General features: G+C 40.4%; 1 protein-coding gene across 1 annotated transcript; it reads right to left on the reverse strand.

Annotated features, from left to right (window-relative positions):
• Window positions 1-2,641: 2,641 nt before the first annotated feature.
• On the reverse strand, window positions 2,642-52,597 carry tnmd (tenomodulin). The gene is made up of 7 exons (XM_061281862.1): window positions 52,445-52,597; window positions 45,559-45,693; window positions 21,761-21,901; window positions 16,227-16,334; window positions 8,630-8,780; window positions 8,102-8,211; window positions 2,642-3,214 (listed from the first exon to the last, which is right to left on the reverse strand). Exons 1-7 carry the CDS (start codon window positions 52,490-52,492, stop codon window positions 3,005-3,007), a joined length of 903 nt encoding a protein of 300 aa, XP_061137846.1. The 5' UTR covers window positions 52,493-52,597; the 3' UTR covers window positions 2,642-3,004.
• Window positions 52,598-70,935: the final 18,338 nt, after the last annotated feature.

The following is a 70,935-nucleotide window of genomic DNA, read 5'->3' on the forward strand; positions in this document are numbered from 1 at the left end:
CAAAATTGTTCTGTATCTGGTCACCGTACCCTTAAAACTACTGGGCTAAAAATTGGAGAGACAGCCCCAAATAAAATTGAGTCAGCAAAATAGGTACAGTCGTAGTCAAATAATCAAGCAATGACACATTTTGCTTTGCTCAAGATCATTTTCTCATGTCACTGTTTAAGTGCCGTAAGACTTGCACAATTGACACAACTGGGGTCTTTTAAAATTTCAATCATCGCTCCTCCCATTCTTATAAAACTGCTGCTATGGCAACATTGCTGCAATGTCCAGTTCCTGTCTTGTTTTTTTTTTTTTTGCTTGCCTTTTATGACTTTTTTACAATTCAGTACAAGATTGCAGTGTTTCTCATGAGAGCTTATTTCCGTGAGCATCAAAGGATCAAAGCTCTGTTTTGATTTTGCCTTTTTTTCCCCCAAACATGGACTGTCATCTTGGATAATAGCACACTCTATGTATTGTATCAAACTTTGTGCTTTGCCTTTCAGTTTTCCTTTTATATTATATTTATATATTCCTTTGTGTTAAAAGTCCGTGAATTTTATATTTTATAATTGGCAGTGGTTAACTTATTTTCAGGGTTAGGGTTTTCTGCTTTTACATTTGAATAACTTTATAGATTTTAATAAACATTTCCAGTGTCTTCAATGAGACTGTCAAATTCCCTTTACAGTGAACAAAGCTGTAATTGTTGTGATGCACACAGTTTGACCCTAGATCCTATTATTTCCATCTCCTATGGGGAAAATTGTTTTGAATGACAATCAAATCGGATTGTGTTCGATTCAGTGGCTTTTATAGCTCCAATTTTGTAGCTAATATTGAATGTAGTGTCCCAACAGACGTGATGAGCGCTCAGTGAGCAGCCTTCAATATGTGTATCTACGAGCATTCAACATTCAAAGGGACTCTCAAGGCTTCCGTGACCATTGGCTCTCTCTCAACAGCACAAAAGATTCCTGGGCGACTTTGTGAGACGCACAACGTAACAACCACAACCGGCAACGGCTTCTTGTGGAAACCCCTCCCCCCCCCCCCCCACACACACACTTTTTCCTCCACATTGGAGTGCAGCAGCATCTACACATGAAGGCTTAAATAATAATAATAATAATAATAATAATAATAATAATAATAATAATAATAATAATAATAATAATAATAATAATAATAATAATAATAATAATAAAGCCTGTGATGAGGTGGAGCAATGAACTGATTATGTGAACTTTCCCAAAGCGCCTCAGGTTTTTTTTCTCACTGGCAATACACTTGTCAGTACATTTGACGTATGCTTGCAATTATTGCATTTGTTAAATAGCGCTACTATTCTTTTTACTCGACATGTTCCTCCGGGCCATCGACATTATGGATTTAAAAATAAGAATGTGGTCGCCGCCGCCTGAGCTCGATCCATACATATTTGCATGAGCTAATATGTCATTCCCTCTTTTTCATCCACAAGGAAATTGTATTTTATCAGCGACATTTCCACAAGCCACTGAGGTCAAGATGCAGCACATTATAGTGCATTGGTTTGCATTTGGAACATGCTTGACTGACATCTTGTTTTCTTTGTTTTTGCTTTTTTCAGTGAAGAATGATCTAGATTGCATTACTTTCAATCCCACATTGACAGCGCACCCGAGGGAAGTCACGGCTCTTTGAGCGCGTTCGTATTGTTTTAGTAATGACCGAAGATGTGACGTTTAATATTCAATGACATTTTAATTGAAAGAAATCAGGAATGGCAACCATAATAATAGTGAGATTTTTTTTCTTTGTTTAACTGTTTGAAATGATCAAATACACTTCGGAATTTGTCTAATGTCTAATAATCATAATTGCTTTATGAAATATTGAAAGGTGTTGTGCATTGAGAAGACACAACTGATAGTTGTGGAGTGTGCATCATTAATATATACTGCACTTTCTTAGTACAAGTACATGAAGTGGCCATATTGTAAAACCCTAATTGAAATCCTTAACCCAAGTTATACCCTACTTCAAAACACGAACTCTACGTTAATTCCTCGACTTCAAAACTTAACCCACTTAACCCTACTCTGAAAACTTAACTCTGAATTTAAAACCTCAATTTTAAAACCCAACCCTTCCTTAAAACCCTACTTTGAAATCCTAACGCTAGTTTAAAATTATGATTTGAAACCTTGACCCCATTTAAAAACCTACTTTGAAACCCTAATACTTGTTGGACCCCTAATTTGAAACCCTACCTAAAAGCCCTACTTTGAGTTCTTACCTCTTGTTCAAAAAACACTCAAAAATGTAACGAGTTCAAAACACCATTTTGAAAATCTAACCCTAATTTAGAACCTTACTGTGAACCCCTAACTGTGGTTTACATCAATTTCTTTTCATGCCACACTTTAGAACGTTAACCCTATTTGAAATCTAACTTTGAGATGCTAATTTTACACTAGTTTTAAGACCTTATTTTGGAATCCAAATGCTACTCAAAATCATACTATAGTTTCAAACCCTAATTTGAAATACATCAATCCATACATCAAATAATTAGCACTTGGCCAGGTTGCGGAGGTAGCAGCTTCAGCAGGGAAGCTCAAACTTCGCTCTCCCTCGCCACTTCTTTGTAGCAATTAGCCTCAAAAAGTGACTTTAAAGACTTTATTGGAAACTTCAACATGAATTACTGTTATATTGTATGTAACTGTTCATACATTACAGCAATTTAAAACCAAAAAAGAACGCGCGTTTTCCTCAAATATTTGACATAGTCCAAACATGGTAGCATGCATTATATCGGACGACATAAAAACAAAAGCAAAAAAAATGATAAACGACGGCCGCCTTTTAAGAAAGCCTTTAAAATTCCCCAGGCCCCATTTAGAGTGACAAGTACGCCTCCGGCCAAAACTCAGCTCAGGAAATAATTAACAGCGGTCGGTCGACATTCATCTCAGGAGTGGCGTAAAAGATGCATCAAAGCAACGATTCCAGGCGGACAACGCCCCCCTCAGATCCTCCCCAGCATGCGAGCGATCCACCAGTTGCACGGCATCACCACCTGACAGACAACGTGGCCTCCCCGATAGTAGTATGGCCACGGGTTGAAGCCGCCGAGGGGCACGTGGTAGCGGCGGCAGAAACGGTAGCCGTGGTGACAGTACTGGCAGCAGTAACCGCGCTCATCCAGGCGGTTGTCCAGCTCCAGACCCACGGCTCTCTGTTGGGGGATGGACATAGGTTTGAGTCTCTATCACCAGGATGGAATTCAATTTTCAGAACTTTAAAAAAAAAATATATATATATATATATATTTACATACAGAAAGCGAGAGTAGTGAGAAGTAACAAAGTGCAAGTATTTTGTCATTGTACTTTACTCATTCATTGCCAGCATGTTTACAGCATTTTGACATTTTAGTAGATTCTCTTTTACCCCAATAAAAAGTTTCCTTTTCTTTAATAATCAGCAGTAGCTAGTCTTGCTGGTGTCAGCAGCAGGCCAACAACAGCGTGTTGGCTAAATCATGACTACTTGTGTTTTTGCTACTGGTCTTGCTAGAGACATCAGCACTGTTGCCTTACTAGTAACTGGTGACATCACTTTAATGGATTAAGCCATTTTCAGTCATTTCTATAAGGAAACTGCATTGAGATACAAATGATTTGACTCAAATGATTTGAGATGTGGTGGTCATGAAATCAGGTAAATTCGCAAGTCCGGTTACCACGCATGGCCACAGTTTGTTTGTTGCATCACGCATGTGTCTGTCCCCTCACACATAATATGTCAGTGTTCACACTCGGTAACCTCACTGCAGGCTTTGGTTATGACAGCGGCTCCTCAAGGTGTGCATGCGCATCTGGTGAACTTTGGCCGGTCATATGTCAGGCAGAATGGGTGTAAAGATCAGTGCAAAGAATCGATAGCCACGACGACATAAGAAGGTGACATGTAACGGCGAGCTCGAGTTGGATTAAATATCAGGGTAATAAAGTGTGATGCGATACCCTTGACCTTTCTGGCAGGGTCAGCGATGGCAGTGCTGCACACGCACACAAAAAGCATCATCACTGACTTGTCCATTGCAGAGATCTTCAATCAAAATGCACCAACGTGCCTTTAAGCAGCGTCATTACACTATTTCATTCATCTCTGACCTCATAACTCCGCAGCAGCGTCAGCCCTGCCTCCCCTTACCGCATCCAAATGAGCACCCTCCCCCTGACCTTGACTTTAAGTATGTATCACATCTCTAAAGCAATTAGCAGGCTAATGATGGCCTAACAAGGATTCTTTCATTTGCTCTCGCTGGCTGCCTCTAAATTTATTGAGGGGCCAATTGGAGCCCGAACGAAAGGTAAATTAGGTAGATTTAATGACCCCTGGCGTTCGCCGTTGTGCCGGCTGCTTCACGCCCTGGAAGACTCGCAGGGCCTGCGCCTTTGATCAAAAGCAACGCCTAATGGGCTTCGGAGAAGTGCCACTTAACTCGACCGCCCTCAGTCCACGTTGCGCCACATTTCAATCTCTCTTAGTAAATGGCTCCTCTGAGACGATCAGGCCGTGTCGCTCTGAGCCAGCTCCGGCTTCACTTTCGGAAAAACCTGCCAGAGATTCTTGGGGAAGAGTCGGCACGAGTCAAGCTGCAGCAACGCAAAGCATTCACTAGTGGGGAAGGAGAACATGCAGAGGTGGACACAAAAGTGAGTCTCATGCCGGTAAACTGTTGCTTGAGTCCTTGTATTGCCACAACAAGGTTGCGTCTGAAGTTGAAATAAAAAAGATAAAATGGAGAACGATTTGCTTTGGATTAAAAATCTGACATGATGCATTAATGGTGCGCCTTATAGTCCGGTGCGCCTTATATAAGGACAAAGTTTTAAAATGGGCCATTCAGTGAAGGTGCGCCTTATAGTCCGGAAAATACGGTACTTAAACCCTAAATATCAGAACTGTGAAAAGAGTACATAAACATTTTTAATTTAATGAGATATAAAAACTAATATCTGTGTTTGATCTTTAAGTGGCATGGCCAAGTGAGTGACGTCAGGAACTAGTTTGCGTGTGAGCGCAATCACCTTTTTCATGAGGCTCTCATGCCGCTGGACGGTAAATTTCAAGTTTAACAACTTAACCGTCACACAACCACCAGTAGATGACAGGACTACCTCGATTGTAAAACAAACAAACAGAAAAAAGCAGAATCCAACTTTTTTTGTTGCTGATTAAGAAAAAGAGTCTGTTGTTTCATTTGGTAGTTTTAGTGCAGAAAAATTGAACACAGTATCCTGTGGGTCGAGAAAAAAAATCTATACCTTAGAAATGTTTGCAAATGTAAGATTGCATAGAAATTACAAACTAAAAATGTAATAAAAATACAAAAGATTTTTACAACATGAACTTATAAATCTACCTCTTGTATGCTAACTTATCTCTTAAAATGTTTTTAATACAACACCAAAACACATTTTAACACATTTTCTAACAAAGGGATTACTCTGTTGATATAACTTAAACTGCATATCTCGTGATTTGCATGTCACCCTCGTAGCCAAGCTGCCTTCTTTGACATATAGTACTTGACAGGCAGCCTGCCGTAGACATGTTTTTAAGATTGTCTTTGTACTTTTTGACATGGGCTAATTTTGGTCTGTCACAATTAAAAGTAGATACATATTTGAGGTTAGCTGGTGGACATAATGTCAGTCAGATGTACACAAATGTGATTTTAGTAATTGATGGTATTTTCTCATGACCAATACTTGGAGACTTCTGATGTGAGTTCTGATAAATCGAGTAATACTACAAACTTGGGAGCCCTAAAGCACATAGAAATGCTGCGACGGACGATATCTTGTTTAAGCGTGTTTGATTTATCATCACGACACGCAGAGGCAGGTTTCTCATGATTTATTGTTTGTCAAGTTTGAGGGTCATCAACAGGCTGTCAAAAATCTGTTATAGAAACAACAGCTAACCCCTCAATGGAGCAATGATTATCTTATCTGCTTCAGACACAACGAATTGGGACATTGCTTGAGAAAAACAGAGAAAATGTTTTATTCAAATGATGGCACACCGTAAAACAAATCAAACAAACAGCCAAAAGGCAGCATTGTACCTTAAAAGCAATTAATCAGAGCTAGCCTCTTAAAACGGGTGGCACATATTAATCACTACGGCTTTGAGTCGCCTCCTCTAGTGGGAACGCTGCGTTGATAAGAATGGCTCACCTTGGGAAATCTGAGGCAGTCCTCCCAAACAAGCAGCGTTAATGAAGACTAAGAACCATTAGTTTCCTTTGCTACGCGTGATTTCAGCCCACATGCAAGTATGCACAATCAAACACCTCCCCAAAATGTCAGCCATTCAATGAGGGGAAAGTCTTCCCTTCGGGCTTTTGAAAAGTTTTGTGCAGATACTCATTGCAAAATTGAATGAAAACACAGTGGCAGCAGATGATCAAAGTCCACTAAAAACTTTTAGTCATGTCAACTAATCAAAACATTTACACTTAGTGAAGAAAAAGTGTAGCTGAAGGCCAGTATGAACGGCCGCATGAGATTGTGGGGTCATTGCTATTTATAGTACAAAGGTCAGAGCACTCTAGGGGTCACTAATTTTCCCTGTGCTGGGAAAAAAAAATTAAATGTAGATTTTGATTATAAATAGTAAACGAAGCACTTCATCATTAGTACTGTCTACAACACTGCAAGCTTGACTTGGCTTTAACATGATTGTGGTTCTGACTGAGTGGAGTCTGATGGCCCACAATTTAATCTGAGATGGTGTAAATTTGAAAGAAGAAGGACTGGAAAAGAAACACCAGGTCAACAAAGAAGATTGAAGAAGAAGAAGAACGATTAGGAATAATTAGAACCTTGGAAATACTTTCCAATGTAATAGATCACATCCACCAGGTGCCTGTGCATAATTACCTTGACTTTGGCTGATAACACAATGTAGACGTGCTTACCACAATGTGGCATCTGTAAAGCTGAAGTTTAAGGCAATGTTTCAAACAACATGGAGCATGGAGAAAAAGCTGGAAATTTTTTCAAAATGACTGAAAAATGATTTAATGTCCACTGACAAGGAAAGACAGATTTAGTTATATTTTTGTTACATTTTTAGCGTGAATTTGTTCTACACAGGCAAAACTCAACTGACATCTACTCATTAGTGAATGTTGCAGGCCTTAATACACATTTTGACTATATAAGAGTTTCTAATATATTTTAAACATTTCTCATTATGTATTTGTGTCAGAAAATATTTCATATAATTGCAAAATGAAATGTTCAACTCTAGACACCTCTCACTTGCTGCAGGTGGGTTAATAAAGGGCTCTTGGCACTATATGATGAAATACGGTATTCCTTAACTTTTCCCCCAACTAAATTCTTGAAAGCGCATATTATTCTCACAAACTAAAGTCTAGGAGTATTGAGAAGTGTTTCTGGGGCGGTCCTGATAAATGTGACCATTATCGGAAGTCTCATTTCTGCCCATGTGTCGCATTGCACCGAGGAGACAGCGCCTCTGCTTTAGTGGCCATTCACGTGTAAGTGATAAATGTGGTGTGTTGCATGTGTGTAGATAGTTTGGAGAGTGCGTTCCTCTATGTCGCTGCCTAAAATATTTTTCTCCCACCGTCACGGATAATTAATCCTGCGCTGCTGAGTGGTTTAGATGCGAAATATGCCGTCCGTCTTTCCCTCTTCATTTTGTACACTTTGATAATTAAAGCACTGGTAATAAATGTAACTTATTTGCACAGTCACAAGTGACCTTGAACTCGCTCTTCGTGTGGTGCGTTGCTCTGCCAAGTGAGAGAAGGCACAGAAAGAGGCACAATTTTCTGCCTTGGAACGGCTGGATGTTTCTCTCAATTAATGGAGAGACATTAAGGGAGTCTTCAATGAACTGGCCTTACTTAAACAGATATATAGAGCAATTGCTGTGCCCTCTGGTGCACAGAGTCAGTTTTAACATCAATTAGTGAGCAATTTATATGCGGACAAAGTGGAGGCAGAGCCGCGGCTAATTGAAGTGACTTGACTGTAACTGGAGGCGGATTCCTCGGATGTCACGGCGCACTTACGTAGTCGTTCACGGGAGGGTTGTACTCCACCTCACGGGCGGAACGATGACCTTTCACCTCTGTGTCAGGCGCGTCCACATGCTCTACCTCCTCTTCCTCCAGCTCCAAATCTGAATCAAAAACAAAAGTAAGATGCCCGTGCAGTCGCGCAACTGTTTTGAATCGGGCGTGTTGGAGGAGGGAAACTTCTAAAACAGGCAAGACACTGGATCTCGAGGACCGGCGTTGCCTACGTCTCCTTAATACTGAATGACAGTATTTTTTTGTTGTTGTTGTCGTACTGCTTTAAAATCTGAAATGTCGAAGGGCTTTTGTCAAATTAAAAGGAGAATGTCAATCAAATCAGTCAATACATACTTTGACTGCTATGTGTAGTGTACTCAATTCTGCGCTGGATGGAGCCTATTTACAAACTATCCGCACGGCTTTGGGCACTACGTACACACTCTCATGTCTATGTTTAGTATAGTGGGTTAGAAGCCCCCCTACCCCATCCCCGCCTCCCACCGCCCTTTCCCGATTCCTCACCGCTCAGGGGAGAGGGATTGATCCAGTGGATGGGCAACTCCTGGCAGAATTCCCAGATCTTGGACTGGAAAAGGAACGCCGGGTCAGCGACAGGCTCCTCGGCGGGGACCCACACTCGGGAGTCCTCCATTTTGGTATCCGAGGCCTCCACCTGCTCGCACACAGACCCGCACACCCTTAGTGAGCCAAACAGCAACCTCATCATCCTCATTGTTTTAATCTATCATCTCTATGAGACAAGGGCGCCGACTTCCTGACTCCTGTTGCCTGACCCCCTCCTGATCCTCCTCCTTTTCCTTTATCAACCCTGCAGCACGCTCTTTCTAAGACACATAATTGAAATTCACAGACAGTGATGATTTGACTTTCAAATGACTTTGCAAGTGATCTTCATTACTGCGCGTGTGGCGGCAGTATCGTTTAATGTGACAGACACAATAAAGCCTCGTATTCTCCTCCTCTTCCTCCTCATCTTCTCCTCCCTGCTCTGCCACGATGCATCGCTTGCCATCCAAGCGCTATCAGTGAGCTTAATTTGTTGATACTGTAGTTCATGAGCTGTAAAGTAAACTATCATTGCTTAATGATCGCAACTACATGTCAGTGTTGTCTAATAGAGACATATGACAGGCAATGGGTGATGGGCTCTCTGCTAATACGGTACACATTTATTTTCATGTATACGTAAATAAACACACAGACTTCCAAGTCTCTCTTTAATTAGCCAGCCAGAAGAACAGTTCACTTGACAAATGTTTTTACATGGTGATTTTCCCTCAGTTTAAAACTTAATTGCACATTAGTTAAACTTGGAACCTGGGGCTATCGTTGGAGCAGGACTCATTAATATTGGACTGTGTGCTTGTATCCCCCTTTGCCCCTGTCACTCCTTGTTAAAAATAGGCCAGCTTGAGACCTTCTGTTAGCAAAACGCTCTGAACGTCACATATCCGGGAATTGACAGTGTTTATTTTCACAGCCTAGTAGGTGGTAGTGGTATAGTGTCGATGGAATCTATACTAATAGACAAAATGGTTATATTTTGAAGGAAAAAAAAAAGTCATAATTTCAGTCAAAACGTCTCTCCTCACAATGTGTCCTGTCGTGTGTCCCCTCATGCCCATGGACATGTTAAAGGGCTTTATTTCTCTTTTGATCCTGTGCAGCATGTAGAATATTGCTCCATGGAGGGTCAGAGCTGGCAAAATCAAATGATTAATCGACGAGTAATCAATTATCAAATTAATGGAGTATATTTTAACAAACAAGAAATTGTTCAGAGCCATTTTTACCTTGGAATGGTCCTAATCATCTGTCAGCTGCTCAACAGCAATTGTTCATTATGTTTTGCATTATTTCATGAAAACCAACAAATTATCATTTACGTTTAATCAAAACAAGACATTTGCAAATGTCTTTTTTTTACCACAGAAAGTAATAACTGCACCAGTAACCGACTCAGTTTCAAAAAGTTAACATTGTCTCTTGTGTGATATGGACTAATTGTTATTCACTTCTTTTTGATTACTAAACACTGGAAACTAAGCAGTAAATTGGCAAAATGTTTTTTTTTTTTTTTGATACTTTTTTTTGTAAAATAAAATGTATCCAATTAATCGATAGAATAATCGCTTCTAAGAATATTAAATAGTGACATCCCTAGTTAGGGGGGCACCTGATGTTGATAATTTCGCACAGCTCTGGGAGTTGTCCCATTCAACTTTAACCTTGGCCATTCAAAGCCGTTACTTTTTCTATAAAGCGCTCTATTCTCGCAACAATTGTGAAAGCGCGATATAAATAAAGATGGTTTGTACAATATTGTATTGTCAATGAAAATAGTGCCCAAAGTCTTAAGTGAACGTGTATCTTTTGTGGAATGCGGCAGGAAGTCTGGGTACTAGAAGAAACCCGCACAAGCATGGGGAGAACATGCAAGGCTGAAAGGAAGGTAGTGCTTTGACGCAGATGTGATAACTACTAGAAAATCTAGTAACTAGATCACTGTGCTTCCCCAGTGTTGTAACTGGGCTAAAAATGCCAAAGTGCTGGACGTGTCCTGGGTTATGGGAGTAATTGGTTTGACTCACACACATGCTGGCAAGTGTACCCCTCCTTGCACAACTCTCCCTGGCATTAAGTCGGTCAGCTTTCAGAAATTAAAGTCAAAGATGAGGTGCCCTCGCTGCCCACTCTAATTAGACCTCTCAAACACTCAAGCTGAGTATAAAGTAAATGGAGGTCACGACACATGGCTCACAACATGACTTGGTTTTCACAGCTGAGAAATGACAGCAATACCTTGTAAGGAAGAGCTGCGGGTTGGTCCGCACCCAGGAGGAAGGTGTGCTACAAAGGTCAGCCTTTTAGCATGGGGCAGGGATTTTGAAATGCCAGTTAACAGGAAGAAAGACAACATGATTACAATCCTTGGTCTATACCAGATATGGGCAAACTATGGCCCGCGGACAACATCCGGCAGACTATGATGCAAAATGATTGTACAAATAGCAGGGATTGAAACAAGCGACCATTTTCATTTTCAAAGAATGTGGGGGACGCTCAGGGACATTGATGCACCACCTGTTCGCTACTAATCTTAACTTTTAAAGTTCTTAAGGCCGACTTTAAGGAAGTGTTTCCTGTTTCCTCACCTCTGTCACCAGGTGTTTGTGAGTTAAAACTCTGCTCTGATTTTCACATATCCGTCACCATGTTGCCGTTTTGAGTTGTTTATTACTTTATTCTTTTACTGATTCATCAATATGATGTATTTGGTCAGAGTGTTTGCCGTTTGATGTGATTTTGCCTCATAAGATAAACATCTTTCATAAATCTGACCTGCAGGTGCTGAAGTGATGGAGACTGTTATTCATAATAACAGTGTCGTATTTAATGAGAATCACTGATAGTAGTCTTTTGGTGAAATATTTTTTTCAATGCTATTAATAAATGCTTTTGTTTTCAAAAAGCTTTTTTTGAACAGCCATGCTTTATTACCTACTAAAGGGCAAAACCTTTTATGCAAGGACCTTTACATGTCGTTTATAGTACTCACTAACACGACATCCATCTGGTCCTGTTTTGCCCCCCTGGTCAAAATTTAGAACCCAATTTGGCCCGCAAGTCAAAAAGTTTGCCCACCCCTGGTCTATACACACCTCTTCAATGCCCTTCCATAGACTTTTGACTAACCAGGTGATGTTAGGACACAAGAAAACTGCTTTTTCTTATCAACTGTCTTTGAAATAATCATTTGTGTTATGTATACTCCCTGTGGATGTATGACATTCCGCCTCCAGTGCTGTTGACTTAATTACACAGCGCTTGTACTGTAGTTAATGAATTTACCCTCGCCTTGTATCAGGAACCAACTGGGAAAACACTGGCCATGACACACTGTTTAAAGTGTTACTATGTTTAACAAAGATCAACAAATGTTTTATCATGGCACGCAGGAGCTTTGTTGCACACACACACACACACACACACACACACACACACACACACACGCACACACGCACACACATGTGTATATATATATATATATACTGTAATTTTCGGACTATAAGTCGCACCGGAGTATAAATCGCACCAGCCATAAAATGCCCAAAAAAGTGAAAAATAAGTATAAGTCGCCCCCCCCATCCAAACTATGAAAAAAACGCGACTTATAGTCCGAAAATTACGGTATATACGTATGTGTGTGTGTGTGTGTGTGAATTTCAGTTGACATTTTTATATTGGCAAGTTTTGCTACCATGGCAATCAGACTGGCTGTTCAACTCTGCAATATCGTATCCATGAAGCTACGACTACACATTCGTCAATCATAAATTCCTCAGACATGCTTTTCCAATCCCGAGTGTTTGGAGCAAGGTCAATGGAAAGTAAATTATGTCTTGGTGCAATTAATAAAAAGAGAACGCAAATATTTTCCCTTATCCAATATTAATGTGAACTGGTTGTAGCAATCCTCTAGTCACCAGGATGACAAGGAAGATGAATGAGCATTTTAAGATGTTGCTCGGGCTGGCTCATGTTAGCAGCAGTTTGGACAATTAGGACTATGACAGGTAACTAACAAACCTGTCATAGTCCTAATTGCTTTCTGTTTTGGCTGCCGACCTGTCACAAACCATAACGGAAGAATCTGGACAACGAAATAGAATAGTGGTACCAGAGTTGTTACGCTGCATTATTTCTCTGCAAGAAATTTGCATGCGTGTGTGTGTCCATGTGTGTGTGTTGGGGGGCTGGATCTACCTTATGGAATATTAACAGTTCGAGAAAACAGTGATCCCTCATTTACCGTGGGAGATGCGTACCAGAACCACCCGCAAGTAGCGAAGTAGAAAAGGTAGCACGTCCGCCTCACAGTTAGGAGGGTGCGGGTTCGATTCCACCTCCGGCCGTCCCTGTGTGGAGTTTGCATGTTCTCCCCGGGCCCGCGTGGGTTTTCTCCGGGCACTCCGGTTTCCTCCCACATCCCCAAAACATGCTTGGTAGGCCGATTGAAGACTCCAAATTGTCCCTAGGTGTGAGTGCGAGTGCAAATGGTTGTTTGTCTCTGTGTGCCCTGCGATTGGCTGGCAACAGGTTCAGGGTGTCCCCCGCCTACTGCCCGATGACGGCTGGGATAGGCTCCAGCACTCCCGCGACCCCCGTGGGGACTAAGCGGTTCAGAAAATGGATGGATGGATGGATGACATTTCCAATACGTAGTGTTTCCTGTTGCCCGCTGGAGGGCATGGATGTATTGCAAGTCAATTAGAAGAGTGTTTTTCCTTGCCAAGCAATACAACGTGTCCACCTTCAGAATTGTAACACTACATTAACCGCAAAACCAAAGTGAGTCACAATTGCGCATAAATCTCCTGTTGCAATGTGGTCCACTACACAATATTAAAGCTTTTTAAACCCTCCCCAATACTTTAACGCGACATAAAACTTTCCCATTCCCTTAATAACCATTCCCACACTGCTCTGTGCATGTATTGTAGCTTTACAATAGACAATCTCACTGGTTGGTGCTGTTGCCTTACGCATGGCTGGCTGCTGGCCTCCTGCGCTTGAACTCAGTCACATGGGCAGTGACGCACATTGCTCACAGGCACGTCCTGCTCTATCAGCGTGTATTTAAACGCCGTTCTCTTGTCACCTATAAACCCGCGAAATAGCGAATCCGCAATAGGTGAAGAGCAAAGTGGTGAGGGATCACTGAACTGCTAAATTCAAAATTCAAACATAAAGTTAAATGTGTTGTTTTTTCTTGCTGCTCTAGGATTGGATGGTACCTGTGATGTGATGTGTTAGTCTCACCATGGTGGACTGTGATCCTCACCCTAAAAAGTGTCTCCAACATGTTTGCCTCTTGTTGCAATGGATGATTTGTGCTTTGTCCGATACATTGTCAGTACACCCTTTTCTATGGTGTTGTAGTGCGCCACTCCGATTTTGCAATGCATTTGAAGAAAGTGGCAGTGGCTATTATTGCACAAATTTGGTGTATTGGCTTGCTATTCACTCATGTTTACAGCTGTCTGAGTAGGAGGTCCTCGAATGCCGGGTGAGTGTCGGTCATCCATACTAAGTGACTGTTAAATGGAGCAGGCAGCATCCGTTGACAATAAAGGCAGCGAGGGAGGCAGAAGAGGACTTGTGTATCAGTCGGCGGATAGTGAAATGAAGCTCAGGGATTACCCCCTCAGAGGTGGCATGGAAGAGGCAAATTGAAAAGGGAGGGGTGGGGAAAACTCTGGCAAACAATTCATGTTTGTCACCTGGTGGTGCCCTCACACCGGCTGGATTTTGTTATCAGTCGCCTGCAGTCTCTCTACCATTTTCCCATTGTTTTTCGGTGCGCCACTGAAGCCCACCGTGGTTGCTCTGAGCCCTCTGTGAAGAAAGCCCGCGGCTGGGTTGAGCGAGGAGCTGCAAGTGCTCGGCTTTAACCCCTGTGAGCTTTGTGCGTTCCACCACTTGAGAGGGAACTTGTGCTTAGCTTTGGCAGGTCAAATGTGGGAGTATTCTCACAGAGGAAGGTTCAGGGGATTTTGTCTATTGTTGGTGAGGCCAGGCCAAGGTCACTGTATATTTTTTCAAACACAGCCCCCATGATAATATTTACTGCATCTCTCCTGTGGCGTCAAGGGTTAAGACGAGAAAAAAACAAAAAAAACCCTTAGCAGCTGCACATAGTGTCATGGAAGTTGACTGATCCAAAAAAAACTTTCTTTAAAGGGGACTAAACTTGCCAAATACGTTGAAAAATAAATTCTTCTTCTGAGGAAAACGACTCAAGTAAAAAAGTACAAACCCTGAAATGTACAAAAGTAAAAATAAAATTTCACTGTCAATTATATACAATAGATTTTATTTTGCTTTTTCAAACCTTTAACGAAAATAAATGTCACTTTATTCTTGACCTCTCACTTTGCTTAGGGTTCTAATTTTCTACAATTGCTAAAAATATCCTTGAATAAGATACAGAAAAAGTCAAGCTAATAAATTATTGTGTGCTGGCTGGTAGGTCAATTCGGAAGTCGAAAATTGGTTCATAGGTAGATGCAGAAAAAATCACGAGGCTCCGGCTTAGTACTATTGCTTCCCAACACTGTCGCGGCTACTACAGTGAATTCACACTTGTATAGCAATGGCTACTACGACATGCTTGTAAACCACTGCTTAAAACCACTTTCTGAAATATGGATTCCACAGAACATGGTCCAGAATCATCATCATGGCAGTCACACTAACAACGACCAATATTTGGCCTCAATCACTTGGTTGGCTCAAGATGATTATCTTTGAAGCTGCCATTCCAGTCAATTACACTTCAAAGTGCTAAAAAAAAAGACAAACTGTGTGGACCACCTGATCTTGTATCTAGATAAGAGGAAAACAACAAGCGTTTGGTTATTTGATTGCAGCTTGTGTTCTTCAAGTTAAAAAACAAACAAACTGAGACTTAAATTTTGCTTGTGCTGACATTTGGCTGACTGTGTCTTTGAATGGAGTGTCTTTGCTGCGGATTTGCCAGCTTCTTCTTCTCAGCTACAAGGTAAAATGGAAATGAGCGCGCATGAGTGTGGATTTTCCGTTTGAAAATGCGGCCCACTCTGAATTGCACTGTGACACAAGAAAAAAAGTGGGTATTTTCTTTGATTGAATTCCTTCCACTCGTTGTGCAGAGTTCACCATGCAGCTATCTAACACCCAGAAAAGTCAAATGAATCCCTATAACTTTGAGAGGAGGCTCACAGAAAAAGTATTTTACTAGGAAGAAAAAAAAAAATAGCATACATATTACAGTCACCCCCCTCAGTCAGACCACCCCCCTTAAGCTATCTGAGTGGAGCCTTTGGAGAACAGGATTAAAAATTAATATTGGCTCAGGATTGACAGCAAACACCATTTGATGTGAGCCACAAAGAGTCTGTGGGGTTGTGGGCAGCTGACAGTTCCGCAGGCACCACAAAGCTCAGTAAGAGGGACAGGATGGGGATGGGCAGGTTGAGGATCAGTGAGATGCTACTCCGGTTATCGCCCTTCAGTATGCATGGCAACTTTCTGTTTGGCTACGCGGCACGCATACCTCGAAGTCACCGTCCTCAGCCTCCACTCCTGCCACTATGGGTAGCGTCCTGGTTTGGCTCCTGATGTAGCACCTCTGATGTTCAGCAAAGCGGATAGCAGTGAGTCCCTTTGAAAATATGGAGGAAAGAAAAAGCTTGCTCAGAAATTCGGATACATCTTTCATTCATTAACTCCATGTGATGTGCATCTCCCATAAGCACCCGCGCAGTTGTACTGAAAGGTGTCCATTTGAAAAGATAATCAAAGCCAGAGTAGTTAATACACAATGAGTTCTTTGAAATCATTTTTTTGGAGAGCGTGTTATGCAATTGATGAAGTGTTCAAATGTGCAACTGGACGCTCTAAAGTGCACTAGATGGAAAAGTGCATGTGAGAGTAGAACTAACACGGAAGCCAACATTTTGCCATATAAAAATGACGTTGCTGCAAACGAGCTTGAAATAACATCCAATGCCGTAACACGAGCTATCTTTAGGAGTTGCTGAATAAAATACGCCTAAAGGCAAATGACTTGGAGTCATTCCAAGTGACACTTGCCTCTTGGCCCTCAAAAGGGTACGGAAGTCCTTTGTGAGCTGCAGCAACGCAGCTCAGTGCGAACCGCTAACCTTCAGCCTACCAATGATTGTTTGATTTAATTAATGTTTCTGGGCATTATTAATGACCTGGGGAAACCCTATGTAGTTCAGTAGGCCCTTTTATTTTGCCTGCCGCACGTTATGTAGTAATGGCAGACTATTGACCAATGCAGCTAGGCTCCTGCTTTAAAGCGAAACAGAAGACACGGCACGGGTGTTCTGCTGTGGCTGTACAACACTTGATAGATACACCAGAGAGTTGGGTGACACGCTTGGAGAATATAGTGTTTTCTGCAGAGTGCCCCCATTGAATTAGCCACTCACAGGTTTCTCTTGCCTTCTTAATCTGTGCAGTCAAGTGTGGAAGTCACTGTCTTCAGTTGCAGCCGGTGATTCTCCACCGGGTGCTCTGTTCAGTCTGACACGCTGAGCCTCAATGGGCACGAGAGAGATCTTTTAATTCGCTCCACACTATTGTATGTTAATCTAACATATTCAACCGAGACAGCGTGTGAAACACGCGCAACAAGATCAGATTTTATCCAATTTATTTCCTGCAGAGAGCTGCTCATTCATCACACTGTATTAGAAGAGACAGCAGGATCTACATCTGCCATGAGACTGTCATCAGCTGAAAATTGCATGAGTGGTGCCACGTAAATGAACTTGATTTTCTCTCAATTTAATTGCGGCGACCCACTGATTGCTGTGACATCTCATTTTTAATCAGTTAACTTGACCCTGTGGCCACTGGGTCTGCATTGTGGATTTTTGGGGAAGGTGCAATCACTTAGAAAACAGACAGTGGCCACACATGACATGATACAATGTGAAGCCTGTCGTGATCTCGTGCCTGTAATTTCATCTGCCCCGAGACAATAATAGTCTCAAGCACAGAAGCATGATGTTTATGCCTGACTTTATTGTGATGAGTCTCCGTTTAATTTGGCTATGCTGTAGCGGGGAGTGGAGGGCGGGGAAGCAAAGGGCATTCTTGTGATGAGATGCAATGATTACAGGGCTTGGTCAACCAGAAAATGAAGAAAGACACATTAACACAGGAATGAGAAATGGAAAGCGATGTCATTTTGAGAGATGGCGCGAGGAGAAGGGGAAAAGTAGTCCATTTGCGAGACGCTCAGCTGCGTCTATTCAACAGGATGGAGGACATAACAGCATGTGTCATTCAGATCCTGTGAGGAAAGATCTTGAAGCAATGTCAGCAAGTCTCACGCAGCCTTGTTCTGAAAAGTTTCACTGCAGTGATTTGCATAATTATTTTCAACCTATATTCAGTTCAACATTTGGGGGGAAAAACACATTAATATAGGCAGTGCCACCCTGTTACATCACACTACTTCATCTCTTGATCTAATTGCTTTTGTCTCCTCGAGCAGTCCATGGACATTCACCACAAAAAATATAACTATGATAAAAAAATTGTAAACTTAGTATCACTCTAACATTGTCAATATAAAGTAAAAATTATTATCAAAGTCAAAGTCAAAGTCAGCTTTATTGTCAATCTCTCCACGTCACAACACACAAAGAGACCGAAATTACGTTTTTCTCTATCCCACGGTGACGAGACACATACCATATATAATGAAACTTGATCTTTGTGAAGTTTATTCACGGATAAATGCTTTGCTATTTTCTTTCCCTGACTTTTCAGGTGGCACTACTCATGACCCATAAAGTATTTATATTTTTACCAAGATACAAATACTGTCACGTCTCGTCCCCAGCCGTGTTACTATGCATCTCTGTCTTGGTTTCTGTCTGTGTGCTCGCCCCTCCCCTCCTGTGTGCCCATGATTAGTTTGATTATTCTAACCTGCCTCTTGTTACCTGTCGTGTATATAAGTCCTGTCTGCCCCTCACGACCCGTCGGATCGTTGTGTGTTGTTGTTGTTGTTGTCTTGATGTCTTTTGGTTCCTCTCTTCACGTCCTTTGTTTCGCGTCCCTGTCGGTTAGTCCTTTTGTTATTTCGTTAAGTCATGTCAGTTTGCAGAGTCTATTAGTTTGTTTTGCTGAATAAACACTGGTCCAAGCTGCATTTGGTCGCCCTGCTCCATCCGATCCGTGACAAATACTTGCTAAAAAGAAAAAGGGCGTTTTTGGACACATCGAGGCCGCCCTAAATGGTGATTCATAATTTGAAAGAAGGTGATTTCACTGGATGGTACTTAATGTAGGCAATTCTAAACACTTTTAGAGAGGGTGTCAATCACTTACATTTTTTTAGTACTCGCGGCAGAGCTAGGTCCCGATTTCGCGGTACATTAAAACGACAGTCAACTGGCTCAACGCCACATTGTTTTGTCTGGTGCTGAAGTGGTAACACTGGACGCTCCATTACAACGGGCTGGAGTCGCTCAGTCTATCGTTTTATGGATGTTAAGCATGTACCCGCCAGTATTAATGGTGCCGTCACAGATGCGCAAGTCAGTGCATCAATGCCGTGGGCGCCAATGCGAACCCTCGAAGCGCCGCAGATGCTGCTTTGTCAACCAAGTGGAGAGAGCAATCTGGTTGTGGCTTTTCCTCCTCGGCCCAGAGGACACGCCATCCGTGACGCGGGGAAACAATCTGAGACCATTGGAGCACAGAACACATTTCCTGAAGTCAACCCCACTTCTAATGTCACTTCTTTTGTGCTCCTCTACACAGTAGACTTGAAGGTCACATGTGGTCACTCCTGTGGGGAGATGTTTTCCCCCATGAGTTTACATTTGATTTTGTTGTTGGACAGTTTGTCCCAAAGTAGTGAAGGCTGAACCTCTCAATGATATACTTCAAGTTTTTGTGGAGGTCTTATATTCATGGTCAAAGCGTATTATTTTATGAGAAGAAATTCTCATGTAAAATGTATATCTAAGTGAGATGTCAAAGTTTGGTGTTATAACACATACGTAACATGACAGATAAAGTTCTGTTTAGGTCCTGCTATACTGGACAAAACATATGTGCTGTCTTGTGGATGTTTTAAGGCTAGCAGTGATTTTCTATTCTCATTCTCAAAATGATTTTCACATGCTCAGACCCAAATGATGACTGTGTTGCCTTGTTAGCCAGACATTTTGCATTTTGACGACAGCAGCCGACTGAGTAGTTGACAGTCCTCTGTAAATTGTCCAACTGGAAGACAAGAAAATATTTAAATTACCAACTGTGATCACTAGCTCATTCTGAATTTAATAAGGATACCCGCTTGTATTGTCTGTTGCCACACCAGCCAAGAGAAATGACAATGGCTCAGCCATGCAGACATCACTGTGACTCCATGCGAGTACGCCACATGTAAAGCGAAGCAGTTGCTTTGTTTGACAATGAATCAAGTGGGCTGTGCTCACACCGCTGCTGTGGTTGCTGCCCTTCTTTGAAAAAGCCCTGTCCAACCAAATTCACTCAGATTTAGACTTGCATTGGTCACCAAATTCTAGCTGGAGGTGTTCAGTGCAAATTTGTTGCCAAATTCAGTAATTATTATTTCACTGGAAGAATGGCTACTTTTTTGGTCTCAGGATGTATTTTTCCTCACTGTTGTTTATGAATTGTGAATTGTTGCAGAAGATAAACAGCTGAAAATCATTTGTGGCTCAGAATTCTGGTGGCATAAAGCCCAGAATGCCCTCGGGCTTGATGTGACCGTGTCTGGACTGGCCAAGCGCGGTCATTTTCAATAACAAGCAACGGTCTCCTTTTTCTTTTTGTTAGAAATCAATTTTCACCATCAGCACACAGCTGCCTTTCAGTGTGTTTTATACCATCTCGTTCCCATTCTGCTTTCTTCTTCTCAGAATAAGGTTTGAATTACTGTGCTTACTAGCTTGTTACTTAGTCTTTCATGGAAGAGCATTGAGTCGCCTCAGGGGATGTGCTTCACTAGCGTGAAGTGGCACAAGCAACAGGCTTGTGTGTGTGTGTGTGTGTATGGGGGAGTGTCAGCAAGAGAACATAGAAAGAGGCAAGATAAAGAAATGGCGCGAGGGAGGGGGGCGGGTGATTGATGTTAACACTCTGCTGGCCATTGTAACCGAAACAATGACAAGTGAATATGTTTGCTTTGTCCTGAATTGAAGGTTTATCTATTGACATTTCATAGTCAATAAATAATATTGTAAGAATATTGGCTCCCACCAGCAAGTTGAGCATTTTGGGTCCTTTGTCTGAGTCGCTGGTTGTGCAACCTCCCTCAGACTGGGGCAGGATTTAGAAATGAAAGGTAAGCTAATGAGTTTTGCTGGAGACAAAATTGCTACTGCAAAAGCTGCTGTGTGAAACAAATGGAGACAGGCTCCCTAATGGTGTTTGTAGTGCAAACGACTTGCTACTATAGAATTAGTCTTTTAGGAAAGAGCAACCCTCCCTCTTGGGGCTGCTGTGAGTGCCTTTAAACCGTAAATCTGCTCTTCTAATGACTGTGTGTTTAGGCGGTTATTACAGGAATTTGTGGTCATTCTCTCATTCATTCTCTGCACCAATTATCCTGTTTGTGGGGAGCTGAAGCCACTCCTGGCGGAGAGAAGGGGCACGCCCTGGCTGGCGCAGACAGCAAATCACGTATTAACATTCACACTCACACCTGACCTGCATCTGGGTGGTTTCTGAGCTGTCCGAAAGATCGTCTGTAATGCCTTTAAAGAATGATTCAATTGGAATATTTTGGAAACAGTGGTTAATTAACAATTCTTCCTAAGTAAATGTTTTAAAACAAACAGCTCTTAAACAGCAAATGTATTCAACTTTAATGTTAATAAACCTGAACTGTACTTGTGCGGTGCTCATACCACACTTTGACAATTACTGATCTAAATGATCTCACAACTGCAAATTATCGTTATCAGCTATTATTTAGTACCTTTTAGCCACTAACGTTTTCAAAGGCCAACAAGTAAACATGATCTGCCACATTTCTACTGAATGCACTTGAGTAATACCTTCACTCACATGTTTGAAATCGTGCACCTCGAGCACCTCTTGACTCCCATTTCCCATTCGGAAGATTTCAATCTGCTGAATCGAGTCGATCTCCAACAGGCTGGGTGTTTCGACGCCATCCAGAACCGCTTTGTACTCGTGGTCGTAGACCTAAAAGGATAGAAGAGTAAACATCACCAAATTGCACACCAATAGTGCGAGGCTGCAATCTAGTTTAGGAAAAATAAAGTGCCTAAAAAATACAACAATGTTAAAATGCACCTTAAAAAAGACAAATGCAATCATTGATCAGTGAGTTTTCCTCAAATATCTCAAATAAATAGTTACAAAGCGTTCTCCTCACTGTGGCCCTAAAGCAGTGAAGACACGCTTGGATGACAGTTAAAATTCCCTGTTTGAAAAATGATTCATGCCCGCCAGCTGAACATATGCCATTAATATTTATGCGAGGGTTGTGTTTGTGAGGAGAAATAAATCGTGGAGTCCATCTTCATCTTTCTCTGCCAATGAGACGCATTATTAGTGAATACATTCAAACGGGACTCTGTCAGAATTTATGTACATCTGTCCGCCAATGCACAAAGACAAAATTGGCTTTCACGTTTTGCTCTCCCACACGCTCATTTTTTTGTGTCTGCCTGCTTACATGATGTCATCAGAAGCTTTTTTTGTCTGGTTGGAGAACAGTAAGGTGATAATTGGATACAATTCTTAATAGCAGATCGCTGTAAGAGTCGCATTGGCCTATAAATCTCCATTAACATGGGTCACAGCAGCATCGGCAAAAAGAAGTGGAACTTAAAATTGCCAGCAGAAGCCAAATGAAGATGGCTTTGAAATTTAAGTGTCAATTGGGCCGTTGTGGATAAAATTGAGGCTATTAAAAAGAGAGAGAGAAAGAGAGAGAGAGAGAGAGAAAGAGAGAGAAAGAGAGAGAAAGAGAAGTGGGGGGAGTGTGTGTGGGGGTCAACAAGTGGGGGTCTGAGACGATGCAGTAGCATGTCTCGTTAATTCAGTTAATAATAGCTGAAGTGCTAGTTCTCATTATTTCCATTGTGGTACTAAAACTACACGAAAGTTTGAAATATCAAATGTCACTGCGTTGCAAGACAATTAAAAAAGCACCATGAAAATTAGTTAGCTTCATAGTGCAAGTGGATGAAAGTGCATGGAAAATTTTGATTTAAATTACAGTATACTTTCTGTAGAAAGGACTCTTAAAGGCCACCATGTCACTTTTTTCTTAATCAAAGACAAAATATCCATCCGTTTTCTGAATCCCGAAATAGGCCCTTGAAATCCTCTGGGATTCTACAGTCCCATTAAAACCAGTGATGCTGATAATGGCGTAACTCCAAAATGAGCGTTTTCCAGTATTGGCAAAATTTGTGATTTAGCTTCAAAACCACTCCATCAGATGGAAAAAAAATACACGAATCACAGTGCTGTATGCATTGATGCTTAAACAGAAATTCCCACCATCAACTATCAAGGTCACTTGAACTCTAAAATTGCTACTTTTTAATTTAAGTAATCATAAAGTAACAAAGTTACTTTTCAAAACAAGTACCGTAATTTTCGGACTATAAGTCGCGTTTTCTTTCATAGTTTGGGTGGGGGGGCGACTTATACTCAGGAGCGTCTTATATACATATATATGTTTTTTTTCACTTTTTTGGGCATTTTATGGCTGGTGTGGTGTGACTCATACTCCGGTGCGACTTATAGTCCAACAATTACGGTAATTAGAAAAATAAGTCAAGGTACCTGGCATCATTGATTAACACTGCCTGTTTGGCCTAGTCCAGTGTGCAGAAAGCCACCTATAATTGTACCAAAAAATTAAAAAGTCTATCCAAGTAAACTTTTTATAATGAAATGTCATGCTGATAAATATGAGCACAAACCACACAATGAGGGGTAGAATATTCAGTATTTCATCCAAGCCTGACCTGTTGGGTCACTTGAAATAACAAATTCCTCACCACAAGGGAAAACAGTGGTTTGTGCAAGTAATTGACTGTAATTAAATGTGCTATGGGCGGCACGGCGGAACACTGTTTAGCACGACGGCCTCACAGTTCGGAGGGTACAGGTTCGATTCCACCTCTGGCCCCCCCTACGTGCCTGCGTGGGTTTTCTCCGGGTTCTCCGGTTTCCTCCCACATCCCCAAAACATGCTTGGTAGGCCGATTGAGCACTTCATATTGCAAATGTGAGTGCGGATGGTTGTTCGTCTCTCTGTGCCCTGCGACTGGCTGGCAACCAGTTCAGGGTATCCACCGCCTACTGCATGATGACGGCTGGGATAGGCTCCAGCACGCCTGCGACCCCTGTGGGGACAAGCGGTACAGATAATGGATGGATGGACAAATGTGCTATGACTGATACCACCATGTGCTCAATGTCTTTACCACAACACACACCACCCACGCTTTCTATTGTCTGCAGCGCGGAGCATTTCTAAAAATGTCAAGAGTGACAAATAAAATTTAGGCTATACTAAGTATATCCTTTATTGGCGAGAAAAAAATATGCAAAATGTTCAAGATACATTATTGAAAATAAAATACATTTTCAAAGGCATGCAGCATGCCTAATAAAAAAAAAAGATTTATAGTAGTTACAGTTATATTTGTAGGGTGTAAAATGAGGCTAAAGTAAGCAAGAAGACTAGGTCATAATTAACAGCGGGTTAATTTTTACATGTGACCCTTTTCCCATTACTTGGCCCCTTTGACCCATTGTTAATTACAATGTTCACGCGTGTATTAATTAGGTTACGTACAGTAATGTGTGAATGATGTGTTTCCAGACACCCTGAGCACATTTAGTTATCGCTACTTGAATAAACTGTTTCCAAGGTAACCGTCCTGAAAGAAAAAACAAAACCACAACTGTGCGTTTGATAGCTGGCGCAGGTCCCTGAAAAATCTCATTTCATCATTTTGGGTGATTTTGACAGTCTCCCAATTCAATTCACTGCCACTGTTTCATAACAGACTCCAATCTGTGGTTCAGTGCAGAACCCCAGTTGTCAAGTGAAGAAAAGCAACTGGCAGAAATGATCAGTTCTTTTTTTTTTCTCCATACAGATAAAACGAATTTGAAATTCATGTCGATACCCAAAGTAAATATCCACGTGTCTTTTTAGGACACACGCCGTTCATTTTGTTGGTTATTCTCTTGTACAACCTGATCACTACTCTCGTCACATATCGACATGGAGGAAAATATTTCAGGCGATCCATGTCAAAGCCCTCGCGCACACTACCCTGTTTATTGACTCAAGGTTTCCATTTGACATGCTTCTTAACAAAAGCGGCGAGATGCCTTCCGCCGCGGAGTCACGTCGAAAGCAGTGAATAAAAGCGGCAGGCACTGCAAAACCTGCGGGTTGTTTGTGTGAACGGGTTGTAGTGCTGCTGAGCCCATGGACATTAGGAAAAGGTCGTATGGATGTTGTTACAGGTGACTGGATCGGCGGGTGCATAAATGCGTGTGGCGAGAGACAGCCCGCATATGTTCAGCGATGAGGAAGGCGGCGGCCGTGGGAGTGAGAGAGATGAGTTGATGACAATATGTCCTCTTCGTTGTCCTTGAGGGGAAGGAGATAGAGGCTGCAGTCAGGCGGAACTAGATGCCTGTCACTCACCGCAGGCGGGTGGCGGCCAAGGCAGCGGTGGTGGGTGTGAGGCGGGCAGCCGTGGGAGGGAAAGGTGGAGCGGGGTTGAGGGAGGGGGGGCAGCACCGTGCATCGGGCCTCTGGGGAGCCATAGGCAGCCTTGTGATGGATTGAGGTGGGCAGCAGCTTAGACAGCTACACCGATGAACACTGTGTCCTTTTGGGTTCAGTCCTTATAAGGTCCTCTCCACTTTTTCTCACCTGACAACTTGTGGGAAAAAACACCACAGTTGATATTCTATACAGCAAAACTTTGCTTCATTGGGAGGGATACATTCCAAAGAGACCCACCAATACTGGTAATAATCTGCATCATAGAGTGACTGTCTTTAGATTTTTGTTTGTTTGTTTGTTTTACCCCTCCTACACACTATATTTTTTGACCGTTATAGACAAGGAGATTCAAAAAAAAAATCGTAATGTCATGAGGATTTAGCAGGTGAGCCGTGATACAGTATATGGAATCCACAAGATCAACAAAAGAATGCTTTATTTATGACTAAACGTAATTTTGACATTGATTTGAAAAATGTGTTCACTTTCAGATTTATATAAAGAATATATGCCCGCAATTTTAAGTTTGAGACATAATTTGTCTCAAGAGTTTAGTGTGTGTCATTTGACCTTAGTTCATTGAACATTTTAAATGTATTTAATTCTGTATTACTGCATGTGCAGTAGGAGGACCGGTTATTTGGAAATTGTACAAATAATATGACATTTTTACCTTGCACTTGACAAATACTGCATGTATTAACAAAGTTAATATTAAAACAAAATAAATTAAGTACTTTTCTAAAAAAGTAAAACATACTGCATGTGTTAAAAAAACAACCTAAAACTAATACTAAAACAAACCAACTTGAAATATTTTCTAAAAGAGTAAAAGTAATTAAAACTTAAAACAAGTCAAAACCAACCGTGCATAAAATCCGGTCATTTTTTCACATTTTTGCTTTGATTTTCTGCGGATGTTTCTTTGCTTTTATACTCTTTTTTTTAAATTTTATTGTGTATGCTATTTTATGTTTGTACGCCGACTTTGAGTGCCTTGAAAGGCACCTTAGAAATAAAATGTATTATTATTATTATTATTATTATTAATGAAAAATCTCAAATTATTATAACCCTGCTGGGATAGGCCCTCAAAAGCCTGAAAAGTATAATAAGTGGATGGATGCATATACAATTAATAGAGCTGTTATGATGGGAACACTTCATCTAAGAACAATTTTATTCGGTAATAATTGTGACAAACATAAGTGAAAAAAATTAAATGGATCTGTGTGGGATCTGGGATTTTCCAGTATATTATATGCAGTCAGAGACAATATTTTTTCCAATCTTAAAAGGAAATATAGAAATAGCACTTTGAGGATGTTTGTCTCCCAGGTATGAAGAAGAAAAAATCCCCAGACTTTAAATGTAGTTTGAAGTCAAAACAGCTGAGCATGAAAAATCAGAGAGAGGGCACTTTCTGGCTCCCTCGCCTCTACTTGTGTCGTCAAGTCGCCGGCAGCGCACTTATTTAGATCTCACGTCTCTTCACTTGGGCACCCAGAGGAGAACTACACTCGTCTTGCCTGAATACATCCCTTTAAAACGTTTCCCAGAGTATCACAGTCTAAAAAATTGAACATCACGGCAACATCCTTTCTAAATTATCTCTGCAGATTTGCATCTTTACAAATACAAACAAGCCTACTGTTGTTTATTCCAGAATAATGAAGCCAGACCCTTGTATAATGATGATTAAAGAGACTTGCACACACTCAAGTTTTATCTGCAAAACAACACAGAATAATTATACTATAGGTAATGAAAACAAACCTGGGAGGAAGCAACACAGATTAAACTCAAACAAGAATAGCAGCAGATTCATCCAAGTATAAGAATGGAAGATGGAAAGCCCATATAGATTTTCCACTGAGAAACAGAGCTATGCATGGCCTTAACACATTTACACCCTTTTTTTTTTGGTTGTTGCTGACAGCCGTGAGATGAACATTTGCAGATCTGCTTTCTTTCACAAGGCGATTTGGATCTGATAATGTGGTGTCTGGAGACCACGGGGATTATGCTTGTGGACACTAATTACCAAGGCTGTCAACTCCCAAGGCCTACAGAATTCCGATAAATGAAGTAGGAATACTCTGCGGCTAACTAACACGTCCAGCCTGCTGGAGTGATGATGCCAGATGAATACGAGCAGCTGGTTCTGGATGGATGCCAGTTTAGAAAATTCAATTTGGACAGTGCTTGTCATTCACTACTATCAACTCAAATGCTACAGGGTAAAATGATACTTTTTGCCATGTGCCACACTAATCTCTTTGAAGAAGTGCAACGCTCCACGGTATGAGGTTCACGTTGTGACTGTTGAATTTTTATGTGTTCCAATGGACATTTGAAGGGTTCCATTAAATGGTGGTTTAGTACAGCTCGTTGTGCTTGATTGTTGAATGCTTTTGACGAGAGGCACATCTTCTATTCCTTCCATCCATGTACCACAAAACACTTGGTTCCCAGCTCTCGGGGACTCTAACAATGTGATATGGTCCTTAAAGATTGAAGCAAGACACTTTGTTTTGTCCCAAACAGCAGGGTACCTCATGTGCTATGGCACGGACCAGTCATTTTTGTTACATTTACAAATTTTATTCAATAGGAATGTAAGAAACAAATCAAACTTTACTAAGGGTGGGAACCATCACGTAGCAGATGGTAAGTTTCGAATCAGGTCAGCCCTGATTAACCTGCATCTCCACAGTAAGGCTATAAGCAGGCTGTGCATCAATTTTCATAGTGTCTTAGGGGCCAGACAACGTGTAAACTTCCAATTAATTAAAGGCAAGACAGCTTCATTTACTGTATAGCACATTTCATACACAAGGCAAGTCAACAACTTCTGAGCATTTACAAACACAACTGTTGATGACATTCAGAAGAAAAGCAGAGAAAAACAAAAGTAGCTACACAAATGACTAAAATAGCTAAAGTTAATAAAAAAAAAAAGCTAAAATAGCATGCATTCACAGCATTTAAACACATTAACAAAAAATATTGGAAAACAAATTAAAAGTAAAGTCGACAGTAATATAAATGACCAAAGGAAAGACTCCAATTGGAAAACAAAGAAGATTTACGGCACATGACAAGTTACACTGGCGCCAACATGATTTGCAGTATTTTTTAAAAGACACTTTGGTGCGATTCTCACAAGCATACCTCAGAAGAAGCGGGTTAAATATTTTTCACAGTAGAAATTGTGTATTCAGCACCTGATTTAACCGTAGTGCATGGTAGTTAATGGAAACAAGTCTTTGGTAACTGTCAAAATCAGATTTTTTAGTTAAACCAACCAGACAGTTTTCACATATTTATCAGGACAACATTGGAGCGGCACTTTATCATAACAACAAAATCATTGAAGTAGTTTCAGGTCAAAAGACCTCAGAATATGCTACAAATTTACAACAGCACTGCATATCTGGAGGATGATGACTTTGTGTGCTGCCAAACACCGCATTAGCATTTGCCAAAAAGCACGAGACACTACACTGCTGCCAATTTGTGTTTTGTTGCTTGTTGTAGTGCATCATAGCTTGAAAACCCCCTCGCACTTAGAAACCTAACTTCTTAACATGTGTAGCAAAATAGTAGGTCTACTGGTGCATAACAGCTGTACAATTTTTGTGGAATTTTTTTTAAGAAGTGCGGAATAGTGCTTTGACATAGTTCAGTATATCCAACAGAGCTTAAACAGTTGCTGTCGATATGCCATATCCAGAGATTTGAAGGATCCTGTGGTGTTCTCCTCTCTCACAGAGCATTGCTCAGTAGCAGCTTTGTATTAAGAGTCAGACCAGAGTTGAAAAGTTGGGTCTGACTCTTAATACAAAGCTGCTACTGAGCTATGCTCTGTGAGAGAGGAGAACACCACAGGATCCACATGACACTCGTACTTTAATATATTATGTTATGTAGCAACAACAATGAACAAAGTTTTTGGTATCCGTTTGAAATAAAATAGTAACATTTAGAATTTCTCATTCCAACACAGCCATTCATGCTATTAGTGAAATTTGACTTAATTTGACCAATCAAAGAGTCAAGCAGTCACATGACCACACCCTCGGTGTATGAAGCTTAATGTACTGCTATATCAATGCGAACGTCAGAAAGAACATTTAAGACAATTCTTTGAAATAGAATTTGCTTTGCTTTATGTCATTTCATAAAGATTTATTGTTGTTTTAGTGAAAAAGAAACTGTTGGGCAATAATTTAAATTTGCACATTGCCATTTTATGTAGGCTATTTCATGCTTTGATTAAAAAATAAATCAGAACTTTACTCACTAGTTGCTTAGTACTTCATTAGTTTCCATATTGAAAACTCTACTAATTATTCGGAGGACTGCTTTTTATTTTGTATACTTATTTATTTCTCATTTTACTTCAGTCCTGCTATTCTGAAATAACAGTTGAGTACAATTTGTGGTTACTCTATCCATCTCTGCATAGTACGATCCTAATGAGGATAAGTGTTATTCGAAGTTGGATGGACTTGACGTTCAGGAGTCAGAATCATACATTTAAAAAACGTGTCGAGTGCATGCACTAGGTGGTAATTAAAGGATATGAAGGAAGTGAGTAAATACATGTACAAACGCAAAGTGCTGCTTAGAGTGCTACATTATAATTAGCGCCACACTCTTCTGCAGTTCTGTTTTCATAAAGGGGAAACGGATTACCAACCTATTAAGTTTGTAAATACAGGGAAAGTTGAGCTATTTACAGATGCTGAAGCCTTTGCAATTACTTAATTATTACAGGCTCCAACAAATCCCATTCTGAGCATGTTGTGTACGTATGTAGCATTAAAAGCAGAAGTGGCAGGGATTTCAAGTGCTCTTCGGAATCCACCCAAAAAATCACTTAAGGCGTCACTTTGATGCCAAAAACCAGTTGAGAAATGCTACAATTAGCCTCTCAAAGAATGAACCAAGTGTCATGTCAAGATGTCAAACTTAATGGAAAAATCTGTTGGCAGCTTACCACAAATACAGCTTCATTCTGACTTTACTTTATTGTATGATGTGTTTCAAAGGCAGATTGGGTGGTATAAATCACCAACATCGAGAAATTCAAAAAACCTTTGATATTTCTGGGGGAGTTTAAGCACAGACACATGCGGAACCCTCTGAAGCAGGGGTGCCCAAGTCCGGTTCTGAAGAGATGTATAACTACTACAGTCAGGGATTGTCAGGCTGCAGGCCGGATAGGCGCTCTCCAGGACCGGACTTGGGAAGCCCTGCTCTAAAGCATCTCGAGTAAAGGTCAGATTTCCAAAGTTAGTCTGTCGAGAGGAAGAGAGCAACCATTTTCCTTGTCTCACTTTTTTTACACTGATGTTCAATAAAAACGCGACTCTCAATGAGAACAAGAAACGAGGGGAAAATTCATCTGAGACAAATCTCAATGACATGAAAAAAAGATGGTCATGGCAGAAAGTAAATTCTTGACATTTACACACAAACATGCAGTTTACAATACTCATGTTGGGTGTGTGTCTTGATTGTGCAGCAGATTGGAAAGGTTTGTTTTATTTGTTCTGTATTTGTAGCCTTCAGGTCTTCTGCCCTTGATAACCCCCCACGGGGCATATTCTCTGCTGTTGCTAAGTGAGAAAAGATGTGGTATCATGCACTTTTTGTGATGCTCATATTATCGCATCATCTTAATTGTGTCACTCATGTTACTTCATGAAATGGACACACTCTTGGTGGAGCGACATTTAAATGAGGATGCCCCTTGTTTTGACTAAAACTGCTTTTGTGCTGTTTTGATGATGGCAGCGTGACTGAGTGGCTCTTGACTAGTGCTGGTGACTTGGAGTTTGTCTGAAAGTGCTGCTCACAACTGCACTCAGGGTAATGGAGGCAATGGCGAGTTAGATTTTGAAACATTTTCTTTTCCTTTGACACATGTCGGTTGTGAAATTCTTAGATATGACACATTCGCATGTGCGGCGAGAAGTATTGCTAGGCAACGCTTACCGGCTCACTCGCTTTTCAACTAATGGAACAACTATAAATATACATTCAATCTTGAGAGCACAGTCCCCTGATTGAACCTTTTTATTCATTAAATACAGAAATACACATTCACACTTCTTCAAAGTAGCCACCACGTCATTGGGGACAATCAGTGAATAATTTTTGGATCGATATGCCAGTCTGTTTCACATTTACAGGAGACATATCATGCTAAATAATCAATCAATCATTTATTTATTAAGGTTTAAGACATGTTAAAATTCTAATTCCTCACCACAAACAACCCCAAAGTGATGTTATCCTCCATTCACTCATCTTGGAGTATTTCTGCTTATTCCTCTTCTCCAAGCAGGGTCTTGGTGAACCAGGTGGCTTACTTCCGGGTTAAAAAGATAGCCACCAAAATAACTCAAGAAAATATTTTTCTTCCAAGACGAACTTGTGCACCGACTGGGTTTCTATTCAGTACATCTCTGAGCGTTAACCTCGAAAGCGCGTTGTTTAAAAAGTTTTGTTTTTTTAGAAAGGCATGTGGTTGGGAAGCCGAGGGGGCCCGTTTGTCATCTGTCACCTTGAGTGCTCCACACACATCAAGTCTGTTGACATTTTAATAAAAGCGAAGCAATACGCAGATGACAATATCAGACGGATTGAGTAAGTGAATTGGATGAAGGAGACGAGAATAAAGTAGCCACTTATTCTACTACTGTGTCCGGCGACGCTCTATGTGAATGAGGTGCTTCAACGGACTTCCCCCTTTCTGAATAATAAAACAAAATCCTAGCTATCCCTAACACTGTAATAAAGCAGTCATAAAGATCAAACAGCCCGACTTCGCATTTAAATTGGTCACGGGAATTCATCGAATCAGTAGTGCTAAGGTTTCCGCACTAGTTGTTTTGCTTCAAATGGTCCTTAGATCATCCATTTAAAATAGTACTTCAAAAAGTATTTATGACCAAAAAAAATTGGTGTCAGTGACCAGACTGCGTTAGACAAAGTCGTGTATAGGATCGAAGCGAGTAAAATTGAGATTTAGGTGTACTCAGAAGCCAATGGAAACTGAATTTCTCATTTGTGGATTTGGCATTAAAAGTTGTGAACCTTACCCGAGTTGATTTCAAAGCTCCAGTTTCTTGTTCACACCATTTTGTTTACTTGTGAAGAAATGCACTAACAGCAGTGGTTTGTCAGTTCAGTGTAGAAAAAAACAGGTGGCTGTTTTCTGTTTTCTGCACTGCAGTTTAAAAGCTAGAGAAAATCTAATTGGAAGTAACTACTTAAATGAAGTCAATTATGCTTACTCTGTACCCTATGCTTACTCTGTATATATATGTTTATTCCAACTACGCAGGAGACTTTTTTTTTCTGGCTACATAAGTAACCATGTATGCATTGCTATGATTAACCAAGTAGTCTCTGGTTTTCAAGACAACTTGGGGAGAGATAACACAGAGGTTTTTATCAGATATTAATTGGTATTGTCACTGTCTTATGATGGTGTATGTCACAGTCTTGTTTTCTTTTTTTCAAGAGGAAAAAATAAAACACAGCCACAAAAGATTTTTACTAGACAGCTTTAGCTTCCAAAATGTAGTTCCAATCTTTTCAGAGCCATCATTTTTGGTTGCCGGTGAAAGCCAAATATCTTTAAATGATTTACTGGTCTTGTTTGTTCGGTATGTCTGAGCTTGACTTAAATTTATGATCTTGTGATTGTCTCCTTTGGGTCTATGTAGCAAAACTATGGTGGTGAGACATGACAGCGTCCCGTGTGGTGTGGCGCGACCCATATAATATAACATCATTTGCCATTACTACACCTATGACTATATATGAAAAATGTATGTTAAAATTATAGAATAATATAATAATATTAGTGATAATAAATTAATATTCAGATCATTCTGCAGACTATCCCTTTAAAAAAAGTAGATTTCATTGGTTGTTAACATTAGCTGAACACGTCATCTCTGAAGTCGACTGACAGGATTATGCCAATTTGGCAACCTGAGGGGAAAATCACACAAGTTTTGAAAACAAAAAACAACTTGTGAGCCAAAAGGCTCTTCAACAGGCGCATTTCTGTCTGGAGTAATGAACCATGGCTTTATCTGGGTGGGATATATGGAGCATATGTGCAGCTACTCAAGTTGTATTTTGGCAAAGGCTACAGGCTATCATTCTTCTGCTGTTTTATTTCCACTGTGGAAAAATCAATTAATCCCACAACCTCTGAATCTTGAACCAGTCTCCCTCTCTTTTCTGTCAACCCACTCCTACCGGAAAAGAGTGTAATGACCCACTTTCTCCTTGTCCCCCGGCAATTCTGTTGCTTAACGCGTTTGACCACCTTGCCATGGTCGACTATAGTGTGCAGCTGCTGTTAATTTACAGGAGCACCGTTCGCCTTTCTTTCCTCGCTCCGAAGCATATATGACTAATCACAGCAGTCATTTCAAACAACTCGAGCTCTTGGTGGCAATAAATCACCTTGATACGTGCTACTGTACCGATAATAGATTCACGCTTGTGGCAGAGAATGGAACAGGTAGTTTTTGAGAACTGTTGGGCTAGTTAACTCGAGACTGGGACATATTGTTGCTCAGTGTACTCTTATGAGGCAACCAAAATCAAAGCGAAAACAACAAAGGGTTATATTGTCTTTGTGCAACCGCCGGGGGGAATATGATGCTTCTTCCTTTCTCTTAAAAACACATTTTCTTTCTTCTTTTCAAACCTTTTTACAGTTGGAGCTTTTTACAAAATCCACAGTGTTCTCCGTAAAGGCATCATGTAAATATGCTTTCGGGGATACAAACATTTTTAAAAGAAACAAATTGTGCATCTCAATTTAAAACATTTCCCCAGTGTCGTATTAACGTACTTTTGTCAAAATAGAATCAGAGTATCGCTAAGATGAGCCTGTTTTGAGGCAGTGGTCCTGTTTTACACCAATGCTCACCCCACCCGCTGTACCGTGGGGCCAAGAGAGAGTATGGCTTTTGTTACCATGACAACCTAATGGAACTGGGGAGTTGCGACAAGGTGATCGTCCACTGTTTGCAGAAGCCCACGGTCTGAAGAGAAATGCAAGTGTCCATAAAGACATAAATGCATCAAATGTGTTTTCACTCATGGAGACAGCACTTCATCAACAAGCCATCATATCAATCACAATGATTTGGCACGTATTTTGAAACTAAGCGGCTTTTCATTTGACGAGTGATGCATGTATGCTGCATTTAACGGCTTTATGGATCATACCTCAACAGCACTTTTGAGTGAGCCCCAAACCATTTGGGCTTTCGTTGCCTTGCCACGAGGCATTTTAACAAGGCCCACAAAGTGTGTTACCCTCGTACAAGTAGTCCCAACATTGAAATTTGCTATCCTCAGTGTATGTTAATCCTTAGGCATTCATCAAAACCAAACCCTTGATAGGTGAGCTATTGTTGCGTTTTATCCCCAATACATTTTAAAGCCAAATTATACAACTTCCAATATCATACCTCAAGTCTACAATAGTTAAATGCTGTTCACAAATGTAATTTACCTTGGAACCTTACTGTGGAAACCAAGGTTTATAATGGACCTCTGATCCGTCGTTGTATTCCATATCAATTTCTCCCAAAAGAAATAGTGACCATAATTAGTATATAAAAATTGAATCACATCAAGCAATCAACAACCCAGCCCTGGCAATGGCTGTCATCTGCCAAATTCTCCTCCCCTTTCTTTTCAGTTTCTTGATTGTTTGATCTTAGGCCTACAGTGTACCTCCGGAGATCTCACATTGCGGTCTTGATGGGGAAAGGGAGCAATATTGTATAGTTTGATAAACATCTAGTGTTCCCACTTTTGTGTCTGGTCTTGTATTTGCCAAAATAATCTCCCCCGGTTTCCAAGGCAAAGCGGAGGACGTGTGGTAGACCTCAACAAAGATAATTGCAAGCTGATGCTGTGTCACAAGAAAAGTGACCTCCATTATGAATACGTCTCCTGGTCATGCTCCAGGTTTTCGTCAGCTTCATCTCCAAATAAATCAAACAAGAGGCCACTCACCTATCCTGAATCCAAGTGGCATTTTAAAAATGGCTTGTGAGTGCTTCAAGCCTGTGATTTGGATCAATTAAATGCAAGGCCATAATCTATCCTCATGAAAAGCATTAATTGCAATCAGCATTTTGTTAGCCTGATGGTAATTGAACTTCCTCTGGTTCAGAAGGCCAAACAAAGCTTCACAGGTGAAAATGGTAGAAATTTCTCCAAATGTGCTCACGTGCCTGTGTTTCATTTGGCTATCACTATACTGGATAGTGTCAGTATTGATGCTTTATGTTCTCATTTTGGCGGTTCCATACATTAAGAACAGGTACAAAACTCTAGGCCACATCATTTCACGTGGCCCACGAAAGCAAATAATTCTTGCTAAGTGGTATTGGTCGCTTTGTTTAATTTTCTTTGGTAAGAAAATCTGCATCAACAACATGAAATTTTAATTTTATGAATTATTGCCCACTGATAACACTCTTAACACAAAACTAAATAAGAGTGTTAACTAAATGAGAATGCTTTTTTCCGATTTCCATCAAATCAATGTGTTATTAAAATTAAAACCAACAACAAAGCTATGCAGGCGAGGCATAACTACGATATGGCTCAGAATGAAGATGAGTTTGTCACCACTGCATGAGAGATGAAATGCACTAATGTAGAATAAATTTTTTGTTCCTTCCCTATGACATTTCACACGGGACTTAAGCTCAGTGAGCAAAATGATTAACAATTGTGTTCACTCATCAATCTTTGAGTATGGCTCTTATTGTTGTTGTTTCTAATTGTTTAAAAATGTAAATTGCGCACATGACAAAGCATGATACGTGAAGTAATTCTAATCCTCAGCACATATAAATTAATGTTAAACACAGAGGCAATTTGTTTATGTATTTGTTTTATATATTTGTTGATTTCTGTTGATTGATTGATAGATAAATGGATTGATTGATTGATTGATTGATGGTTTATTGATTGAACATATAAACACATTACACAACAGCTATTTATATAGGTATATATATTTTTTACTATTATATTATTATTATTATTGTTGTTCTTGTTATTAATCTTATTATTATTATTTAACACTTGCATGACAATCTTACGTAAAAATTTAATAATGGCCTGATGATGGCTGAAATTTGACCCCGGAGTGATTTTACTTAATTTCCATTACATCCTGTGGGATATATATCGACAGAGATTTCACAGAGTCCCCCGTATTAAAATTTAAGGTACATTTAAGATGACAGATGTAATCGCAAGGCTCTTTGACAAACAACAAAAACACAGCAGCGGACGAGATGATCAAAGTCAGAACTGCCACGACGGGAGCATGGCTGCCTTCATTTATGATAATGGCAGATGGCCCAGAACAACAAGTCCAGTCCCTGCTGCTTCATCAGCTCTTATCACTTATGCCTGAGACAAGGTAGATAACTCGTAACATCGTTGCAAGGACATCCATTGGCCGATAATTGTTCAAACATGGTGTATGTGCCTGGAAGACACAATAAAAAGGGGAGTGATGGTTGGATGCAGAGACACTGGAACAATGGGTACTGATGAAAAGCTCGTTGTTTTCATTGCCCCTGAGTGGGCCACAAGTCAGCTCAACTGCCTTTTTTTCTCCTTCAATGATGCCTGGAATCTGGTTTGGGGGAACCTATTAAATTGTGCTTCGAATGATCTGGGCCTGGGATTTTACAGATTAATAAATGTTTCAGGCTATTACATCAAAATCATTGTAAATTATTGTTCTATGGTAGTTGTGCAACACACCACTGGAAACTCAGTCTATCAACACCACTCCTGAAATAAAACATTCAAATTCCAAATCCTGTACATTTGTCACTTTGGATTTACATTTAGTGCGCGTCATTGACTGCAATCCTCAAGCCTTTTTTTTTAACAGCTATTTAAGTTAAAGTGTGGGAACCTAAGAACACTTACTGGCAATTTGCTAAATGCCTGATACACACTAGAGAAAAATTAAATTGCAACTTTTAGAGACACAGGCTACTCAAGACATTACTTCAAATTTAATCTTTTAATCCAGAGGACGCACACACTTGATGATTCAGCCCAAACAGAGGACAATACTCGGCAATACTGAACAAGTTATTTCATGGACCAGAGAAGGCACGCAAACGTGTGATTAAATGTTGCTTCGTTGTCCATGGTAACACATGCCGCAATCCTGCTTTTATAACGCACTCATTGGCTTCTTCACGTGTTCTGCACAAAGGTGTTTCTTTTACGCTACTGAGATTTTGATTTGAATTCTGATTCAGTCTGTGGCATTAAGTTAAATTTAGCAAAGGCTTCACAGTAGAGCAGCTCGAACTTGCCTTGAATTGGGACCTCAGGAAAGGTTAGCTAGTAGGGGTGTAAATTGCGGGTTTTGTCACGATACAATATCATATCGATACAAAGAACCGGGATACGATATTTGCCGATATCTTAAAGCCTGCTGTGATTCATTCACGATACATCGCGATATAGTGCTCTACGATCGATATTTTTTTTTAAAATAAAAAATATAGAACAATATCCTGATTTATAACAATTCATACGCAAAACCAACAAGGTACTGCAAACTCTTTATTTAGGAAATTACAAGAGTATTGTAGTATACAAAGTGCTTATTTTAACACTGAACTTTGATGTCGTGTTTTTTCTTTAAATATAAATATAGAGATTTGTGGTCCCTGAATATTTGATCACCGCATGGCAGGATTTACAAACTGCACGTGTCTTGTCCGTTGAGCCATCTTTTCTTTGGAATCCAAAGTGCTTCCAAACGAATGACTTGAAGCCTAAAGGGGAGCAAATTTGCTCGTCTTTTTGGACACTAGCCATAGCACCAGCCCAGGAGCCGCGTACTAGTTGTCGACTCCCCTTTCACGTGCCTGCTCTGCTCACAACACAACAACGCCGCGCACTGCTCCCGGAAAGAGGAAGCAAGCAACAATGAACTGGATTTCAAAATAAAGTCGCGTCTAATGTCCGAAGTCAAACACGGCGATATAAATCGATGTTTACGTTTAGCATCGATGCCAATAAATCGTAGAGCATTATATCGATTAATCGATGTGTATCGATGAATCGTTACACCCCTATTAGCTAGAGATTGTTTTTTTTCCAATGCCAGCACAGAATACTAAGCATTATAGTCATATAAAGTCCAAAACTTGTCATCATAAAATAGGTTATTGTGTCAATAGTGTTCTTGGCTAAATGTAATGTGTAATATAATTTAGTCTCACTGACATGATACCAAATGTTTGAATAATTTGCAGATTTACGAGAACAAGTATCTCTTGTACTTCTTTTGAGTGAAACCAAGTCTATTTTCTTATTATAATTTACATTTTGCAATATAATACTTCATTGTCCAGAAATAAGGCGCAGCAATACTTCACGATCGTTACTGACCCAAGGTACATATTCTTCAGAAAAAATCTCCCGGCACATGACTGAAAACTATATTGATACTCAAATACTCAACTTTGGGGTCAGTTCAGTCACAAATGTATTTTACTCTTCAGGAGGTCTTGCCTGCCCCGACTACTTGCTCGTCCTTTGACCACGCTTCTGATCGCCGCCTGCCTCGACAACCTGCCTGCCTCCGACTACGACTACGCGCTGTGCTCTGCTGCTCAGCCACGCCAGCCAGACCGCAAGTCCAGCGCTCCACTTCCCCTTCCCCCCTTTTTCAATAAAGCACTTGGTCACCCTGTCTCTGTTCCGTGACAGTTACACAGGTTAATTCTACCTTTTGTCATCCAGTGAAAGAGCATTTCATTGTTCTGCCTGTCACATGTCACACAAATGTTACAGCATAGATAGATGAACATACATAATTTTCTAGCTCTGCAATGTCAAACGATACGGCGATGATCTGTTTGACCAATGACCGACAAGCAGTTGTTTACATCACCACTGTACGTGGCATGGACCTGGCTTGCTTTGGACCCACTCTGTGGTGCCTACTTTTGCCAATGCAAAATCATCAGAGCACAGCAATGTACCTTCCAGTGCAAAGAAGTGGCATAAAGTGCTTCACAAGACGTACTGAGCCACTGTAAGTTTCAACAGATAAATTACAGCCGCTAGATTCAATTTACTGAAGTACAATTTACTCCAGGAGATAAGAGCACCACTAAGGGGAAAGGTTGGTGAATACGCCCTGGAGAAAGGTCAGGCAGCGTTGTAAAGACATGGTCCGAATACTCCCCTTAATTACCACCAAGTCCAGACCAACAGTTGCAGTTACCTAACAAATATCTGACCATTAATCACCAAACCTGTGATTAAGATGATGATCATTTAGGCCTAGAAGTCTTCAAAAGTTTCAAATCCTAATCCTGCTCGACAGCGGGTGCTTGATATTAATGTCTGCTTTATTACAGTGTTGTTGTTAATTAAACCCTGCAACATTACACCTAGGCTATTGTTTGTTCCTGTCAGGCAGCTAATGAGCCCCAAATTATCTCAGCAAGAGACAAAAGCCCAGAGGATGCTCCATGCTCAGAGGAGTCAGAGACCTCTTGTGCAACTGAAGAGGAGTGTGGTGCGCTTCGTCATTTTTCACAACAGAAAAATAAGCCAATGTGATTGTCTAACATTCAACAGAATGAACAAAACAAGAGTAGTTTTTGTTTTAATTCTAACTGCAGTTGCTCATCTTTGGCCATTTGAGGGCAGTGCCAACATTAGCATTGGAATAACAACGTTGGAGATTATGTGCAGCAATGAAAATATACTTAGTTACACACAAACATTAGGATTCATATCTATCGCTCTTTGCAGAGGTAAAGTCCAGTATTCATACCTTTTTAAGGACACATTGGGAATCATCAAGTTTATGCTGTGCTCAATGTGTCCAATCTAACATAAATCTGCAGGGACGATGCTTAAATTTCAAATTTTCCTCATTTTCACGCTCTTCCCTTATTGTAAAAGTGTAAGTTAATTTTTCCTCCGCCTCATTAAGCATTGTAAACATCCAATCATCCAGACCAAAGCATGCTTAGAATAGATCATTGTTGCAATAACACGTACTGTATATCTGGTTTACTTATTCCTATTTCTTTGGTTTCAAAATAATGACTTAAAGAAAAGTGTGATCAACTTTTGTTTCAGTGTGGTAGTAATACTTCTCCATGTCATTAAAATTCTAGTCTTTGGAGCTGCAACAATTTTTCTCACATTAACAGGCTAATGAGCTGTGGTTATTTTTCATGAGGTTTCAGATTGAGTACCAGACAGAGACCTGCGGTGATGATTTAGATGCCGCTTCTCTTCTTGCATATTGAGTGAGGTGACTAATTGGCCTATTTTCAGGATAGAGATTTAATCATCCATTAGGACTTAAAAATGTCTGCATTGCCACCCCACCACACATTTCTCAGAGAAGGAGAAGCTCAATGGCGCATTTCCAGTGTGCCGATTTTTTTGTGTGCAGCCTGTTTGGTAATGTGCTGGTGTCCGCAGAGACAAGCGCCACTGACTTACCGGGCGAGTGAAAGTGAATGTGAAAGCTCAATCACATTGTAAATTGTACAACAGAGCAGTGGAGTCCTGGTTGGCTGTGGAAGTGGTAAGATGAGGAGGAGAGAGAGAAAACAGAGCTTTTGTGTTTATCAACCACACTACCGCCTCCAACACGCTGTACATACGACATACTACGATCTGAGCAAAATGAAGGGCTGCTAATTAAGATGCATCAATTTTAAGGCGTAAACTATGCTTTCAAAGAAGGCAGGGTAAAAAAAAAAAAACACATCCCAGCTGTGCGGCACAATAAATACCTGATGGTGGGCTTTGCAGTTCTGTCACGCTCTGCTGTTGCAGCCACCAACAATCAAGCATTCCCACCTCAGGCACTCCACTGGCAACAATTTAAAACAAACTCCCTTTGTTTTTCCCTGCTTGCACTCCCCCCTCTCCCCAAGTCATCCTGACTTCCCGGTGTAAAAGGCTAATGCATCATCTAGGAAGGAAGCGTGGTGTTCGGGGTGAAATATGAGTGGACATTTGCCTGCTAATGAACAATTTAGCTTTATGTGTTTAATCAGACTCAGAAGCAAACAGACGAGTGTTTTTTGTTAAAACGCCTTATCCTACCAAATGCTCCCTTGCCTTCCATCCTTCAATTTTATGGATGCAGTTCCTTTGCAAGGGTCCAGAAGACACCCTGGAACTTAATTTCTCCAGATCCTGGACAGATAGCGATTGAGTTCAAGGATCAAATTAAGCGGTTTTGCATTGTAGTTTGTGAGGCAAATCGCGCCTCACATAAACACACTGAAAAGCAAAACTGTGTGTGGCTACTTCAATACTGCAAGATTCACTTGCTGCATTCCTAGTGTAATTTTGTAATTTTGGGCCCAAGGAGCAAATTGTATTTATGATTTGGACTTTAAACTGAACTTTGAACATAATCTGACGTTTTATATTTGTTTCCAGTTACATAATGTTTTTTTTTATTGCATAATTTCCTCTTTTCAATTACTGCAAAATTTGCTCTATCATTATATTGTTAGCAAAATATCATAGTGGCTAAACAGCGACTCCTACAGTTTTCACTTAATCTAATACACATTTTGGGTTTGGGTGAAGAAACTGCTATCCCCAGAGAGAACATATAATTTCCACATGACCCGTCATGAATGTGAATGAATTCTGTAACACTTGCTAAACAAACACGGAAAAAATACGAATTGCCCTAATCACGTCAAATAACGTCCCTCAGCACCGGTTACATGTTGACATTTGGACACTAAGGGGTCAGAGAGGGACACAACTTATAAAAGATAAATAAATAAAAGAAACAGGTCGGGAGGTGTTGATGGGTCCAAACCTTGAAAGACAGGTAGATATACCAGTATGTGTGACAGGTGGAGAAGAAATACTCATTGCACCAGGCGATCCCGGCAGTTACGCCTTTACGAAACCATCTGGGACAAACTAGCAATTACCTTGGAACAGGATGAGTAATGCAATTTTCATTTGACATATTTAATGGTGCAGTTGCCTCACATTTGTGTAATCCTGAATTTTTTTTTTTTTTGGTCATACAACCTGGCAGCGCCAATGAGGTCTGGAATTACTCCTAGCCCGGCTGTCCGTTTGCAGATAATCCCCTTCAAAGTGATTCATGAAATAAAAATAACAGGATCACATCTCATATGAAAATCTTGATTTATAATATATGGCGTCACACATTACGTGCTTAACAAATTGATTATTTATAACATTTTTTTCCCTTATTTACACCACCTGAAATGAAAAGGGGAAGAAACTATCCAGCACCGTTAAGTGCTTTAATGTGGACTATTTTAATACAACTGAGTTTACACATTTGGAATGATTTTAAAACTGAATGCACCTTTTAGCAACCAATTTCGAGGCAGCTCACTGCTAATGAACAATTTTTTTTGTAGTCAGAAATAAAGGATAGCAGTGAGTCTATCCATTCCTTTTTTATTGTCGTCATTATGGTTGGAGATATGCTGGACACTTTTCACAGCACACATTGAGTGAGTGGCAGGGGCATGTTTTGGAATGTATGTTTACCAGTTGTGCTGACTTTTTTAACCCAATGCATGTTATCAGATAAGATCCATTTCTGTGAAACAGCTTCTTGATGCTAGTGTAATACCATTACAGAATTTACCTTGGGCAGCTGTGGCATTAACCTTGCATTGGTTCATTTTCTAAAGCATTTTCCTCACTCAATTCTCATTTTTCTCAGTCTTAATTTTCAAAGGGTGATGCTGTAAACCAGTAATAACAGAGAATGGATTTACAAGCAGGCGAAATCCCCTAGCGAGACTTGCGGCCCAGAACAATAATGAGCACATAGCAAACAGAAAATTTGCCATAAGCCAAAAGAGAATGCAAACACAACGCACACTGACGCAATGGAGACTGCATAAGCCCGACACGCGTACACACCAACGCACACTGGCACAGGGAAGATGGCGGAATCTTCCCAAAGCTTGTGTAACAACATATGTTTACAGGTAATTAAAGGAAGGTCCCAGGTGGTTCTCCTGTCATATTGAGATAGAACACACCAAGCAAATTACCAGGCTGGGTTTCGACATACGCACAATGCTGTGCGAACATAATGCGATGTCTTGGTGAGCTGCTGTTGTGATCTGGACTGATCAGTAAGATAATTTACCACGTGTATGTGGGAATTACCCTGGGGGAAATTTAAAATTTTTCGGGGATAATGGTCGGGTAACCGAAAAAAGTGAAAAATTCTGGAAATCAAGAACTCATTGTGTTAATTGGCATTAGGGATAATGCTAATTAAGACTTATAGCTATAAAGTAAACCATGATAATTATTTAGGGTTGCGAGAACTGGTTGGTGAATTGAATGGGGTGCGAACAAGGAAAAAGGTTAAGAACGACTGGTCTAAAGGGACGCTAGAAATGGTCTTTGAAAACCATTGCGTACTTAACTCTGAGGATGTAAACACTGAACTCTGAGTTTATATATCCCCCAAAGTCACTATAGTCACTTCATGTTAGCCATTAACTGTCAAATGATGGCTTTTGCTCCACGCCCGTACCCCCCTACCCTGGCTACCAAACAAGGTGCACCTACAATCTTGCACTAGAACCATCTGGCAAAATGTCTCAGACCATCCATCCATCCATCTGTCTGTCTGGTTGTGAATCCATTGCTTCACCTTTGGAATGGCCTTCACAGAGGTTTGCGTGGGGTTGTGTTTTTGCTGAATGCGAGAAGCACCTGTCCATCAGGTGGAACAGACTGGTGTTTCTCCTCAAATTGGCTCCATGTCGCCCCATTGATAAGGAGGACAGAGAGGTAGTCTTTCCCCAAAGACCCCATTAAGGCAAAACCTGGGGTTCTCTGCCATCAACACATTTTGGTGCCTTGTGAGGACGATCACAGCTTATTAAAGTGGAAATAATGACTGCTCTACCTGCAGCATGAAACATTTAACAAGGACAAAGGAAATTTCTCAAAGGTGATATGTTGAAAGGAGAGAACGTGGACAAGACTGTCGACACTGGAAGTGAAAAATGAACCTGATTTAATTTGAGCTTTGAGGTGACTTCTGCATCTTTATGTGAATTTAAAGAGGAATGATACTGTCTACAGTGAAGGGCATTATATGTGAACCTTCTCAGAAATGGCTTTTAAAATACGTTCAACATGTATGAGCATGCCTCGAACCGTCATATAGTTTCAATTATTTTCCCTCCAAGTGTGCTTACAATGTATCACACATTTTGGATGTCACCTTATTGATTTGTTTTCCTTTTAGTTTGGGCAAATACGCTTTTTCTGGCACCTTGGGAATATTGTGGGGAAAGCAGCTGAGTGAAAATGGTCTCCATCAAGTATGATTGGATTGAATTTTGGAAGATAAATTGCCAGGACAAGAGTTTATCCCGATTACATTGCCATGGGGTTCGCGTCTTGCTGCAGGCATTCTGGTGAGTTTCTTCCATTAGACGAAGACGTTGAGAGTGTGATCAAAAATGAGATAAATGCAACGGACTGAAATTTCACCAGCAAAAGCTCCACAAGATTTCATGACTACAACGTGACACTGCACAGTACTTATGTAGTCATGCTTTGATGCAACCTGCGTGATTTTTCTGTAATGGAAGCGGGATTTCATCTCACTTTCATCTTGACACCATTTACCAAATGTAGTGACAATGGTATTCTTTTCAAACATGTACTGCAAACATGGATTCAGTTTGTTGTTCGATACATACTCAGACATACTCTTCGTTGGACTCAGAGGACATTAAAGTGACAGAGAGCTGAAATTAAACAAATATCCAAATAGTGTTTTAAAATACCTGACACTTTACAGGTGGTTCGTGTGCTGCTGATGTCCTCCTTACAAATTTTCATTAAAACTGCATTTCTCTTCATTGCTTGATTCTGTTTTGCATCTAACGATACAGAAGTTGATGACATAAAGTAAAATGCATCTTACTTTTCCCAGAGTGGGGCTCCACAGATATGCCAAGCTGAAGATGCAGAGACCCAAAAGGAGGAAGACAAACGCCAGAACCAGGCCCACGCGTTGGTAGATCCGGTACTTGGCCTTCTTCCCTTTAGCTGCCTCAACCTGTAATTGGTGAGATTGAGTCAAAGTCAAAGTCTGCTTTATTGTCAATTTCTTCACATGCCAAGACACAAAGAAATCGAAATTACGTTCCCACTATCCCACGGTGACAAGACATAGTACACAATATACATACAAGTAAACAACACAAAAAAATAAAAACAAGAAGGCACAAACAAATGAATAAATAAGAGTGATGAATAAATAATAAATAAACAAATAACATAATAAATAAGAGGAGCAAAAATGGAGCAAGTGTGCATACAGCAGACAGTCAGAATATAGCACAAAAGTACTGGACGCTACGCAGAAGGGGGGAGAGAGTTCAGGATCCTAACAGCCTGGAGTATGAAGCTGTTGGTGAGTCTGGTGGTGCGGGACCGCAGGCTCCTGTACCTCTTCCCAGAGGGCAGAAGATCAAACAAAGAGTGAGCGGGGTGACTCACATCACTCACAATCGTGGTCGCCTTGCGGGTGAGATGGGAGGTGTAAATGTCCTTCAGGGAGGGGAGTGAAGCACCAATAATCTTACCAGCCGTGTTCACTATGCGCTGCAGGGCCTTCATGTTGTATTCAGTGCAGCTACCACCCCAAACAGCGATACAACTGGAGAGGACGGTCTCAATGGTGCCACGGTAGAATGTAGTCATGACGGCCGGAGGAGCACTTGCTCGCCTGAGTTTCCGCAGGAAGTACAGGCGGCGCTGAGCTTTCTTCGCCAGTGATGCGGTGTTGGTGGACCAGGAGAGATCGTCACTGATGTGCACCCCCAGGAACCTGGTGCTGCTCACTCTCTCCACCACAGCACCGTCGATGGTCAGTGGCAGGTGTTGTGTGACCCTTCCGGAAGTCAACAGCAATCTCCTTGGTCTTGTTGACGTTCATCAGGAGGTTGTTGTCCCTGCACCGCGTGGTCAGAAGGTCAACCTCCAACCTGTATTGTCTCGTCGCCCTTGGTGATGAGACCCACCAGAGTCGTGTCGTCAGCAAATTTCACTATGTGGTTGTTGCTGTAGGTTGCAGCGCAGTCATGTGTCAGCAGGGTGAAGAGCAGCGGACTGAGCATGCAGCCTTGGGGGGCCCCCGTGCTCAGCGTGATGCTGGCGGAGATTTTGTCGCCAACACGTACCACCTGAGGCCTCTGACAGAGGAAGTCCAGTAGCCAGTTGATTGACATCAGTATTGGTTTCTTTCTCTTTTTTGGGGGGAGGTAAAGTAGGCAAAACAGCGTGTGAAAAAAAAGGGTATACCGTTTTTTTCCGTGTATAGTGCGCCCCCATGTATAGTACGCACCCCTAAAAATGGCATGCTGATGCTGGAAAAAAGCTTGTACCCATGTATAATACGCACCCAATTTTTATGATTTTCTTTTAAAAAAAAAATTATTATTATTTATTTATTTTTTTTTTTAAGTCCCAATGATCGTCACACACGCAGGGAGGCAATGGGTCCCATTTTTATAGTCTTTGGTATGGTCTTAACTAGGCTGGATGTCATTTTTTTGTTGGCGTTGATTTCTCCGACTGCCCGTAAACGCACCACCGCGCTCCGTGCGCATGGAGCGTGTTTGAAGTGAACAGCAGAGAAGAAAGGAACAAGGCAAAGTGTTGTGAAATAAAATATTACCTGTAATACGGATTTAGGTAGAGAACTGAACTCTCGCTCTTTATATAGCTGACGTGTCTTGCTCATCCGTTCTGCGCATCTGTAATGGCGGCCTCCGTATGATATCCGGTTTGCGTGTGTGCGAGAGCGAGAGAGAGCGAGAGGGAGAGCGTGGGAGAGAACGCTCAACCGTAGCGCGCCGCCGACCGCCCAACTGCACCGGGCTGGTCGATTATTGTGACAGAGCCGTCGCTGAAATTTAGAAGATATTTTTAAAGTCCTGATGTACTTTCTAAAATTTAAGTGGACCTCAGTGCGCACTGCGCAGGGAGCTTAATTTGGTGCGGTCGCGCAACCGCAGCGCGCCGGGCGCTCACTGTCGCATTGCTTAAAGAGCGCCTTTGTGTTTTAGGATGAACAGCAGAGACCAAAGGAACAAGGCAAAGTGTTGTGAAATAAAATATTACCTGTAATACGCATTTTGTTATTTGCTGATTGAAACTGCTAATTAAACTGTGAATTGAAACTAATAGGAAGAAAACAACTCTCGCTCTTTATATAGCTGACGTGTCTTGCGCATCCGTTCTGTGCATTTTATTTCACAACACTTTGCCTTTCTTCTCTGCTGTTCACTTCAAACACGCTCCATGCGACCGCAATGCTCTCGTATCAGACAAGGCTTGCTCGATCACCTGCTCGTTTGCTGTCTCGTGCGCGCACGAAGCGCGGTGGTGCGTTTACGGGCAGTCGGAGAAACAAAAGAAATTACATCCAGCCTAGTTAAGACCATACCAAAGACTATAAAAACGGGACCCATTGCCTCCCTGCGTGTGTGACGATCATTGGGATTTAAAAAAAAAAAAAAAAACAATTTAAAAAAAAAATTTTTTTTTTTTTTTTTTGTACCCATGTATAATGCGCACCCCAGATTTTAGGACAATAAATTAGTAAAATTTTGCGCACTATACACGGAAAAAAACGGTAATAAAAATACTTCCAAGGCAAAATTTTCGGTCACTACCATAGGATAATTTCGGAAAAGACAAAACTCAAGGTCAGTTTGTGAAATGACATGCCATGTTCTGACAGACCTACCAAAAGCAGCTTTAGTCAGGCCTATTTTGGTTTGTCTTTAAATGCAAAATGAGCATATAAAATGTCCACATTTTAAGCGTATACTGGCTAGATAATACAGCATTTAAAATCCGTATGATGTTAAAGTAAAGAAAGCGTTCTATTGAGCCTCTTCAGATGATCTGGTTCTTTTTATTTCATAAAGCTATGATCTGAAGTAAACAACAGAGTGGAAAACATTTGAGGTGCAAGTACAGTGTTGAGATGCTGCCGCAAGTAGAGGAGTTAAAGTTTTCTGGGGTCTTGTTCACAGGTGCGTGAAGAATGCTTTGTTTAAATGATTTCATAGTGGTGGTCCCCCAGCAAAGTTTTCAGCAGCTCCATATTAGGGGATGAATTAGTTGATACAGCACATGGCCAGGTTATATTTGCTGATATGATCTTTTGATTTCAAAACATTGCATTCCAAGAGATGGCAACAATTTTGACCCTTTGTTGTCCTTTTAGTTTCATTCATTAAAAAGGAAATGGGCACATCTAAGCACACATCGACCAATTTATCTTATAATGTGCATGTCGAAAATTATGACGCAACGGTGAGCAGCTACAGTCTGGAGCTTTAACTTCAAAGTCACTGTGAAACCGCTTTTCTTCTGGCTCTCTTCTTTTCTCACATCGACATTAAAACAACAAATGACCTTTTTGACTGTGGCATGCTACAGGATTTATCCACTATTTATAACTCCCGAAGACTAAACTATTGCCACCCTCCTTGACCAGACCATACGGATGAGGGGACTGCAACAAGTTCAGCGGAAAGGTTACAATTATTCATTTATTTATTTTCTCTCAAATTTAGTTTTAATCTGCCCACTGTCAGCAATTCCCTGAGCCTGACGGCACAAATTCATAAAGCTTTTGTTCCAGCAGACTTTCTGTAGGGAGAAAATGAAAGCTTCTCATTTGCACTTTGTATTGTGACTGTTCAGCCTAAGTGGGCTGGACAACCTCCTGGCTTCTTTTGATTACAAAAAGACACATTCGTAATGCACTTTCGGGCATCCCGTTCATGCTTTTCTTACGTACGTTTTATTGCACACTTTCAAGGTGTTGCAATTCATCAATTTAGACATTCGGACAGCCCCACCATGTGTGACCTGCATAATTTGTGCAGAAAACCACCAAAGACGCGTGATTCAGTTAATTCTAACGGCAGCCCTAATTACCGGATCATAGAGTTTTATCCAGATCCGTTTTGAGAATTTGTCACATTTTGATTATGAAATTAACTTGCGTAGTAGATCCGGAAGTTATCTTTGCCAGTGGCGTGCACGTGGCTCATCAATATGCTGCTGTAAAGGAGCGTGTAGTTTTTGCATTCACTTTTTAATAAACGCAGGACAAGCAATTTAATCAGAATTCCATGCTCATTGCGGAATGCTGAGGAGACCATGTTGCCAAGCAACGCCCTGCATGCGTGGTGCCTCAAATACAAAAATCTATAACTCAAGGCCCATTATTGCAATTATTGTATTGTTTGTGACCCGCACTTCAGCTCTCAGTACCATCGTCATGTGGAAATGGTCCTCACGGGTGAAGACAAAAGTCTGTTGACATTGATCTTTTTTTGACCAATGATAAAATGTCGACCTTCTGCCAACAGTGTAATGTACTCGACAATATGCAGCCATTGGGCAGTCGATGAGCGTAGATGCGACAGGTGTGCTTCCCAGCCCATCCATACACCAGTACTACAAATCCGCCGAGTCTTGCTCTCAAGGGATGTGGAACGATTAAAAAATGTGAAATATGATGTTTCACCTTGGGGGGGGCGGGACACATTAGTACAGCCTCTTGAGCACAGAAGACAAAAAGATGCTTGTCGTTGGGAGAATGAGCACACTGGCAGATTTCAGGGAACGCCTGAACCCGAAGTGTGTACATTTCTCAAGGGTGACACACTTAAGTTGATGGGAGAATGCACAGTCAAAAAGGTGCGCTATAGTGTGCTTTTTATTTTATTTAAGCACACGGGAGAATTTGCCCCTTAATTAGATACTTGATTAAATTGTTTGTGTGGGCTCGCTGGGGGATGGAGCACTATCCCCCCAAAAACGACATTCGTTGCATTATCTTTTTATTAGTGATAGCCTTTGTGTACAACATGCATCAAGGGGGAACGATTTAAAAACAGATACTTTACATAATACTTCACTTTCATTATTTCATTTGTGTACGTTTCAGCCTTTTTTTTGTGCCCTAGCACCCTCTATTGTTGAATGCACCACCCGTTGAATATATGATTTTTACTTCCATTTCCATATATAGGAAAAAGTAAACATTCTTAGTTACTAAACTAATATACTATTTCAGTTACCTCTACTGTACTTGAGTTTTTGTTTTTCTTAAAAAAAAAATCCTTTAAAATATATCAATATTTTCTACTTCTTACTTTCGCAACAGCTTGTTCCTTGTATTTTCAATGTCTGTACTTAAGTTAAAAAGTTAAAGTTAAAGTCCCAATGATCGTCACACACACATCTGGGTGTGGTGAAATTTGTCCTCTGCATTTAACCCATCCCTGTGTGATTTTAATCATCCCCTGGGGGAGAGGGGAGCAGCGAGCAGCAGCGGTGCCGCGCTCGGGAATCATTTGGTGATCTAACCCCCCAATTCCAACCCTTAATGCTGAGTGCCAAGCAGGGAGGCAATGGGTCCCATTTTTATAGTCTTTGGTATGACCCGGCCGGGGTTTGAACCCACAACCTTCCTGTCTCAGGGCGGACACTCTACCACTAGGCCACTGAGCTACTTCTTCACTTTAATGCAATTACAGGAGTAGACTCAGTTCTTCTACTTTTTAAACAAGTATTTGTACTTCCACATACAGTGTGTAAGTACTTTTGGGCTCTCTGTTTAAATCCAAATGAAAGTGTTCAAGTGTTTTACAGTAATGTAGTATGCTTTTTAAAAAAAGTACTGTTTAATTTGCTGTACTACCAATTTTACTGTTTGAGAGAACAGTAGCAAGGTGAGCAGCAGTGAATATGAATAAAGTTTTCTTTTTCTACTTACACTGCATGACTTTGGTAGGAGCACTAATGTATTTGCCATTAATGCATTCCACGGATGAGACACGTCAGTGACAGTGACCATAAAACGTGAGGCACTTCAAAGTGGGGCCTGCTGGGGAGCGTACGACTCTCCTGGGGCACCTTGCATAAGCTCTGAGCCCAGTGGAAACTTAACTGTCTGCCGTTTCGGAATGAAGAGACATAGTGGGGCTAGAGAGAAGAGTTGCAGAAAAGGCAGCGATGGTGACCAACTGAGCGGTGTGAGTGCGCGGCCCGCCTGTCAGCTGTTGTTTTAAAGGTTTTGGAGTTCAGAATAAGACAAGAGCTATGAGGAGAATAGCGCCTGCAAATTAACCCCACACCCCCCCACCCCCCGCTGTTGCTGGGAAAAAAATATCACTCACTCAGAGAAACAGAAGAGGCAGCAAGCAGAGATGGCACACCAAGACACAGTCAAACGCTTAGGTATACATTTGAGATAATAATCAGCCACCCCCATCACTTATTCATCTTATTTAGGATTTGAATCTGATGGGAGTCAAGTCTTTGTTATTTGCATAAATATTAATAGGACTTCAAGGTTACTCTTTTGTGTAGAGGATCTGCAACAGGTGAAAAGAGCACATATTTCACAGCCGAAAATGCAATTTTCCGTCCTGCTAAGTAATAGTGTGAGGGACAAGTATATATTAGCTATAAATAAAAAAGTGGATTCAAACTTTCAATTCTGGATAAACTCAAAGCACTCAGCAGAGACCGGGCCACGCTTTCTTTTGTCGACACATGCAGCCTTCACTTTATTCAAAGATCACTTTCTCTCTCCCTCTCTGTTGATAATGACCTTCTACTGCCACCATCCTTTTAATTTGCTTTTGCTGGAATACTTCACAGGTGATCAGCTTTTTGAATACAACACAATATTTTCTTAAAAAGAACACTTAATACCAAATGCAATGAATTTCCCCTCCACTTTTGAAAAATAAATTTAAAGAAATACTCACATCATTAAAGGGAACCTGTTGGCTGCTAGACTGGCTGCTCGCCTCCATGATGCAAGCCTGCAGAAGGAATGTGTTCCGATCCTTAAACTTGGAGGGAAAAAAACAACAACCTTCTTCTCCGCAAAGCAAAAGAGTTACAGCCTCATTCCATCGCAGCAATTTGGAAGGGGAGGGAAGCTTCTTAGGCGGAGTGGAATTACTGCAACATTTGTGATAGCCATTAAAAGTCAAGGCAGAAGTCTCCCGTTTGCCTGCACCCCTTTCAAAGGTGGAACGCTACCAGCGGCCCTCTGGTGAAGAAATTACGCACAGCATGGATGAAATAGAAGCACTATCTTATGGCAAACCCTTTGAGTATTTATCTGATATCCCTGATATGCATCTTAAGGTCCATTACGCTCCTAGGAGGCACTAGAATGTCTCTTTTACCCATATGCTAGTCTGACTTTTGGCCTGCTAGTAAGCAGCAGAGGTGGCAAATTAAGGTCCAGTAAGCAAAAACATTTCAGCAGTTTGGGTTTAGCCACAGATGCTTCGACTTAACTGACAAGTAAACAAGTTCCGGGAGCCCAAGTACCTGTGAAGCATCTGTGGCTTAAGTCAAACTTCATCAGGGTTCTTAGTTTTTCCAGCCAGATTTGCCATGATACATCCACCCGAAGAAATGAGACGGGGTGCCTGTCCTCAGCTCTGTACAACTGCTAGTGTGAAAGTGTTGATTCACTAGCACAGTGATTGTCAGTGAAACATGGCACATGTCCTGTGAGGGATCTTCAGAATGTATCTTTTTTCATCTGTCTATGCCAGTGACATTTATTGACAGTTTTTTATGATTCCGATGCAGACTAGAGTGTGCCAGTACTTTTGTCCAGCAAATCTTGTGAGACTTGAACTCCCTGAGTGTTTTATTGTTTATTTGGCATTTTATCTATTTATTTGGTAATGCTACCACAGAAAAGCACAACAGTCATCACTGAGATTCCACTGTATATACTATATTTTCTCCTTTAACCAAGTTGTGACTTCAGAGTAGTAATGATTTTCTTTTCTCTCTAAATGCAATAACTATTGGACTGGCTATAACGGCCTTCAGGGGATGACTGAATAAGTGATTGAAGCTGTTCAAATAATGCCATCCTAAAACTTTATTCAGCTCTTGGCGAGCTTTATAATGTCAACCGCTGATACCCAGTTATTTGTCTCATCTGTCCAATGCGCTGTTGAAAATGCCATCGAGACTCCATAAAAGGTGTGATCGTACTGTTAAGTATTTATTTTTTGCGAGGAAAAAAAGGTGTAAGGAACATTTAATATGTTTACCTCAGCCGCTCATAAACTTTGAGACCTTGTGACATGATGATATATGATGAAGGTCATGGAGAGGCGTTCTTTGCTGACTGTCTTGGCACCGGTTGCTTCCTGTAGATATCCTTCTTGGGTAATAACACTGAAAAAACAACATCCACACAGTGTGAAAAGAAAAATAATCCCACTTTATAATTAATCGTATCTGATAACACCTACATCTACTTTTATTTTCCTTTAGCTACAATGTGAAACATCCCTTGATGCAAGACAATCCTAAATGTTCCCAATTGGCTGCAGTCCTTGCAAAAGTGGAACACCTTAAAAATTATACAACATGTATATAAGTAAATCAGAATCATCTGATACTTCCTTTTGGGTTTGTATAATAATTAATTACATTACCAGCAGCAGGCAGGATTTAGATTTAGCAAAAAAGGGAACATAATCAAAGAATGAAAGCATCCCTATTGTATAATATTAATAAATAATAATAATAATAATAATAATAATAATAATAATAATAATAATAATAATGGTTGTTTGTCTCTCTGTGCCCTGCAATTGGCTGGCAACCGGTTCGGGGTGTCCCCCGCCTACTGCCTGTAGACGGCTGGGATAGGCTCCAGCACACCCGCGACCCTCGTGGGGACTAAGCGGTTCAGAAAATGGATGGATGGATGGATAATAATACAAAGAAAACAAAACTCGGCAGCTTTATCACTCCTACGCGAGGAGAGGTATCTTTTGAAAAGTGCAAAATATATCCCTGGATCTCCAAACAAGTTCCTTAGCGTGGGCACAAGCTAATCTTTGGTTTTGTGGTTCAAGTAAAAGTAAAAGCAAGGTACAGTGTATTGTCAATGTGGAACTTCAAAATCCGTTACAGGGAGTGTTTAAAAATGCCTTTTGGCTTCAACAGATTTATTTTAAAATGAGTAACATTTGCATTTACTTGGATTCCAGTCACCTAACATTCAAACACGTTCAAACGTGACGAATAAAAAACTCTTGAATCTTGAATCTAAAGGTGGTGCTATACATGAGTTGTGCTTTACATTCTAAGTAGAAAAGTAGAAGAAATGCTCGGTCCATTCTGCTTCAGGATGACCATCTTTTGGAGAAGTGCTCAAGCTGCAAACCGTTTAGTTGAGCCCGTATCGAAGTTGTCAAGATCTGATAGTGGCGAGACCTCATCAGCTTTTTCCCATTGATATAAATCTTCCCAATTACTGTGACATTTTGCTTTGGTAAATCAAGTCACTTCTCTTTAAGGATTTGTGGTGTCAGCAGCAGTGTTGCACATCTTGGGACCTCTTTACCTTTTACAAGGTTTAGCCGGTACCATCGTAACACTTATTAAATCCACAGGCGACATTTGAAGGAACATTTTAAAATGACCAATTGTCTATAAAATAGAACCAGTGTTAAACCCCTTTAATCTTTTAATCATAAAATTAACAATAAATGAGAACCGGCTTCTCACATGCATCACACACGGGAGTATAAAATGGAATCCACCACAGATACATACACTATGGTAACTATGCTAAGTTCAGACCACAAACAAGATCTGAATGATCTATCAGGCACATAAGTACAACATGGACGACTTTGTATTACCAGTAAAAAAAAGGTATTACTCTTTAGACGTCGTACTCAACAATTGCCCTTGCTACTGTTTTTCTGTCTGATCACATTGTTTTGAACTCATTCCTGTCCACACAAAACACAGCAAGGTGGATTAGTAGCCACAAGGCACATCACTTCAACAACACTGCCATTTTGTAAAGTTAGATTGAAAAAAACTGAAATACACTGAAATAATCAGTGACTATTATGATTTTGGATTGCCAAGTGGAAATGCAAAGAACAAATGATTGAGTGCCCTATCAAGCCAACGGTAATTGAGCAAAAACATAGATCATACACATAGAGCATACTACAAAAACAACACTCCAAATGTTCCACTGTTTACTCTGTGCTCCACATTATAGTTTTGATTGGCTTTGTTAAAACTGATTGCATCACCAGTTGTGAAACCCACTGATTTGCTTTTTCTTTACAAAAGAACATAGAAGTTCCCTCAAATAATAACAATATCTTCAAGCAGATGCTGCTTCCTCAGACAAAGACGATAAGTATTTTTCTCTCCTTCTATGACCGTCTGGAAAATAAATTTCCTTTTCAGGCAGATCCCCTGTCTGTCACTCAGAAAGAAAGAGGCCCGCATATCCACAGTCATTAAGAGTCCTTTACGACACGAAGGGAAACTGGTGCTACTCAGAAAGAAAATAGGATTTGCATGAATAAAAGGTATGTATGAATTTAGAAAACAGATACAACCTGAGCGCAGCTGAGAATGTTTTATGTGTTTCCCACCTGCACCCTATCTCCTCTGGGTCCATTCGGGTCAAATATGACAAGTAATCCTGTGTGATTTAATCATCCGCTTCCTGCCTCAATGCCGCTACAGCTCCTCAGGCTTTCATTAAAGAGGAAGCAGAGGTGGAGTGGAATGGGCTCGACTCGAAAAGCCAGTCACCTTTACCATCTCGGTCGAGACAAAGAAGATTTGAGACTCTCCAACTGTCATCGTTGACTATTTTCCCTCACGCTGCTTTAAAAGCGGGGAAGAAAAATGCTTTGTGCAGGAAGTTTACACTGTGGTTTTTCCCAGTTGACATTTGGTTCTTCCAGTTAAATTCTGACACCTAGTGATAAAGTACCGCTTCAAAAATCCAACACACTCACTGAGGTTCCACAGGTAATATTCTAACTGTCAAAACATTCAAGATTCAAGAGTTTTTATTCGCCATGTTTGAGCGTTCAAACAAGGAATTTGACTTCGGTAAATCACAGCCTCTGTTCAACCGGTAATACTCTAACGGTTCCACAGGTAATATTCTAACTGTCAAAACATGCTTTACAATGGTTCTTATGGTTGATAAGATAATTTCAGCATACAAATTGAACACCTGTCACGTCTTTCTTGCTTTCACTATGTTGTGATACGATGGAATTGATACAGTTTGTGGATGCTCTTTGACCTCGATGAACTGCAAGGTCACCCTGTCATTATCATAGCACCCGGATGACAAAGGAAACATTGCATGCAGCTCACACTATCAGTTCTCAAGTGTCATAAGCAAGGGGAATCATTATTGGTAATAAAAAACCTCACCTTTACGTTTAATATTATTATTTTTTTACTTTTTTTACATTTTTAGTGTCAACACCTCGTATTAGAGATGTTTCTTCTTTTGGAACAAGTGTTGTTAAAAATATTTTAAAAAATAATTTAAAAACATTTAAGAAATGACAACAAAACTGAAATTTATCATTTTAAGCCATGGTTTTCATCCTCCGGTTACCTTAAGATTCTCTACCATCATTTAGCTTTCACAAATGTCTTTTAATCCTTTCCTTTAATTTGACTCCAGGAATACAAACCACAGCAAATTGATTCTAATTACAGTAGTTGATTCCCAGTTGTATGTATTATTTACTCTATTTAAAGACCAAATAAAATAGATAAATAAAAACATCCACCCCCTTGTATCTAGAATGAATGTTTCACTAATATGAAGATCACCTTGGCTGTGACCTGTGCCCTGAGCAAACGTGATGTCATTTTCAGATGACAGCAAAATGGTCGCCCTCTGAGATGTATAAAAAACCCAGGTGGATTTTGCCTGTTTAATACCACAACAATGTGTTTCGACTAATTGGGCTGCACGGAACAACAAAGAAATGACTTTCCCTGTTAAGAACCACCAGGATGTGTCGCTGTCAGTCGAGTCATAGGCTGAAGTGCACCTGGTTAGCAATTTGCTCGCTTGTGGCTGATTTGCAGTGTATCAACAGGCTGCTGTTTGAAGCCAATTCTTACAAGAACACAGGCTTAGAATATGAAGGTCTGAAGAGGAACAAAAACCTGAAAATTTTCCTGGCTATCCATGACAACACTATTATTGAAGCAATGACGCTTTTTACTCTGGTTTGGCTTTGCTGCTATTGTGTGTATAACAATTTGTAGTTCTCCGGGACAAATGAACTGATAGTGGCGGTGAGAGAATAAGAGGCGCAACGGGTGATTGAAAGATTGCCTATACATTTTTAATATACTCCGGCATCGATTCCAACCTTTCATCACAGATGTTCAAGGCGAAGACCAAACATGTGCTGGAGAAGAATCACAAAGGCCGATCTCTTAGGAGTTTCTCTCTGACACATTGAGGAAGTCGATGAATAGAAATGTGGATTATGCCTCTCCGCATCGGCCCACATCCCACGCTTAAACAGTCATTTCCTCACATCGCACCTTGCCGCTTGCCGAGGAGTTTTCTCAATCTCGTGCTTGGTGAGACAGATGTATTTACTTACATAATTGTATTCCCCAGCCAATTTATAATGCGATTAAAAATTAATACAATTTGAGATTTGAAGAAGAGCACTCCTGTGCAAATGATTTTGACTGGAATGGCAGAAAATTGTTCTTCCTGCTTTTCAGCATTTTTAATCACACAAAACTGGAACAGAGGCAATGAAAGAGAACTCATTTTCCTTCTTTAGTACCCCCTGTAATCGTATTTCCACCAATATATTTCTCCAGGTAGAAGATGAAAACATTTTCTTGTGATAATATTTTCTCTGTTTCGTTATTTTCACTTTGAGGTTGTTTAGTCAGAGTGGAGCTCTCCCGAATGTGCGGCAAGCTTTGAGTCTCCGACATCCCATCACAGAGTCCAATGGAAATATACAATCGAGCCAAACGTTAGTCATAGCTGGCTTGTAATTACCTCTGCACCCAGCAGAAGCAAACCAATTGACTCCTCAAGATGAACGACGACAGGTAAAGGCCAGTCATTAGCCACGGGCTTCACCAGCCGTACTGTTGCAAAGGGAGGACGAATATTTCATTTCAGGTTGAATTTATGACTCACTTGTAACATTTCTTTTTCCTTGGGATTATTATAGACACTCACGACTTGACACCTCGCTGGTCATGAAAGACTCTCTCACCAACAGTCAACCTGTCTGTGTTGTGAACACTTGTTGCATCATGACTAACTTCAAATGAATGTGCATTAGCTGATCTTCTGATTGAAATTTTTTTCATGTCTGACTTCATATTTTTTTCTGCACACACTAACATGCATCCATGCAATGATCTTGTTATTCTTGCAGAATATCTTAAATAAATGCGTGCTCCTTTGAGTGAGTAATCAGTCTTAAGAAATGACAGGCCGGAACAAAACAGTAATGTCTGGTGCGAGACCGAGTTGAAAAATATAAACAGGATTTGGGCAGAGTTTTTGAATGCGAGTTATTAAATACGACCTGTAGTGCTGAAATTGAAGGTGTAATCAATCCAAATTGTGCTTTGTTTTCCCTCTTCATTGCATTGGAAAAAAAATATTTTTCGGCCATTCGGTATTAATAAATTAAAGGGTGCGAATAGATGCAATTATTCATCCATTGAAAGGATCAATAATTATAGATTATGCTGATTCAACTGTAGCTTTTTGGCCAAATACTTTAATGCAAAGCGTAATAATTTGTTATTTTTCCCCCAATGCATATTGTTTCTCATGTCATGTTTGTTTAGTAGTTTAATTACCGTTAAAACAATGTCATGGAGCACTTTCACTAGAATTTAGTAGGATTACAAAGAAGAAGAATTTAGAAAAAAGACCAACTAGATTGCATATTGGCATTTGGTAGGTAGTCTAATTATGTTACAATAATATTTACACGATTAGTGCAAAATGGGAGAGTTGTATTATTGACAGTGAAATGTAATGCCATTTTAATGCATTATAATAATGCACTCAAATATATATTTGAAAGAAAAAAAAACGCCAACTACAAATTGAATTCAAATGGAGTGCACTCCGATTTTACTCAACAGCTTTATTAAGCCCATTTTTAGTGGCCACATACACACACGTTTAGGGTAGTGTAATTTCCTCAGGGTACTGCTGTTTGAGTGTTTGAATTTGAGAAGATAGGTATACCAAAATTGCGAGGAGTGATATTTGAACAAACTGATCCTTTTGAAGCTTTAAACAGTCTGACACAGATGGCAGCATGTGTGAAACGGACTGACTAGAACAGTGGCATGAATGATAAAGTGATCTGTGAAATCATCCCATGCTGAACCATCACCCGCACACCTGTTGGCTTGGAACAACAGACAGCAGACTGTCACGATCCATTGCAGTCACTGTACGAATAACTGGATGATGAAATTTGTATCCAGAATATGAAGCTGATTATACAGACAATGGAGCTGCTAACTACAGCCAGTCTGTTATCGTTCTGACAAAGCACTCCATGAGAGCATAGATTCCAACATGCTTTAATTGGATTAGGACGTGTAGTTTACCTTAATCCCTTGCAGAGGGCGATTCTCCAGTGAGGGTGAAGGTGAACAACTAAACAGTGCTGATAATCTCCTGGATACACAAGTTTAAACATTTCTAGAGGGCAAAATATGTATTGCACTTGCATAAATACCTCAGGGATTTAGGTAAAGCGGAATAAATAAGTAAGTAGAGAAAGAGGATCTTTTGGAAGCAGTTTCCAAGCAACCAGGCTTTGTGAATTCACTGCAGGGAATTGCAAACACGAAGGGCCTCCAAATCACCGAACATAGTTGCCTTTATGGACAGTAATAATGAAGAAACAAACATTTTATTGAATGTGTTAAATTCTCAAATTTAGCAGGCTTGGTAACTCAAGGCCAGTATTTGTTTGATTTTTGAAATAGAATTGAATGAAACACAACAGGACGGTGGTATTTTGTGCAATAATGTGACAGGCGGTTTTGCCTTGAACGGATAACACTGGTGCTGGGGTACTGAATTAAGCAATAAGATGTAATGGAGAAAAAGCAGAGCAGGAAACAAAACACAACAAAATCTGATGGATTAAGAATGTTGGGTCTGTTGATGAAGTAGCACCGCTGAAGGTTAAAACTGCCGCAGAAACATACAATTGTGCTTTTTTATTTTTTGATCTGAGCTATTGAGTAGCTCTTCTGGTGCTTTGGAAAATTGCTCAGAAGTGAGACTTTCTGTACTTGTTGAGGAGCAGCCTTTTCATAATGTTGTGGGACACCAATCATAAATATAAGAAAAAAAAAATTGGCTCTAAATGACTCTAAAACAACAATTTGTATTCAAGCTAGCTTCATGTGCGATTGATACATAACCGAGTTGAGTATGGATCTAGTCTAATTATGCTACACTTGACACTCTAATTAGAAACCCTAACCCCAATTTGAAATCCTACTTCGAAACACTACCCCTACTTTAACTCCATACCAATCCTGTCGTCTAACCCTAACCCTGATTTAAGTGGTCGCTGAGCCTGCAGATATGATTGTATCTTAAAATGTTGGGAATTCTTTGAATCTCCAGGAATACAGTATATGACTTGTAAGTGGCCACAAGGTGGCGCAACTTTAACTTTTCTCCGTCCCGCGTGTGGGCCAACTGATTTGTATGGGGTTTGCAGCGGAAACTCTACTTCAAACCCCCAATCCCAGTTTGAAACCCTAATTTAAAATCATACCCTAACCCTAATTTCAAACACTAGTTGCCAACCCTGACCCTAGTGGGATTAAGGTTGGAGTTAGGGTTAGTTTAAAACCTTACAAATAAACATTTAACAGACATTTCAGAGTGCTCTCCTGTTTTTTTTTTTTAACCTTTCGAAACAAACAAATTAATTAATAAATGAATACTCTCACATTACATTAAACCTCACCTTGTATGCAAGTTGTCTGCCACATTCCCTGACCGCCAATGGAGATGCAAAGCTAGTTAACCTGTTAACCTTTGCGACCTTGAAAGAAACCTTACGTGAAAGCGCAGGAAATGTTCGCCAATCAGAGGGATAGGGGTTTTGTCTATTTTCGCCATTTGTTGGCATTTTGCAGCATTGGTTTGAGCAATACATGTCACAAAAATACCAGCATGTACTGATTCCGCCAATTAGAGCGTTGCAAATGTTTTGTCAGACGATTAGCGTTGTGTTCTGCCAGCAGACTCGCAGTGCGCGACTCACCTTGCTGATCACTTCCGCGTTTTCCCTTTCTGTCTGAAATGTAATATTAGCGGAGTGGCATATCTTGAGATTGCTCTGAAATACAGTTCCAAAAGAGCCACCCAGGTATACAAAAGGAGAAACAGAAAGCCTGCAACTCCTCAACAAACAATAACAAAAACGTTTGCCCTAACTTTCAGATATTTCTGACCACGGTGGGACTTCAGCATGCAATATTTTGGTCCAAGATCAATCACAAGCTTGATTATCCATATTCTATCACTATAATGACAATGACGTGTGTAGCATTAACTACATACCGCAGTTGTATCCCCTCGAGGTGTGGTCATTATCTGCTATATTACTTGCTCAATGCTTACTCTTTTGTATACAGCCGGAACAAATTACAGTAATTGATTGGATACACACGATGGAGATCGAACGTTGATCTCTTTGTTCCGCTTTCCTCTCGCTGTCTTCCCGCACTTGGCACATCGCACTTTCAGTGAGTCTATGTATGACCGTTGTCCGGAGGTCATTGCAGCGGTCAACCGTCATGTAGAGGTACACTCGTCATCATGCCGAGCGCCGCACGTTTTCCGGGAGTAATTGTGCGCTTCCAGCACCACCCCACTCCCCCCTCCGTCAGATTCTTCTTGCCCTGAGGCCAACAAACCAGATTTTTCATGTCAGTTGGCATGCACCTTCAACTTCTAAGTAGCGGTTTGACTTTCATAAGTCTCCCATCATCGCAGCACTCCCAGGCAAGGTTGCCACATCCTTGCGCTGTAATTATATGCCAGTTATAAGTGTCCACTTGCGCATGCAGATAGACCCTGTCTCCTTAAAAAGAGAAATCCAGTAGCAGGTCAAACTTATCTACACTAGCTATTTATTATTCCCTAAGGGGGATTTAAACTATTTCTCATTAGTTCTTGCTCAACCTCCTCAACAGAAAAAAAGACAGATAATTTATGACTAAGATAATTTTTACTGATATGAGTCTTTTAACAAGAGATTGATATGCAATTTTTGCCATCACAAGAGACACTTATACATATCATGAATACATATATGTGAGCACACCTACAATTCAGACACCATTTAAAAGTCAAATATTGTCTCAAAACTCTCAATTAGGATGATAGCTAATCAAAACAAAATATTTCCTTTAATAATTGCTGACGGTCTCAACAAGTTCCAAGAGTGTGTGACAAAAGATGTATGTCAAACTCAAAACTAAACTCTGTGAACCTTGATAAACCACCCTGTGGACCACCACGTCACGAAACAGATCCCGCAGCGTTTGCATTGTTTAGTGTGAGATAAGAGGCAAGACTTCTGGCAGGACAACTGGCTTCTTCACAAATGACAATACATCTGCTCTCATTCTATTCTATTCTATTCTATTCTATTCTATTCTATTCTATTCTATTCTATTCTATTCTATTCTATTCTATTCTATTCTATTCTATTCTATTCGATTGCCTTGAGCATCCGAGAGTTTCTGGGGGGGGGGGTGGGTTGCCGAGATAATTTCTGGGGCTAGCACGTCATCTCCCATTGCAGCCAGCTGAGTCAAGCTGAGGGGGGCTAGCGTTCTGAACACCACTCTAGCAATCCCAGCTAGGAGAGGGTTCAGGGCCTGGGTCTTTGAAGAACTTGCAAAGTTGGCAACACTGCTTCAGGTTCCCCCTCCATCCTGTCTGTGCCTAACATCAAATGGTAACACATTCAGATGTCTAAGAATGGTACGTAATTTAATTTTTCAAGTTTCATTTGTTTATTTTACAGGGATAAAACAATTAATTGTTTGGCAATTACTTAAGCAATAAAGTGTTCGGTCCTACTTCATCAAATCTTCCAGTTGTCGCAATGGTTTGACATCTGAAAATTTCAAGATGGAGTGTGTGCTGAACACCAGGGGAAAGTTGGCCTAATTAAAACTGTCATTGAGAACGAACTGAGTGATGGTGAAATTGGCAACGTGGTGTGCATTTCCGTATCAAGCCAGCGGGCTTTGGGTCAAAGAGGCAATTTCTGTGCAGCGGATTCAATCAGTAACTTTGTCCCGTGAGGCGAGCCCAGCATACATCCTTTACATTCCAAAGCATGGCAAAATAGTCATTACAAAGTTTTGGCGCTGTCAGCAGATTTGAGGAGCGCCTCCGTGTAGTGACGAGGGCCGCCAAACACTGCTTCCCGACAAGATAAAATGTATATCAGGCTGGATTTTAATTAAAGTAAGTTTATTACGTACCGCTACTGCAGTCATTTAGATTCATTTTTTTTACCCTTTTCCCTGTATTATTATTTTCACTGTGACCCTCATCACACCCTACTGAGATGGGTGCTTATTAGTAGAGCTTGCCCTCACAAGATACGCTGTACTATATTTGGACAAGGACACCTAAACAAAGTGAAGATTGAAAACCCAATTGATTAATTAATTGATTAAAAAAATGACATTTAGATACATGCAAAGGCAGCATGGCGTGGATAAAAGAACTCGGGCTTAATGTGCATTAAGTCAGTTAAGCACATGGACAAGTAGTCACGCATTCAATCACACCAAATAACTCTTAAGTCTTCAATAAACCTAAGAGGCACAGTTATTTAAATGTTGAAAATAGCCAGAGCACCCAAAGAAAATCCATGCAAATCCAAGGAATTGCAAGGCAGACTAACAGCTCAAAACACGATGCTGACGTCAAACCTTGCCCAAAGTGAAATGGAACAATTGCAGGATCTGTCCGTCTGTCCGTTCGTCCGTCCGTTCGTCCGTCCATCCATCCATCCATCCATCCATCCATCCATCCATCCATCCATCCATCCATCCATCCATCCATCCATCCATCCATCCATCCATCCATCCATCCATCCATCCATCCATCCATCCATCCATCCATCCATCCATTTTCAACACTGCTCACCCTGTGCAGGGTCGTGGGGGTGTTGGAGCCTATCCCAGCTGACATGGGGTGAAAGTCAGACTACACCCTGAAGTGGTCACCAGCCAGGCGTAGGACAAGTGAAGGATTTCCTTCGCACTATTTGTGAGAGGTCCAGCCACCAGTTTCACCAGCAGGGGCGTTGGCATTAAAAGAAATAAAGGTATCCACCATAATCAAAAATTTGAATGACCTGAATGACCGGCTACAAAAGCTTGGCAATGCAGACGTTTGCTTGGGAGTATTTTGCATTTTAAAATTATTTGAATGTGCTCATATAGGCTACATTACCATATTTATCGTGTAGCCACTTGAATATCTTTACTACTGAAAGAGAAAATATGTTAATGTTATTGTGACAAATGGCAATCACTATGCATTATCCTGGAGATCATCTGAAAATCTGTTTCTAAATCTCTAAGAATAACAAACTTCTCCCGGTGTTAGGAATTATATAAGCCTCGTCATAAGTCTGTTAAATGGGGAACAGGTGCACATGAAAATCAATCATGACCATCCATCTGCTTCCGTTTGTGTCTCGCAAAAGTTAATATTTTCCTCCGAGCCATTTTTTATGGAAAAGAGGAACTTTCATAAAGAGATAGGGAGCAGTCAAATACTTGTCCTTTTAGAAGGTTGTCGCGTCACATCACCACGATCCTTCATGTAATATTAACTACCTGGGCGGACCCGAGGTGGGTACCTTCTATCCAGAGATATTTCTTTATAGTTGCATCATTCCAGCTCTCCCCCTTGGAGGCTACATACATATATATTGTGATGCTAATTGCAGCCCACCTTTATGATTATGGCAGAACAAAGCTGGGTAGTTTTTTGGCTGAGAATTTCAAAATGTATTCTCTAAACATAATTAGGAGATTGTGCAGTACTTGTAACCATAGAAACCGTGTGGTCATTCTATTTGTATTTCAATAGGAAAACAGCTTTAATAACGTTAGATGGCAGTCAGTGATAATAAATAACTTAGTGAACAGTTCACGCACGTATTGCACTCGGTTGTGACGACACAGTAATGTAGAGCACTGAAATAAATGTAATACCTAGAAATAAAAAGCTGATCATGCATCATCCATCCATCCATCCATCCATCCATCCATCCATCCATCCATCCATCCATCCATCCATCCATCCATCCATCCATCCATCCATCCATCCATCCATCCATCCATCCATCCATCCATCCATCCATCCATCCATCCATCCATCCATCCATCCATCCATCCATCCATCCATGCATCCAATTTTTAATCCAGCAGTTTTAAGGGCGTAGTAATTTGTACACGGCCAACATTTAAAGTCTCAATCCAAATATTCATTTCAGCAGAAACTATAATCCACCGTGAGGTAAACAAAGAAGTGAAAAGGTGAGTTCGCCACTTTCTTTCTGACTTGCAGTGTCTAGTGGAGAAAATCCTTGTTTCACTGTCTGCCTACACAAAGCTTTGAAATTAGAATGCCCCCTCTGGACTTTATTTCCAGTTCACTGTCTGTATCCGAAATTAAAAGAAGAAATCACATGTTACTCTGAGTTCTTTTAAAGTTTCTGACCTCAATGCATAAATGCCTGGTTCTCAATAATGGCTAGAACTGATGGAAGTATGTCCGACAGATAAAAGTGGAGACCCACATTGGCAATCCAAAAAGTAATATATATGACCATCTATTTCTCCATCAGAGGCTTTCACTAATAATCTATATGAGATATGAATGCGTTCACGAGTAAGCAAAACTCCAGGTGAATTCAAGGCATGTTCCTGTAATTCTCAAACCCTGAAGAAACTTTCTGAGGTCTTGTAAAACACTGGGCATGCTCTATTCTTTCACACGTAAGCGTGTGGGCGTTTGTACTTAAAGGCTTTTTGTAGTGAGCCATGTCTGAAATGAGAAGTAGATGTAACTCATTAGTCCGATGGTGAAAGTAAGGACAGAGTGGAAGTAATTATGCCAAATGTAGAAAAAGAAAAACATATATATGCAGCTCTAATGAATGTAATGCAGGTATGACGAGGGCTACATTTGACCTGTTCTTGATGTATATAATTTGCAAAGATCATTTTCATCTTTTCATCACGTGCTTTCTTTGTCAAGTTGCTAAGTAATGTTTTACCCTTCACAAAAATACTTTGCTTGGAAGACGGTGGTGGTTGCAGATATCTACTGACGGAAATGCACTTAAGGAGAACTCACCGCTGATCTGAAATACAGAAAAAGTAGCTCCTTGAATGTTTTTAGCCTTGGCCCAAGCTATAGTCCCTTAACATTTTCGCAAAAGAAAGAAGCAAAACAAAAATAGAGAGAAAGGGGGGGGGGGTTGTTAAGTGTTTTGTTACATACAGGAATCATAGGTTGTATCATAGGTTGTATCAGAATTGAACATTCAGTATGTTCATTAGCTGACCAACTGCTTCTTCTGGTCTAGTTTGTGAAATATTCTATAAACGAGACAGATTAAGCAATTCCCCATAATTCAAAACAGTAAAACCAGTTCTCAGGGTAATAATTAATAAATGATAATTTATTAATGATGGTGATCCTGAAAGGGGGATCCTTCCATCTGTGGTCCCTTCTCAAGGTTTGTCATTTTCCCCTGGTAGTTTTTTTTTTAGTTTTTCCTTGGCCTTTTGGGAGTTTAAGATCAGGGGATGCTTTGAGAATAATTGTCAATTTTTGTCTATGTGAAGCCCTTTGAGACTGCTTGTGATTTAGGGCTATACAAATAAACTTGACTTGATAATAGCAAAGGGTGGTGCTCGTGGGTGGCCTCTCATCCAATTCAAATTCTAAAAAGTCCTCAAGCGGTAAAACAAAAAATGAATTGTGGGTTGTTTTTTTTTTAGGGGAGAAAAAAACTTTGTCACTGAATTAATTTGTCACCGATTGCACAGATCTGTGAATGTGGTGCATGCAACACACATCAAATGCACAAAATACACTTCCAGAAAAAAAGAGTCTTAAGTACCACATTTAAACTGCTACTGTCCCAAACTTGTTCCTGTGTTCGTCTTGTCTTATTGCCTACAATTTCAAGCAGTATGCCAATGTTGGCATGTAACTATATCGACAAGGCTCAGCTCTCCAGCCAGACCAATCATTTTTACTGGTGCTTATGGTTTTATTAATCAACTGTAGAGCAGGGTCCCCAAACCATAGTGTGTGGTCTCACAGAGAGCCTGAACAAAATATACTTTATTGAGTTGATCAGAGAGGCGCTGTGAGTCTGAGATAACAGTGTTTGGTTGTGAAATTTATTAGCGGAGAATATTGGCGCAAGCAAATCTTTTTTTTTTGTTTGTTTATGATGCTCACCTACAACTGTGAAGAGCTTCAATTATGCTCCTGGGTAGCATTAATAGACATGCCTTTTCTCTCTATATATAATTTTATATTAGTATTATTTATTCTATTTCTTTCTCTGCCAGTCTGTAAAAATATGTTTAAAGTGTGCTTGTGCTTTTTTGAGAATTTAAAAGACAATCTCAAGTCTAATAAAAAACATTCATAGTCTTTCCATCTAGTCTCAGATCTCTGAAAATTGCACTTCTTTGCATTCAATGCCTATTGAAAAGTGTGTAAAAAAAGACTTGGAAGGTTTTGCGATATTCTGCAGACGTCCACTGTTCATAACAAAAAAGTGTGTGTTTTTTTTTAGAAAATATAGTCCCTCATGTGATCTATTTTGATGCCCGATCCTTCCTTGAGTACTTCAATTCACTTTCGTCATGAAAACATCATAATTAAAATTACCCAATGAGGCACTCTCCAAAAACTGATATCATGTCTAAATTAATTATTGATCTTGCGGTCCATCTGTCGATAATCTATCGAATTTCTGCATACAGAAACTAAGACGTGCAAAGATTACTGATGATTTTACTAGACATGCCAAAAGTCGCCGTTGCCGTCGCGAAAAAAAGCAAAGCTCTTGATATACTGGTCAATCTACGTTCCTACCTTTACCTATGGTCATGAGCTGTGGGTCGTTTGCGAAACAAAGCGATCCTGGATACAGGTGGCCAAAATGAGTTTCCTACGCAGGGTGTCTGGGCTCTCCGTTAGAGAAAGGATAACAAGCTTGGTCTGGGTTGGATTCAGGTGGGATTTCGTTGCTCCTCCTCGTTGAAAGGAGCCAGATGAGGTGGCTCGGGCATCTCATTAGGATGTGCCTCCCTGGTAAGGTGTTCTGGGCATGACCCCTTGGAAGGTGGCCCTGGGAACCACCCAAGTCTTTCCTTGTTTTGCCTGTCTATATGTCCGTGGATGACCAAAGATATTTTATAAAAAAAACAAAAAAACAAAAAAACCGTTTTGGGACTAATTCAGTGAAACTGGTTACTAATTCCAGTGGCACAGCAGTTGGGACTCACTGCCCTAGATGATGATGTTGTGTGTGAGCAGTGTTTCCTTGCTAAACAGCACCACCCCTTCTACTCAAGGTGATGAGTGAGTCGGGTGAGTGCATAGGCCTGATAAATGTAGCTTAGAGCTATACTGCAAGTAAGTAGTTTGTGAGGTCACCGATCGACTCTGTCCACGGTTGGTGTTTACAGCAGGCCTTAAGCCTTGACATGTGTTTAGGAAATGAACATCTGCTGAGTCTATCCTATAGGCAGCCCATTAAACACCAGGTTCACAGATAAGATGAATATTGTGTGCTTTAATTCCCTCGCATGGCTCTCATCTTGAAAGTGATTTTCAATAACACACATTAGTCAGACCTCTTAAGGTGTCTAAGGCTAATGCTATTTATCACAGCTAAAACAGTGAGCAGGGTTAACGGAACCGACGGAAGCCTCAATCACATCACTGAAGAGCCACCAGAGGTGATTTTTTAAAAATATTCATCTTCCCAATCATGTGATACGGTGTAGTCACTGATGTTTTATGTACCTATCATTTAATCTGTGCAGTCTCGCACCAATGACCTCGCTCCATTTACTGTACTCAGTGTGTTATTGTGACGGCATCTGCTGCAAACGTGTCTGAACTCTGATGTAAAATTCTGTGTCTAGGTTGCTTTTCGCATTACGGACCGACAAATCATTATGTTAATTCATCAAAGCATCTTTGTTTTTCTTGTACCAAAATAAATACTACACACACTTTAGAGACCGATATGTATGTATTTTCCTTTTGTGACTAGTGTAAGAGGGTGGTGCTCTGGTATTTCAATTCAAACCTGAGAAATGGTTCGAAGCCAAAGGTGTCACTCTGGATGGAGAAGATTGAATGTTGTTGGTCATCCAATGTTAATACCGGTTAGATTAAAAATATTGCCATTTAAAATAATAGAACCTTTTCAAATAAACACATAGCACCCCATCGCCTATTACTCAGCACAAGCGTCTTGTTTATAATAATTGTCAAATGCTTGTACAACTATTGCTTTTGCTTGTTTGCAGAAAAACTCACTCACAAAAACAAATCTCCACACAGTCTATTAGGATATATAGTTTGTATGAAATTCACCAAAAACTAGACATGCTAAATTTTCCTGTATTGCTAAATACTGGCCAGTGAAATATTTTTGACGGATTGAAACATTTCATTTCCTCACATAAGCATTTATTTGTACTAAAACGGTAACTTTTGGCAAATGCAATAGGAGCTGTACCGTAAATATTGGCATTGGAGTTATTTAGAGTTACTGTAAAGTTACAGTAAATAACAACTAAATTCTGAGTTACTGTAAATTAAACAAAAAAATAACATCACATTGAAAATAAATATTAAAAATATTATATAAAGCTCTTCTAACATTAACCGTAAAAAAACTGGAGCTCATTTGAATAAGTCCCATTTAAACTTTAATTATCAGGAACAAAACACTTGTGGCCCCTGGGAAGCATGCACTAGTGCCCCACTTTATTCACTTATGAAATTAATATTTGCATATCTTTGAAATAGAATATTTACAGTAAAGCCTGTAATTGGCTAACTATTCTATTTGCAACAGGGATAGACCAACGGTCAAGCCCAAAATTAGTCAAATTTGTGTGGTCCTGGTTGGGAAATACTGCTGCATTGTTCTGATGATGAGATAATAAAACAAAAATAAAAATTAGTAAGTGTTCTACTCTATCAAGGCAGGCGCTGTAGCCATATTAGATTTTTGATTGGCTGAAAAACTTGATAGTTGGAATATTAGTTTTCATTCGGACT

The sequence above is a fragment of the Syngnathus typhle genome, linkage group LG1, assembly GCF_033458585.1.
Source record: "Syngnathus typhle isolate RoL2023-S1 ecotype Sweden linkage group LG1, RoL_Styp_1.0, whole genome shotgun sequence".
Taxonomy (NCBI): Eukaryota; Metazoa; Chordata; class Actinopteri; order Syngnathiformes; family Syngnathidae; genus Syngnathus; species Syngnathus typhle.

Coding starts and splice junctions, on each gene's coding strand:
- tnmd (XM_061281862.1), bottom strand. CDS start 52,492: ATGGAGGCGAGCAGCCAGTCTAGCAGCCAACAGGTTCCCTTTAATGAT. Junction 21,902..45,558: donor GGAGCCCCACTCTGGGAAAA/GTAAGATGCATT, acceptor CTATCCTTTTAG/GTCTACGACCACGAGTACAA. Junction 16,335..21,760: donor AGGTGCACGATTTCAAACAT/GTGAGTGAAGGT, acceptor ATATTTTCAAAG/GGACTCACTGCTATCCGCTT.